Below are 69,986 nucleotides of genomic sequence, written 5' to 3'. Positions count from 1 at the left end.
TATTGTTCATAGATCGATATCCTTGTTTAAATAGCACTAAATTTGGTTAAGCGGATGCTATTAGCGAATCCATTAAATTATTAAGCAAACTGAGATTTTAATGCAAAAGTACTCGATCGTTAATTTGTTGCTGTGACATAGCGCCTCTTCTTTATTTTTATTCTATTCATAAACTGCTATCAATTTTAATTAAAAAGTACTCCTTATGTATACGGCTAGAGGTTTCTTATTAATTTGTACATCCATTATATTTCTAGTGCATATTAATTTGACATTTGTTGTTTCTAGTTTTGACTTTTCAAAGATCGATGTTTTTATTTCAACTTTCTCTGATTCCTTGCAAAGTTAAAAATTCAATTGGCATCTTTAAATTTGTAAACTTTACAGTGCATAAACTTTAGTTATCATTGGCTGAACAAATAGGCCCACATTATTACTATAATATTAATATCTATACTTAATTAATTTGGTTATCACAGGCTTTGTGAAACTTTGGTTATCTCTTATGAAATAATCTTCCTAACTCCTTGCAAGGTGTATATATAACCAAACTATGATATTTATACTTCTTCATCAACACTGGATGAACAAATAGGCCTACAATTTACAATCACTGGATCCAGAGGACAGTGAAGGATTCCAAGCCGTATTCATACCTAGCTGCACTGATGAATTGCATGATCTGTTTTGCATACGGACTGCCATTTGGGCATCCATCCAATTGGCACTTGCTGATCATCAATGGTGGTAGCTTCCTGTTCGAGGTTACCTACATCTGTATTTTCTATAAATTCTCCCCAGCCGACCTCCGTGTAAGCACTGTTTCTTTCTTCTTTTTTTTGTCCTCAATTTTATATTCTGTTGGATTATTGTTAACATTGAAATTGATAAATTATATCTTTGTTGTTGGTGTTTTATGCCAATACTTTATTTTTTGATATACACATAATTCTTGTTTAATGCAGGATAAAATATCACGGATTTTGGCAGGAGAGCTAGCATATGTTATGCTTGTCCTGCCTTTAGTTCTTTATGGGATCTACACTCCGGATGTTCTCGGTATTCACTGTATCATCACTGGCATTCTCATGTATGGGTCGCCTACCATTATCATTGTAAGATACTTTAATTTTGCTCTTATAAACAGCAGTTTATTGGTCAATATATTGTGATATATATACTGAGCTTTAACTAAAATAGTTTGCTTAGTTTAATTAGGTGTCAAAATATTAACGACTTTAAAAGAACTAGTTTGCTTAGTTTGCCATTGCTATTAGAGTACTAGTACTGGTCTTTAAAGAAATTATGACTATGTTCCTATGTTGACATACTGGTCTCTACCTAAAGGCACGTACTTGTGAAAAGTAGAATTGGACCCATGCAAGTATCCTCAGGCTATTAGATGTACTTGCTTAGTCAAAATATATTGTGATACAGCAGTTTGTTTAGTTTGCCATTGCTATTAGAGTACTAGTACTGGTCTTTAAAGAAATTATGACTATGTTCCTATGTTGACATACTGGTCTCTACCTAAAGGCACGTACTTATGAAAAGTATAATTGTGTACCAAGTCATAATCAGCCTCTTGACCAACTTCTTTCTTCAATCTTATAAGTAGCTCAAATGTCCTGCTAGCTTGATATTTCAAGAAAGATAGCAGCATGATCTGTTAATAATTTTTTTTTTTTTTTTTTGATAAAGTGGGTGTAGCCCACCAATTTCATTAAGAAACCATAATGTCAAATGCGAAGAGCTCCAACTAGCTAGAGCTCAAAGCATGTATACAAAGTACTGATAGCTGAACAAAAGAACGACAATAGCAAACTACAAAAGAGCAAACTGCAAAGCAAACATGACAGCAAAATAAATGTTGGTCTAAACTACAAAAGGATGCAAGTAGTCAGCATATCTTCAAAAACTGTCTCCATCCTTGCACAGTCAAGCTATGTAGTCGGGATTATACCAAGCATATGGATTGAACCGTCGACTATTGGGGTGGGTGCCCCTGGTAGCTCCTCTCTCTCCACTTCTTCCTCTAGGGAAGTGGCTTCTTCCTCGGAATGAGGTAGAAGGTCCTGAGAGCAGAGATCATTAGTATCCATCGGTAAAATAAGAGATAAGTGTAAAAGAGATCCTGTATTAGAATTAGTACACCAAAATTTGACAAGTGAGATAATTTTAGATCCTACCGATTGCAAAGAGGGTAGAGAAGAGCCTTGGAAACAGATATTATTATTATCTGTTAATAAAATTTTATATTCATTCAGGTTTACATTAAATAGTGTCCACCAAATGAACCTGGCTAGATGGGAACTTGGCTAGATTAGGTACGTACAGGATATTTGTCAGTAATTGATGATTTTTATAACAGCAACCTGAAAAGAAAAGAAGTATTTTAGGTGGTTGTCTCTTTCTTTATCAAGTTTCTCTATACTACCAAAAAAGAAGTTGGTCAAGAGGCTGATTATGACTTGGCACACAATTGAGAAACAAACTATATATGCATAAAAATGACAGAGTTAGTTCTGCATTTCTATTGAACGATGTGTTTTTCCTAGTGATTGAATTGTGGAAAATCTCATACCAATATATCAATTTTTTATAATGAACCATGCAAGTACATCTTATAGATGTATTTTTCTTAGACTTCAATTAAATTTTATATCATACTTCTATTTAATCGATGTCACTGTTGAGTGTTTATGAGCCTAGGTTTTCTGGGATTTTATTTTATTGATTCTATGGACTGTAACATGCTCAGGCTAACAACCTTATTTACTCCACATTTAAACTGTAACATGCAATTGAAAGAGAGATCTATTTAGTTAACAGTTTCCCCTGTTTTGTATTTTTGGACAGAAAGTGTTTCAGACTAAGAGTGTTGAGCACATGCCATTAGCAACCACCTTGATCGGCCTTTTTAATGCGATTTTCTGCACGGCCTACTCTTACTTGAGTTCTGATCTCTATATCCTGGTTAGAAATACTTTCTCAATTGGTATAAACAAAAAGTCTGTCTAGCTAGTACATAGCATTTTGAACAGAGTTATTGGATCGTTCTTTGAATCACCACAGAGTTCATATAGTTGGCTCCCTTAATTATAATAAGCAACAGATACAATTCGAAATGGTGCTAAAATCAGATTGAATTGATATTGAGAAGTAAGTAGTATTATTGTGGTAGGTATGTATATTCTCACCGCCAATGGACCAAACCAAAATAGTAAAAAAAAAAAAAAAAAAAAAATCAGAGTAAAGTACTATATATGGTTTAGAAGAGCAACAAAAACCAGCTTTTAGTCGATACATATATAAATACCAATAAAACCTACTGGTTGCATAACCCGAGATTGAATAACAGTTGATTGAGAACAACCATACTTTTTGTTTCTCATGAACAGGTTCCAAATGCTATGGGGATAATTTTTAGTGCATTTCAGTTTATCGTATTTCTTTGCTTCAAGTTTTGCTGTACGAGTATTACTCCCAGAGACCTTGAGTCACCAAAGGGTACCACAACTCTCTTAGGCGAAAAGATTCCAAATGCACCTGTATGGCTGTATTACGTACAGTCACCGAATTCAGATATAGCTTAACAATGGAATAATACAAACCAAAAGCTTCATCTCTCTGTACTCTCTCTATCTCTAGCTCTCTCTTTTAACCAAAACTACAAACTCTATAACCTGTCTCTTGCTTCGTACGACTTATTGGAGTTGGCTTTTACGTACAATCTAGTACGTTAGTACTCTATTGATAATACGAGTTTCATCACAGTGAAAACTCTGCTTTTTGAACTCGTCGTGGTAATGTGGTGTAATTTGTAATAGCCACTTTAGAGGAATCATATACATTTTTGAACTACTCGTGGTACTGTGGTGTAGTTTGTAATAGCCACTCAGGCCTAATTTCTGTTCTGTCTCGTACATTATATTATTTTTTAGTACTAATCCATTACAGACAAATCTTGGGTACGTAGATCCGTAGATGTGAACATTCAGACAACCTCCTGTTGTAGCTAGACAAGATGTATTAAGAAAACAGAAACTGAAGTTATTGTCCCTGTAAAAGATTGATTCTCAACTGAGGGCATGGGGGAAATTAACTAAAACCTTATCATAGCACTTGTATATCTCCGAGGCCACTATCGTATTAGACATCATTTGGTCCAAAATTGCAACTCGGCTATTCTTCGACCCATCAATGCAACAAGCAAAGAAATCGCGTCCATTGCCAATGTATTTTGAAAACATGATTATCATGATTATCAATTATAGAGGCGGACACATAAGGGGTAAATGAGAGTTAATTAATCTCATTTATTTTCAAATCCATACTTAATTATTTATACTGTTATACATAATTTTACTGTATAGTTTAGAGTAAAATGCTATGCACCATAAAATTGACTTCATATTTTTTTATAATTAACCATCAATATGTATTTGACCTTCATAAAATGAAAATATTCATGTCTCTAATCAGTTCGGTTATAATTCCTCAAATTGCCACCATTTTATCAAATGGATAAAACTGATTGCCAAAATTATTTAGTACAAGTCCGTTAACATCACATTGATAGACATAAATTATATACACATTCGATCAGGTTTTCATTACGAAATAATATCAAATATCTTGTATTTTGCACATAAAAAGAATAGAATACACCTAGAATCAAGTTACTGCGTTTGCTCAGTCTTAATTTGCAAGAAATGAAGAAAAGACCCTCAGTGCGGACGCACCCAGCACCTAGAATCAAGTCTGACTGTAGTGCGGACACACTCAAGCCCCAGTGCAGACGCACTCACTACTTAGCCAAATTTCAGACAATTTCAGGATCTTCAGAAAACAAAAAGTATGAGCGCAGTGCGGATTCATTTTGGATGGGTAGAGAATACTTGTTAGTTTAGGGTTTAGGGTTTAGGGTTTGTTTAAATTAAACAAATGAACAAATTTTCAACAGAGTCTGCGGCTCCGTCAAGATTCAAATATTTCTTCGGCTCAGCCCACAAAATCTAGAAACATTGGACCGGACTGATTTTGCCGAAGCAAATGGGCTTGGCCCATTACTACTATTATTTTTCACATGTTCTTTTTTCTTTTATGAATGAGGCTATGGTAGGGGTGCAAACGGATCGGACAGTGGTAAAACCATATCCGTATCCGTTTTTATTTTCCAGATACGGATACGGATATCCGCTTTTTATAATAGTGAATAACATAATTTTTTTCATAATTCATATTAAATTATATAATATATATCTATTATTTGGATACGGATAATTAAAATTCAAAACTATATCCGTATCTGCACGGATATTCGGATATCAGATATCCGTATTAAATTTTCAAATACGGAATCGGATACGATCAGATAATATCCAACCCATTTGCACCCCTAGGCTATGGACCTATGGTAATACTCTGTGTTCTGCGTTAAAAGATTCATATTTTATTTAGTTTTAAAGTTTAAATAATCGATCTTAATAATCGATTAATATTATTTTTATATGAAAATATATTTGCTAAACAAATATTACATTCTTTTAGAATTTTTTATTATTATTTCTAGATAGATAAAAAAATCACTTGATTTGAAAATTATAAACCATTCAAAATAGTAATCTTTTACTTATCTAAAACAATAGTAAATAAATTATAAAAATGAGAAATTTACTCTTCAAGTATATTTTTCATATGAAAATTGTGTTTAATAATTCAAATCGACTATTTAAAATTTAAATAATAAGAAATCCAAAGCAAAGTCAATCCATAATATACATATTATCATAGCCTCAGTCTTCTTTTATATTCTATTTCCTACTTGAACCAATTATTCTGTTCAAAACTACCTTAGTAAGGGAGTTGGCCAATTTGAGCATTTTTTTTTCTTGTCTATGCAAAGGCGGACCCAATATTTTTTACATGGTGGAGCATTTTTTTCAAGACGAGACTAATTTATAATTATTTTGAATATTATGTATATTTTGTAATTATTTAATGAGAAAAATATAGAAATAGAAGTATATTATGGGGGAACAATTTTAGGGTGAGTAAAAGAGGTATAATTTCATAAATTTTTGAATCTTAAGTATGTTTTCATTTAAAAAAATTATTTAAATAAATTTAATTCAAACGTTTTCAAAAAAAAAATTACCGAAATTTCAAGTGCCAATTTCATTTGTAACACTCTTCTGAAAAAGTACCATTTTTCATCAATAATAAACTTTTATATTTAGTAGTAGACCACCTTTAATTTTTTATTTTTTTTACTTTTTTTTTACTTTTCCACTATAATTCGAATTCATATAAACTAAGGTATCTCAAGCAATGATTTTGAATTCCGTCGGTAACATTAAATATTGGCACAAATTTTAAAGAAATTATGTGAATTAACAGATTTGGACTGAATTGATAGAATTCAAACTCAAACGGTGAGGTAATGATCAGGATCTCCTATAATTCCTACTTCCCACAAACATAATATTTTTCACCAATTCGCACGTAGAGAGGAAATATGTGACACTCCGTGATGTAACGTGACATGACAAATACGCCATGATTTAGTCACATGACGTGACATGACGTAATCAATTTTTTTTCATATCACGTGACGTGATCAAAATAGTGATGGACAATCACGTCACGCGAATAGTCACGTACGGTCACGTCGTGACCACACGTGATGTGACCACATGTAACGTAACATAATGTGACGTGATTATAATTGAAACTTTTTTTTTATATTTTAATTTAAATTGTTTAAAATTCAGAATATATCAAAAAAATATGAAAAATTGTAAAAATTATAAAATAAGTAAACAATATTGCAAATTTTTTTAAGAAATATTGTTGGACATCTAACATTTCTTTAAATATTCAAATTACAAATATTCATTGAATTAAATTAGAAAAAATGAAAAACAGTACTACATAATTACCGGTATCACTAAAACTACACTAAAAGAGAAACTTAAATACTCTATGCGTACCCAAAAAACCAAACATTAACTAGAAAAACTTGGATATTCCATGTTTTGTACCATGACGTGACGTGACGTGTGATGTGTAATTTTCATCTGAATACGGTCACGTCACGAAACACACAAGTCACGTCACGTAATCGACACATGTAACGTAACGTGATGTGACTGATCGAGGTAACAAATTTCCTTATCTCTTCGCACATATGTTTATAGAACCCCACCACCTTGCATCTGGACAAAATAATTTTGGGATTTTATCTGTAAAATCTCATTATATACCATCATATGGTTCCTCTACATGTTTTAGTTATTCGATCACTAAACAAAAGAAATATTCCATATGATTTTTTTTAAATTTTTCTAGAAAGGACAAGGGAATTAGTTTGAAAGTCCAGAACAAAATTTCTATACTATTTCTCTCATCTATACTAGGTTTTGAATCTTTTGATACAACAAAATTTTCTAGCTATACAGGTGCGTTTGGATGGAGCAAGAATAGCACTATTTTTTTGAGCTATTCGATATTTGGGTGGAGCAAATAATAGCACTAATTCACTATTTTTAGTTTGTCTTATATGGGTTAGGTCTCTATTCTACTAACCCAACTAAAAAGTTAATTTAGCTACTATTATCAAACTTAAAAATAACTCTTTTCTTACTTTATTCCTTGTTTCATCCAAATGTATAGACATGTGAACTCTGTTCTCATGTTGCAACAACTGCGGGATTACTAATATATACAGTCAGGGACGGAACTAGAAAATCTCGATCTAAAAATTAAAATGCACATTCGGGGACTACTCTTTGTGTGGCTAACTAAAATTTTTAAATTATGGAGGTGGCTTAGTCACTTTTTGAATGGCTTCAAATCCGCTCCTGTATACAATTTTGTTTTCTATTTTAATAACCATATTAACGATCATTGTGGTTGGCAAGTAGAAATAATTAATTGTTAATATTCACAATACAGAAGCAACTGCTGTTTACTTTTCAGATCTACAAAAGTAGATTCCTCTATATTATAAATTTTTGTTCTAAAATGGATAAGTTGCTCCATATCTTAACATTATATTTTTTTCATCAGAATTTTGAACATGTAACCTCTTACATATAAGATATTATTTTTATCATTAGACTAAAAATTTATGGCAAAGACTTCTATGGACATAAGGACCTATTTGTAAAATGAACATATTTTTATTTTCAAAGTTCAAACAGTCGATCCGAACCGTTCATCTTGTTCTCCATATTAATATGTGCTTGGATACCAAAGTTTACATTTTTTTTGAATTTTTTTACTATTTATTAAGATGGGTACAAAATTCAATGGTCTGAATTTGATATTTTTTGTACACATCTTAATAAATAGTAAAAAAATTCAGAAAAATGTAAAATTTGGTCTCTAAGCACATATTAATATGGAGAATAAGATGAACGGTTCGGATCGACTGTTTGAACTTTGAAAATAAAAATATGTTCATTTTACAAATAGATCCTTATGTCCATAGAAGCATCACTCAAAATTTATTATTATTATTATTAAATGGTAAATATCATTTAGTTTACAACATTAGTTTTATCAGGCGCCTCTTTTCTCTCTCTTGGTTTACAAAATTTGACAAAATTTTGTACCCATCAATATCAAATTCTTTCTGTGTTGACATGAATGAACTCAAATTCCATCCCGTGACTCATGACAAGGTCTTTCTCTCACATACCATTCTTTCACCTTTATTTTTTATTCATGAAAAAAAAAATACCTCTCTCTCTCTCTCTCTAACCACGCAACCCTTTGTCCTTGTGAGTTGTGACCTTGTCTGGCTGGTGGGGACACAAAAAGAGAACAAAAGCACAAAAAATGTTCACGGGGCAACTTTTTTGTGCTATGATTTGTGGCTAGAATTGCACAATTGCTTCTAAGCTATTGCTAACCGCTAACCATTTCTTTCATTTTTCATTCAAAGGCTTCTCTTGGCATTTTCTTTATACATGACATGAACACCACTCCTAAAGTGCTCCCACAATTAATTATTCATATCCCCAAATTGTACTTTAGTAAATGTCTTGTGCTGCTAATAAAGTTCCATTATATTATAATTGGTTATCCCTGCATCTTTTTACTTTTTAAAATATCAAATCGCATGTGATTGTACAAAAAATTATGAGAGTATATGAATGATTCACGTAACCGTCTGTAACTATTTTAATTACGTTACATCACGTCATGTGAAAAAAATGTTGATGACGTCACGAATTGACACACGTAACGTGACGTAACCTAAAATGACTGGACATTCCGTGACGTGACTGATCACGCCGTGACTAATTTTTTTTCTCTAAGTGACACTTGATGTGGCTAGGAATTAATTATTTAATAAAAGTAATCAAATTTATTTTGGATCTAAAATGAATGCTAACTTTGGATAAGAGGGTGGCATGTTAATTTTTGGGGACAGATAATTCAAAATTCAATCATGAATTACAACATATTAGAAAAATGATTTTCATTATTTGTAAATCAAATTGCATTTTCCTAGCCATAATTAAATTTAATAAATTGGTATACAATGACTTGAAATATGTTGAATAATTTAAATTAAATCATGCCATTTCATAATGCAAACATTGATCTAGACTCTTGAGTCTTTAACAATAATCTTAATTGTATTGATAATACTATAATTATTTTTTTTATGGTTTTTTCGGCGACACAATTTTCCTTATCATTAGCAATAATATAATTGTAATAGTGAATAATAATATACCACTAATTTTTGTATGGTTCATAACCATCTAATAATTATTGACCTTCTAAATAATGACATGAAATCTTTGTTCTTTCATGGATACACATCCTTACAATTATTGTTGGTTTTTTTTTAATAATCACAACTACTCACATGTCTTTGATACTATTTCATACTACAAGGCTTCACATAGCAACTAGATACACTTCTCTTTTATTTATATAGAATAAAGCAAAGACCCTACTCTTATTTTGGTTTTTAGCTACTAAAAAATTCTAAAATACCTATTTAATTCCAAAAATATAACAACAATATTCAGGTTCAATATGCAGTTGGATCACAAAATTTGATCAAATTTGGTGCTATCGCTATCATAATATCATCTAATTTAACAGGTTGGAGATGCGCAAACGCAAACCGTTAACATCCGTGTAAACCATCATTTCTAAGGCATTTCAAGTAATATTTTAATTTAATTACTTTCTTATAATTTTTCTTATAATTTTTAGGATATTTTCATCTGACATAACTTTCTAGGAAATTTTAAATTAATTTACTTTCTTATAATTTTTCACCAAACACAATTTTTTCTTAACATTAATTTTCTAGGAAATTTTAAATTAATTAATTTCTTATAATTTTTCACCAAACACAATTTTTTTCTTAAAATTAATTTTCTAGGAAATTTTAAATTAATTACTTTTTTATTTTCCACCGGACACAATTTTCTTCTTAAAATTCTCCGAGAAATCAATATGCAAATGTTTAATACATTAACTTAGTGAAGGTCAATGCATGTCAACACTTTCTCATATTGTTAATTAAATATTGAAATACATATTTGTCAAGTTAATATAATTACCAAAAAATTTCATCAAATTAAAATTAAGCACCAAAACAATGCTTCTTAATTATATAAATACTGATGGTTAATTTTAAAACAAGTTTTTTTTTCACATTTATTGAGTTATTTATCATGAAAATATATCCAACCACTCAACTTTTTAATCTTAACAAATAACAAATCTCATTTTTTTAACAAGTAATTACAAAACATTATGTTGTCCTCGCCTGACATATGGCAAAAAACATTGGAAGCAACATTTAAAGCGACAAAAAAACAAATTTAGCTTGTGATTCTCTAGAAAGTTCATCAGATACACATTTTTCTATGTTTTAGAACCTGTGAGACAATAGGAGCACATCTTGATGTACCAGTTAGTGTCACTTCTATAATTTTCTCTGAGATCATAGTTGAACAGTGCCAAATATAATTCCGGACTATACTGACAAATTTGTTTTTGTATTTTTGCATAGAATTCAACACAGAAAATTAAAAACAACGGCCTCCAATCAGCGGCAGACCCAGGACTTTCTTCAATGAAAAAAAAGGTTTAAATAGCTCGGATTTAAAATGATTGAGTACTTGAAAAAAAATAATGATTTGACGTACTTAAAATTTTTGATGCTTTAACTTATAATTCTAATTATCAAATATAATTCAAAAAATTTATTTTGATTTTAACACTAAATTTAACCCGAATTACAAATCATAATTCAGAGGATGGCAAAATTTTTTTCCAAAAGAGACAAAGTCGATCAGTACTGATAGATCACCACTAAAACTCGAAATTCAAAGAAGACGGTTCCCCCTGTTCTACTCTGAGTCCACCCCTGCCTCCAATTCCTTCTGTATTTTGGCTTTTAAATTCATTGCAGAAATAGTTTTGCATTTTTTAAAGGGAGCATCTAGCTATCCCCCTGTAACAATCCCCCATTTCATCCCCCAGTCATTAACTACTTCAATAACTACTAACTACCTAGGGGGACCACTTACTATTTGGGGACCACATAATATTTGAAAGATTTTACAACTGGCGCGCAAGTATTCATCTATAATGTATCAAGTATTCATCTATAACACATCAAGTATTCATACCTAATATATTAAGTATTTAAAAAAAAAACTGGACACGTTTTTAGAGATGAGATTTTTTTTTCTTCGTTCAATCTAATCAATATTTCTGACGATCGGTGAGAAATTTTGCAAATCTAAAACCACGAATGTTTTTGACATAATTTTATCTTTAAAATGAGATCCATGATGATATACTTTCGAGTTGTCCGTTGTACAAGTATTCATCCTTATCGAGAAAGTATTCATCATCGTCGTGCAAGTGCAAATATAGAAACTTGACACATCACTCATCCATCTTTTACACGTTTTTAGAGGTGGTTTTTTTTCTCCGTTCAATATAACCAATATTTCTGACGATCTATGAGGAATTTTGCAAATCTAAAACCACGAACGTTTTCTACACAATTTTATCTTTCAAATGAGATCCATGATGATATACTTTCGAGTTGTCCGTTGCACAAGTATTCATCTCTTATCGAGAAAATATTAATCCTCATCGTATAAGTGTAAATATAAAAACTGGACACATCACTCATCCATTTTTTACATGTTTTTAGAGGTGGATTTTTTTTTCTCTGTTCAATCTAACCAATATTTCTGACGATCTGAGAAGAATTTTGCAAATCTAAAACCACGAACGTTTTCTACACAATTTTATCTTTCAAATGAGATCCATGATGACATACTTTCGAGTTATCTGTTGCACAAGTATTAATATCTTGTCACGCAAGTATTCATATATAAGATATTAAGTATTCATTTATACACATTGAAGTATTTATGTCTAAGACATCAAGTATTCATTCATATATCTCTATTTTTTTTCAAAATTTGTTTTTATGTCATTTACTTAATACGCAGTGGCCTAATTCACCATTAATAAAGCTTTGTTATTTGCAAAACTCGCTACTTCATGAGAAAGGGGAACATAAACATGAAAAAGATTAATTGCATATACATATACAAAATTATTTTGATACGATCGACAGTAACGGATCTGACCCGGTAGAGACGTGCTCTAGTATTCATTAAAACACATTGAAATATTCATTCATACACATTGAAGTATTCATTCCTGGCAGATGCGTGCTTGATTGGGATGGAGTGACGGATGATCTCCGGCAGAACGTTCGCTAGAGCAGGAGCAGCAGGCATAAAGGGAAAAAATTGAGACGAAAGTGTAAGAGGGAGGGAGCTTATTGTATTTATCATTTCGAGGTGGGAGAGGGAGGGGAGCTTATCAATGGAAAAACGGAGGTGGAGGAGGAGGTGGGATGCAGAGGTGGGAGAGGGAGGTAGAGGCGGAGGTGAGGTGAGGTGAAGGTGAGAGAGGGAGGTGGGAGGCAGAGGTGGGCGAGGGAGGCGGAGGCGGAGGTGGGAGAAGAAGATGGAGGTGAAAGAGAAAGGGAGAAAGAGGAAAGAAATAAAGGTTGTTAGAAATAGTAGTTATAGTTATACTTAAAATAGAAAGTTAGTTGGGGGATAAAATGGGGGATGGATAGGTGGGGGATATTATAATTACCCTTTTTTAAATTGTGGGTCGTAGTTTTGGCAAAAGTGCCTATGAAACCTCTGAAAAATTAATTTATCATAGGTGGTTCTGTAATAAATGCGGTCAATTTCATGTGATTCTTTATTATTTACTTTAAAAAAAAATAGTGACTTTAAGTGTCAACTAACAATTTCATTGATAAGAAAAACGAAGTTACGAGTTAAATGATTCCCCAATACAAAATTTAATATTTTATTCTCACAAAATTCACAAAATTACTCAAAATAACTCTAATATTCTAATCTCACTTATATATACTCATAATTACTCTATTACCTTAAACCCTATCGTTCTCTACGATAGGATCCGCTCTTTTGACCACCGTCGCGCTTCGACATTCGGATCTACTCACTTGCGCTCCAATTGAGAGGACATAGAGATTTAATATTCTGAGTTCCGACGATACAACACTTTTGGCTCCAATCGGCTCCACTCGGCTCCGGTCAGGGCTGGCCCTGGTGCTGGACAACTAGGGCGACCGCCCCGGGCCCCAAGATTCAAGAGGGTTCCAAAAGAAAAAAAAAATAATTTGCATATATTAAAAAAATGTATATATTAAATAAATAAAATATTAGGGCTCAAACTTTGAATATATAAAGGGTCCAAATTTTTTTGTAAATAGGTACAATCTATTGGCATATCAATAAAAAAAATTATATATATCAATATTGTAAATAAAGGTATGTGCGTATCAAACTACGGGATACCGTCAAGCGATTAATCAGAATTATACAGACAATTTTGTATTTTTATTAAAATTATATGTATATATTCATAATTTATTTAACTCATCAAACTTATCAAATAAACTTAATTTAACTTAGTTCTATTATTATAACATGACAGTACGCTTAGCAATACACACACACTTTACATGTGTTAGTATTTAACACATTTATTTAATGAAAAAATAAATTCGAGAATTAAGCATTTTCAAATACTAATAATATATTATTTGAAAGACATGAAATATTCCAACATAAAATCACCAAATTTAGTTTGTAATAACAACTTAATATATGAACATGCAGTACTAATTGAAAAAATTACATCATTAAGTAAGAAAAATATATTATATAAATAATATAGGAATTAATTAATTAATTCATAATAAGTAAGAAGAAAAAATATATATAAAAAAATTGAATATATAGCTAAGCACAAATAAAATTGCAACACATGATTTATGAAATTTATTATCACACAGTCAAAGCAATGTAAAAATAAATAATCATTGTAATAAACGGAAATAAACAGACGATCAAACGAGAATAAACATAATAATTGAGAATAATCGAGAATAATCAGTCGATTAATCGAAAAAAAATCACTAATAGACCTCCGATAAGTGTATTCATACCGGTTTGACTGTCGTTAACGATTAAACAGGCATATAATCGGCCGTCAAAATTGTTTTTTAAACACTAGTATATTAAAGAGTCCAAAATTTTCTTTTACCCCAGGTCCCAAAATCTTCAGAACCGGCCCTGGCTTCGGTCGTCCCCTCTCTTTCATTCTTTTCTCCACTCAAGAAAGTAGAGCCGAGAGAGAAGCTATGTGAGAGGTGAGATCTAAAAGAGTGAGAAGAATAAACTAGAAAAAAAAAAAAGTGAAGAGAAGAAACAACGGCGGTGGCTAGAGTTTTGAAATCACCGACTGTTGCTCTTTTTGTTTTTTTGCTCTTTTTAGTATATTTAGTATTTTCATTATATATATTCTATGTGAAAACATTCATATTTGATTCCATGCATATATAATAATTATTCAATTATTGATCGCTACAGTTTTATATTTTTAAATATGATTATAAGATTGTTCAATTGACATCAATATTTGATATGCTATTAAATTTAATTAAGACATTATTCTTCAGAGGTCGTGGTTTTAAAAATTTGATGTTATCACTGTCATATAATCTAAGTGATTTTTGGACCATCCGAAAGTGGTTTTCTATCTATTAATTTAAGAAATAGTAAAAACATTCTAAAAAATGTAAAATATGATATCCAAGTTTTTTTTATATATGAAGATTATGTTAAGCAGATCTATTGTTAGAATTTTCAAAATAATGATGTGAATTCGTAGCACTAACTACTAACTAATGTGCACGATGCATAATAGAACAACCTCGTTCTAACTTCTAAGTATGGTTTGGAAACTCGGTTGAGTCAACTTGGTATCGGCCGTGTTTTGTTTGAGTTTTACCCGAGTCTCGCGCCCATACAATTTTTTAACAAAACTGGGTTGAAAATTGTTTGACTCAGCCGAGTCATCCGATTTTCAGACCGAGTCAATCTGAGTCTAGCCGAGTCAACAATTTTTTCAATTATTTTTAAATGCTTACTCAATAAAAGGAGAATAATGTCCAATGAATGATGAGCATGAAACTAAAAACCACCTGGAATTACTATACGTTCCAAATTCTGATAGTTGATAAGTGCATTGCAAAAAAATGATTAAAAGAAAAGAAACTAATGGAGCTTTTCGGCAATAGATAATTTATTATATCTATTTATAATCATAAACTGACTGCATTGACAAAAAAAAAATGCATAAACAATAAAATATTACATAATTTATGACAAAGTTAATGTTTAAATACACGTAACTATGTTTAAAAAATATGTTTTATTTGTAATGCTTGTATTACATTATATAATTAGTGGATTATTTGAGTTACCGATCCAATTATGCCAAAAACAAGCTTATGTTAAAAACATTCGAGTTACCAATCCGATTCTTTCAATTCCGGCCGATTCATCCAATTCTGATTCCACAGTCAAAAACTTGATTTTGATTCCGATTCCGAGTTTCAGAAACATGGTTCTAAGTTAATATTTATAATTGACAATTAAATGAAAAGGAGGTGCATGTAGCAAGTAAAAAAGGTCCGATGCAGATGTGCAGATAACTTTGTTTGCCGATTTTTTTATTAATATCCAAAAAAACAAATAAAATTTTAAAAAAATATACAAATTCCGAATAAATTTCAAAAAATTCCCAAACCGGTTATCCAATAACCGGATTTGGGACAAATGTCCGGTTAACGGATTCCCGGACTCAAAAAATAAATCCGGTTAACCGTTAACCGGAAAGTTATATTTTTATTTTTTATTTTTTAAAAAAAATAAAAAATCTGGTTAATGGTTAACCAGACTCATAAAAAAAATAAAAAATCCGGTTATTGGATAACCGGTTTGGGTATTTTTTGAAATTTATTCGGGATTTGTATATTTTTTAAAATTTTATTTGTTTTTTTGGATATTAATAAAAAAAATATGCTTTGTTTGCATGGAAAAATAACAAAAATAAATAGAAAAAAAAACAGAGTAAAACAGAGCTTGTGATTCATGTCTCTCTCTCTTCACTTTTTTTTATTTTGAGAACTTGGTAGTAGCTACCAAGGGGACCAGGGGTCTCTCTTAATTTTCATTGTCATTGTTTTCTCTTCACATGATTGGATTCATGTGAGCGAAAGCGAAATGTAATCTACCTTCCAAATTCCCACAACACAGTGAACTACCATTCTACAAGGAACGGCCACGTGTCACTCTTCTCCTAGTATAACTACGTGGCATCAACAACAGAGACCTCATCACCTGTTGGTTGCAATCTCTCTCTCTCTCTCTCGCCGTGGGCTCTCTATCCCCCTCTCGCACACAAACACACACTTCTCTATCAACCAAGAAACCTCATATCTCCTCCCACTTGCTGTGCTCACACACAGAGACAAACACACCAAGTGTGCGTTTGTATATCTCTCTAAAATGGGCATCTCTAGAATAAAGCTCCTAATTTGCTTACTGATCACATTATCAGTTCTTTCTAACAATGGCACATTGGCAAGAACACATTACCATAAGAAGCCAAACAGGAGCAACAACAATAAAAAGGGAAGCAACAAAGGACAAGGGAGAGGATTGGAGTCTGACCCACCGCCGCCTCCTCTAGATAGCGGCACAGTGCCATCTGACTCACCGCTGCCTCCGCCAGATACCGGCACAGTACCGTCTGACCCAGCGCCACCTCCGCCAGATACCGGCACAGTGCCGTCTGACTCACCACCGCCTCCGCCAGATACCGGCACAGTGCCATCTGACCCAGCGGACCCCATTGACCCGAACTCGGGTCCGTGTGTATTTGATGTGAGGTCATACGGTGCGGTTGGTGACGGGTCAACTGATGACACGGAGGCATTTCGGTGTGCTTGGAAGGCTGCATGTGCAGTCGAATCGGCAGTTTTACTCGTGCCATCAGACGGTAATTTTATGATCACTGCCACCACCTTTTCTGGCCCGTGCCAACCCGGGCTCGTTTTCCAGGTAATGTATTGCTGTTCTTCCTGCTCATGTCTTCCTAATTTTCTTTAAACTGGTACAAAATTATCATGTTTTGTTACTATATGCTTTGAAATTTGAACAATAAGACAAATTTGACACAGTGTTACTATATGTTTTGAAATTTGAACAATAATGCAAATTTGACACAATAATAAAATTTGGCATTGACTGTTTGAAAATGTTGCAATAAGTTATAACTGCCTAACTGGAACCAATAATGCAGCTTGTATTATTTCATTTGCAATTTGTACAGTTTTTAAATTTTTTTTTGTTTTGTTAGCAGATTGATGGTGTATTACAACCGCCCGGAGGGCCGGATTGCTGGCCGGAAACAGACAGCAAACAGCAATGGCTATTATTCTACCAGGTCGAAGGATTGACAGTAAAAGGCGCTGGTACGATAGAGGGAAATGGCGAAGATTGGTGGATCCTCCCTTGCAAACCTCACAAGGTATGCTTGTACCAATGTACCAATGGATCTTAGGGTATGGTAAATTTTTCAAAATTTTGAGGATATTAATGTATATTCTGTCACCTTCCAAATTTTTCAGGGACCAAATGGATCGACATTGCCGGGGCCATGCGATAGTCCTGCGGTGAGGAACAATTCCCTGGTTTAACTAATCTATTATTTCATCATTAGAATTGGTTTACCAGTAGAAATTGTTTACATGTTTAGACAAGAATTAAGGGTTCATAGAGTTAACTGCATTCTAATTTATCAGTTTAAATTGCAGTTGATGAGATTCTTCATGAGTTCTAACATAACCCTGAAAGAATTGCGAATCAAGAACAGTCCGAAATTCCACGTCAAGTTCGACAATTGCGAGGGGGTGCACATAGAGGGGCTGTATATCAATTCTCCAGCTCTCAGTCCTAACACAGATGGAATACACATAGAGAACACCAAATCAGTTGGTATCTATAACTCCAAGATTAGCAATGGTATGTTTAAACTATTTGTATAGGTGGAAATTTACTCTAATAACCCTGAAATATTTTTGTTTCATGAAGTTTGAATTGAAGAAAAGATTGTACATAGAATTAGTTTATATTACAATATTTGTTCCATTGATCCAATTGCTTGTGGAGAATAGCAAAACTCTGTAAAACAACTTTTGAATTCTTCTGACATTTGTATAAGGTTTAAGATTTTTTTTTTTTTTTTTTTGGTTCGTTTTTTCAGGTGATGACTGCATATCTATTGGGACCGGTGTCTCTGATGTTGATATAGAGAATGTGACTTGTGGGCCCAGCCATGGTATAAGGTAAATTCTCCTTATATCATTCAGACAGAGACTGATGTTGTCTTTACTTAATTGCATTTCAGTCCCTAATTTTTTTGATATTATATATTTTCTATATTATGAAAACAATGACTGTTCAGAGAGTGTAAATGCAAATGCTATAATTTGGGAATAATGAATTTCCATATTTTAGAAAATTCTTTATGCAAAAAAACAAAGAATTGAAGTTATTGTGACAAAATTATTTCTTAAGCAAATCTTATTATCAATTCTGTAAGATGAATAAAAATAAATTCCATCTGTGCAGTATTGGAAGTCTGGGTGTTCACAACTCGCAAGCTTGCGTGGCCAACATAACGGTGCGAAACACGGTGATTAGACACTCAGATAACGGGATCAGGATCAAGACATGGCAGGGTGGCACGGGATCCGTCACCGGATTAACCTTCGACACGATCTACATGGAAGATGTCCGAAACTGCATAATAATCGACCAATATTACTGCCTCAGCAAGAGCTGCATGAATCAATCGACAGCTGTGTACGTGTCGGATGTTGTGTACAACAACATCAGGGGGACATACGACGTGCGCAGCCCCCCTATACATTTTGCGTGTAGCGATAGCATGCCGTGCACCAACATCACCATGTCCGAGGTTGAATTGCTCCCGTTTGAAGGGGAGTTGGTGGATGACCCGTTTTGTTGGAACGCTTACGGTGCGCAACAAACACTGACGATACCGCCCATTACGTGCTTGCAAGACGGCGAGCCAGAAGCAATAATGGATAAATTTAGATTTAGTTGTTGATTGCATCATTAGGCAATGAAGTGCTACTGATACCGTGGCTGATCCCGATAACTCGATCTGTAGATTTTCAACGGTCTGGATGTGTTAGATCAATGGCAACATTCAGACAGTATGAAATTACTACAGCTCAGTTTGCAGAGGATCCTGTTAGCCATTATACATGAACTTAACTCTGTAACTGATTTAGGTAAATATTGGGATGGGGCTTTTGTACATGGACCATATGATATTTTTCTCTTTTTGTTTTGTATGCTATGATCTACTCTTGACATGGATTTTTGGGCTATCATCAAAATATGGCCCACTTGTGTATTTGTGTTGTTGTGGGCTTTGGAGCCCATAATGATAATAAATTTCTTTACTTTACCTAGCGCTGAAAAGGGAATCAATGTATAATGGGTAAATTTCATACACAGAAGCACGCACAACCAAAACTCAAACTATTTAAGAGTGGGATCACTTGACATTATTTGAAATTTAATAACTTATAAATTTAATTGTTAAGAGTATTTATTTGTCTAATAACTTGTAAATTTAAGATGATCGAAATAATTATTCTCAAAGGAAGAGATTGCTCGGCATAATGAACGAACTGGAGGAATTCTGAGGAGGAATTATTACTTTTTTGTGAAATTTGACTAATAATATCATTTTGTGAAATTTGATCCTAAACAAGTAGTTTAAGCAAATGCTTTTATGTCGGATTTTTGAACAACTAAAATTGACATTGGCAGCTAAAGTTGTTATGTTAACAATAAAGGGTAGAGACTAGAGAGGCATAATAAGCACAATTCCTGAAATTTTAATTCCTGTCATACTTTGAGCAAGAAGAGGAGGGTTCAAATACCTTCAATTTTTGTGCCTCCATTTAAAAAACTTTAATAATTCAAAATTTAAAACTTAAAAGTCAAAATAAAATCGTTGAATATGATCTACATTATTTTATCTATGCATATGTAAAAAAATTATGATATTTCAATTTTATTTTGGTTATCATTGAACTTGTAAAAAATGTACTAATGTGGATAATTTCTAAACGTTGATTTTTCAACTTATTGATTCACATAAAAATAAAATTAAAATGTGATTTTTTTTTTATAAACACAGAAAATAACATAGATCACATCTAACGATTTTATTTTGACTTTTAAATTTTAAATTTTGAGTTATTAAAGTTTTAAAATATAAAGATACGGTGAAGACACACACAAAAAAAAAAGCATTTCAACCCTCAAATAAGAATACAAAGGAACTATGGTTTCTCAGAATTGTATATATTTTTTTGAGTGATGCTTCTATGGACATAAGGACCTATTTGTAAAATGAATATATTTTTATTTTCAAAGTTCAAACAGCCGATCCGAACCGTTAATCTTGTTCTACATAGTAATATGTGCTTGGTTGGAGACCAAATTTTACATTTTTTTGAATTTTTTTTACTATTTATTAAGATGGTACAAAAAATATCAAATTCAGACCATTGAATTTTGTACCCATCTTAATAAATAGTAACAAAATTCAGAAAAATGTAAAATTTGGTCTCCAAGCACATATTAATATGGAGAACAAGATGAACGGTTCGGATCGACTGTTTGAACTTTGAAAATAAAAATATGTTCATTTTACAAATAGGTCCTTATGTCCATAGAAGCCTTTGCCATATTTTTTACTCTTATGCCTCTGACAAGGTTTGTGAAGCCCATAATCAAGTGTTCCGGATTTGGACTTTTATGTTGTAAATTTTAGAGTAAACATAGTTTTTTTGCCAAGTTTTTATCGATCCGTATCCTCCCAGGTACCTGACTCAACACAATTGAAAAGGATGGTCCAGATTTAATTTTATCCAGTTCTTGCTCCAAGATGTCTAGGGTAGCACCGTAGCAGTATTATTATGCTTTGAGATTCGTGCCACGTTAAAAATAACAATTTTGGACCATCCGATTCAATTGTACTTAGTCCGGTAACTGAGAGTATGTGAATTCAAGTTCTTATATACTTGTACAGTATACTGGTAGTCACTAATTTCATGGCGGAGAGGGAAAGGGAAAGGGAAAGGGAGAGCTCAAGCTCAAGCTGCCACTCCCGCAGCCTCTCATGGCTGACCAAACCCTGCATCCCCTCTGAGAGAGATCCGCACCGCCATTTCTCTACTCCCTCACCTCTCCCTCTCCGCTTCATTTCCACCCCCATCCCCACCCCTGCCACCGCCATCTCCGCCTTGCCAGATGATCTCCTCTTGGAGTGCCTCTCCCGTCTCCCCGCCTCCTCCCTTCCCTCCCTGCCTCTCGTCTCTCGCCGCTTCAACCGCCTCTTGAACTCAGATTCACTCCCATTTCTCAGACGCAGCCTTGGCCTTCTCAACCACTCTCTCATCGCTGTTTCACTTTCCTCAGATCTCACCCTTCTCTCCTTTTCCATCCTTCCATTTCATCATTCATCCTCCAACCAATCAGGTCAAATAAGCTCTCATTTCTTTTTTTCTTTTCTTTTTTTTATAAATTTGCATATTTCAGATGAAGACTTAATATTTTATTGTACAATAAAAAGTAAAATAAAATAAATGGTTCCATACAAGGCATGAAATTAGTTGCTTAGTATTGATTAATGAGATGATTTAGACAAATAGAATGTTTATGATCAGGTATATTCGCAAATTTCGAATCCTCCACCTTGCCGTTGTCAATTGCTTCTGGAAACTTTTCCCATGCACGTGCCGTATCAATCAGCCGGTTTGTTTACCTGATTGGCCGTGGCGCGATGATCCGGTTTGATGTGTGGACTGGATCTGTAACCATTTGTAGAGAACCGGTCTTCCCGCGTAAGAAGTTTGCTGTGGCAGCCGTAGATGGTCGCATCTATGTTGCAGGTGGGTCTTCACGGACATCGTCTGTGGAGGAGTATGACCCTGAGACTAACAGTTGGCGTGTTATTACGGAGGCAACATGCCGAAGGTGATGTTAGCAAATCATGTTTGATAATAACTAATAAGTTTTTAGCTACTTATTGTCTTAACTTAAACCGCATGCATGTATTGTAACAGGTATGGGTGTGTTGGAGCAAGTACTGCAAATGGCATTTTCTATATAGCTGGGGGGTTGGGGCTCAATAGTACCCAAAATACCCTTGATGCGCGCACATGCGCCGGGTCGATTGATGCCTACCACATTTCCTCAGGCACATGGCTCCGTACCCACTCTGGTCCCATTGCAACAGTACCAGCTGGTGGTTGCATACTGGGTGCATGTGGTATAGGTGACATGTTATATATTATGGCGAGTCATGCACTGGAGATCTCCTTTTGGAGATGGAATGCTACTATAACTAGGGGTAATAGTAATAGTAATAATCAGGTGAGATGGGATAGGCTGAAGCCGCCGCCTGTACCTGTAGCAGGAGGTCAGGTTGGAACTGGGTTGCGGTTTAGTTGTACATGTACTGCGGTTGGATCCAACAAGGTGGCTGCACTGGTACATGTATCAGCTGTTGCTGTTAGGGGGAGAGTGAGAGCAGCGGCTGACAATGACATGGTGGCAGCTCTTTTTGTGTATGATGTACTAAGTGGTGAGTGGACACGTGGGCCCCATGTTCCATCTGGGTCCCGTCGTACTTCATGCGTTGCTGTTGAGTGTTGACTCTACTGACAGCATACAACTGTTGCCAGTTATGTACTGTATTAACCTTTTATTTATTTTTCCTTCCTTTTGTTGTTCCCCTTTATTGGCTCTTACAGGAATTTGGATAATAAACTTAGGCTAAAATGAGGATTATTTGTGACTTGATTGGAAATTTGGGGCTGGCAGATACCAGAACCTGTTTCATGCTAAAGCAAGTCAGGCTCTGTCTTGATAATGTTGGATTTGATATTTTGATTGTTGCATTATTCAATTGAAGAGTGTTAGGTTTATCTACACAAATACAAGTGTAATTATTTGAACCTAACAACTAAAATTTAACTTCTACACAGTTGGCTGTTGAATTTTGAAGGCATTTTTTTTTTTCGTATTGCTGTTCATGTATCTTAATTGATGTCAGCAACTTGTCTTGTATGCATTTAATCGTAAAAATTCAAATTCAATAGGGTTTGAGTTGGATTTTAATTGAGCGAATGAGATATGGTGTGTGCGCCTACTAATTGTACTTGAAAAAAATTGAAAAGTTCAAAGAACTTTATTTTTTTTTCTCTCTTATTTTTATAAAATAAAGAATCCGAAATTGTGCCTTCTTTGCAGGGGAAACAACGATACAGTAGAAACCTAATTTGAATTCTTTAATTTCCCTTTTGTTTTCTTAATTAATAAACCTGTCGGCCGTAGTGGCGCAGAAATTGGCCCTTAGACCTACCATCTCATTTTAGTGTTTTTTTCAAAATAAAAAAGTTGGTTGATCTGATTATCCGTTGACTTTGTTTCTGTTCGGCTACATGGATTGAAAAATTAGAATAAAAATTTTAATTTTATGATCACTGCCACCACCTTTTCTGGCCCGTGTCAACCCTGACTTGTTTTCCAGGTAATTCATTGCTGTTCTTCCTGTTCATGTCTTTCTTATTGTCTTGTTTTGTTGCTTTATGTTTCAACAATTAGCCAAATTTGAAACAGTAATCTAATTTGGTATTCACTATTTGAAAATGTTGCAAAAAGTTATAACTAGAACCAAAAATGCAGATTTTGGTGTATCATTGGCTGTTGCACAGTTTTAAATTTATTTTTGCTAGCAGATTGATGGTGTATTACAACCGCCCAGTGGGCCGGACTGCTGGCCAGAAACAAACAGAAAACAGCAATGGCTCGTCTTCTACCAGGTTGAAGGATTGACAGTAAATGGAGCTGGTACGATTGGGGGGAATGGCGAAGACTGGTGGAACCTCCCTTGCAAGCCCCACAAGGTATATATGCTTGTGCCAATGTACCAATGGATTTATGGTATCGATAGTCCTGCATTGAGTAACAATTCCTTGATTAATTAACCTATTATTTCATCTTTGGTTTTGGTTTACCAGTAAAAATTGTTTACATGTTTAGCCAAGAACTAAGGGAACATGATTATATGACTTAAATCAGAACCATTAACCATCATTTCAAGTTAACTGCATTCTGATTTATCAGTTTGAATTGCAGTTGATCAGATTCTTCATGAGTTGCAACCTGACCCTGAAAGAATTGTCAATCGAAAACAGTCCAAAATTCCACATTAAGTTCGACAATTGTGAAAGGTTCACATAGGAGCTGTCTATCAATTCTCCAGCACAGAGGGCCCGTTCAGCAAGAGTGGAATAGAGTGTAAAAGAGGTTTTATTTCTGCCAAACAAAAAAAGAAGTCAATGGAATTGGAGAATTGGAAACAGTGGAATTGAGTTTGAACTTTTACAGTCAAACCTCTGTTTTTTATATTTGGGTCCCGGTTCTATTCCTCTATGAACTAATTTTCTATTTCATAGGAAATGTAGAATAGAGAAATTAACATTTTTTAAGAGATGGATTTGGCTCATGTACCTTTGCTCTTCCGCTCTTCTACTATTTCACTTTTCCACCATCAACCAAATATGACCGGAATAGTGGAAAATTGAAAGCCATTCCAAATTTTACTTTTCTCACTTGTCATCTATAACACCAAATCAGTTGACATCTATAACTCATAAGCAATGATATGTTCTTTTTTAATTTTATTTTTTGTATGATTTCTTTTTGTGTTGCCCTCAAATTGTTTTTGTTTCATGCAGTTTGACTTGAAGAAAAGATAGTACATTAGTACATAGAATGAGTCTATAATACAAATATACAATATTGAGTAATTGTATGGTACTATGCATAGTACAGATTGTACAGATTGGTTCGTAATACGGATCAATATTTTTATTTTCAAAATCCTAAATCCTAACGGCCAATCTGATTCATTCAACGTGATTTCCATATGAATATGTACTTGCAAACCAAATTGTATATATTTTTAGAATTTTTTTACTATATTCTAAGATAGGTAGAAAATCACTGTTCTGGATGGTTCAGAATACATAATTTTAAAGTTTAAAAAGAAAAATACGTAAAAGTTTTTGAGGGGTATACATGAAATTCTCCCAATTAAAAAACAAAATCCGTACATATTTTTTTTAATAAAGTGGGGCCACGAGTTTCATCCGATTTTTTTATTAATAGAAAATAAAATAATAAAATATCAAAAAAGGGTATAGATTTTGGATTTTGTCGAAAAATAAGTAGAACAGGTTTAATAAACCTGTCTAGCAGAATGGATCTAATTATCCCGTCCGGATCTAAGTATCAATTAATTTAATGATGACGTTAATCAAACTTAGCGGAAAGAAAAAAAAAAAAAAAAAACCGGACGGTACAAGCAGATCCGTCCGGAGTAAAAAAAAAATCCCGGACGGTATAATATAACCCGTCCGGAGTTAAGTAAGGCTGTATGTTCGTTGTCATTACCATACAAAGAAAATTGCATTTGCTTCATGCTTATATGTTTATGCTGCGTTTTTATGATACTCAGAAATTTGGTAACCTAACTGGAGTCTTTATGGTCACGGCGAATGCTGTGCGGGTAATGGACCAAAAGGATACAGACCCCACTGACCTGAGTAAGTTTGCAAAGATTGCTACATCAGAGATTATCACATCTAAGGTACATTCAGCTTCCACATTTATTACATATTAATATATTATTAATTCAGCACTAAAAGGCTTATGTGATAATTCAGTCCATCTATTTCCAAAGAGTACAAAGAAGTTCATATTTACAAAATAGTTACATTTACACATGTTTAAAAAAAAAACTCAAAACACAAAAATACAAAGGTAAATAAAAAAGTAATTTCTTCACTTGTCAGGGTCAAATCCTGCATTACCAGCAATGGTTCAAATACTAGCAGATTTTGCATCTGCTGATGGTGAAGTCCCCTTTGATTTTCTTTTGTTCCTTCTTCCTCTGATGTTTCCCTTTTCAGTGGCCTATGCATGAAGCTGAAATCTTTCGATGCTTTTTTGTTCGAAGCTTTGCAGTTTAGTTCACGGCTAAAAGATGTGCTTTTACGTGTTCTACCTATTCTTGGTAGTGTAAGAGACACACATCGGCCTATCTTTGCAAATGGTATTTTTTTTTAGCATTCTGATTATTGAACTGTACCAGTTGATTTATACCAGTACTGGATCCTGGTATGTATGGTACATCTTTGTTTAAAACACATCAGATGAATTAAAAGTATTGAAAAAATGTACTCACACTATCAGAATCTAGTTACAAAACCTAAACAGGCTGGCTATTGTTGCGATCCAGGATTTGCAAACTGAAAAGCAGATTTGTCTGATATAGAAAAGACAAATGAGAGATGGGAAAAGCAGATTAGTAATTCTATCCCCTAAACATTTGTATGCATTGCACATTTGACTATTACAGAACTGTAAAGCACTAATAATACACTAACCCATAAGCACTAGAACTTTAAATTCCAGGTGCCCATACATATATATTGATCCAGACTTCAACAGATACTGAGAAAGAAAGTCAGAACTATTAGAGAACCTTTTTTCGTACATTTTAATATTATTTCAAATTGTGCTTCTCTTATTCTTCTTCAAGGCTTACCTTAAACTAGCCCCCTTTATGGCTTACCTTTAGAAATGCAAGGCAAAGGATCAAGCATCCATCATCGGAGCACTTTGCACTATTAAGCTTCTATTGCCCAGGTTTAGTTTTCTTTATTTTTTCATGAAAAGTTCTTCTGTGGTGATCTGTCGGTATTTATCGACTTTGGACTTCCTGAAAAAAAATTTTGCTCCCCTCTGGATGTTTGATTTGTAATTCGGGTTAAATTTAGTGTTAAAATCAAAATAAATTTATTAAAGTATGATTGGTAATTAGAATTATAAGTTAAAGAAGTAGAAATTACAAGTCAGCGCATTGAAAAATATAAGTCAAAGCGTTTTTTTTCTTTTTGTCGAGTACTCAATTAGTTAATAGGTTTAAATCTGATTTAATATTTTTTTGCTCTCCACCCGATGAAAATTCTGAATTCGCCCCTGCGAGCACCATATGCTTCAAGACCTAAATCTAAAGAAGCATATGTTACTTGCATGATCAATGAGGTTTGAAATGTGGGTCGAGCCAACGAAGGAGCTATTACTTGCATGGATATCTTATACGCACCATAGTCAACGATAGACACAGAAACCATGGATATAAATTATTCCACAATTCATTTTTGTTTGAGGTAGTACTTATCTCACTACGGCCCTGTTCGGCGCACCGATGAAAATGAGTGTGGGCATAAAAAAAGTGAAAATTTGAACTGTTTTTTACTGTAGTAACGCGGCCGAACAGAACTTACAAGTTGGATCCAATAACATTGGTTTGGGCTATATATAGACCGGACAGGGTTTTTCGAGGTCTTATAATAATAATAAAATCCTTACTCTTTTTTTTGAGAAATTGGCGGTGGCTGCCAAACTTTATTGATGAGAAATAAAATCCTTATTCAATGTAGTGTTTGCTCACAATAATTGATCTTTCAAATGTACCACCAATAAACGATATTGACGATTATTTTTCACAAGTATATCGAACTGTGTCTGTACGCCTAAACGCCTATCGCAATTTTCTACGTACGGGCTTAAAAAGTTCTTTTGACTTTCGTCACAATAATTTAAGTCGAGATCTAAGAATTAGTTTGATCTTAGTGACAAAACATAAATTTGTGTGTGAAAGATCACGGGTTTGAAATCGGAATTAATTTTTTTGTTAATATTATTTGGTAAGTTGATTTTTAACTTCAAAAAAAAGGAATGGGGAACTAAAAATAAAATATAGTTCATTAATAGTTGTAGCTTTTTGCTGATATGTATAGGTGTATCAATGTATGGATCTAATTAGGATCTAACTACCTGACCTGATAGAATGAGATGAAGATCATTTTTTATCTGACATGAATCTGAAAAACTTTTGTGTATTAAGATTCGAAAAAAAATTATTTAATAAAACTTTTATTATCAAAGTACAGATCATAGTGACAAACGAAAAGTTTGGGTTCGGTTCGGCGGGTTCAAAAATTTGTGATTTGGATATAATTCGGGAATAATTTGGTACAATAAGAAATAAAAAAAAAAATCTCCAAAAAAGACCCCAGCAGAACAAAAAACAAAATTTTGGCATTTTTTTCGCATTTTTCTCGCGAATAATTCATGATTCGCATTTTTTACGCTTTTTCTTCGCAAATAAAACATATTATACGCTTTTTTTTTGCGTTTTATTCTGAATTCGGTTCGAAAACATCAAAAAAATAAATTAAACGCAAATAATACACGAATAAATCGCGAATCTTGTTACTATGGTTCATACTACAAACCGTGGAAAATCGTACTAATCCTGCGGGTTACCAGCTGATTTGAATCCCTTACGAGACTATAATGGCCGAGATCGAATCGTCTGCCCCCCTGGGGGCAGGAATTTCCTGCCCCCAGAGTCACTGTTGATGGCCCCCAGTTTAAAAATTAACAGTGACCGGCCCCCTTTAATAATGACCGGTCCCACCCGCAGTGACTGAGGGCCTGTTCGGCCGACAAATGGGAATGGGCATGGGCACAGGAATTGAACTGAAAAACATTGTTTCCGTGGGAAAAAAAAAATTCAGTTGAACTGAATTTTTTTTTCCCACGTAAACAGTGATTCATCCGAACAGATCCTGAGGAAGCAGGATTTTCCTGCACCCTGAAGGACAGGTGATCTACTTCCATAATGGCCACAGCCCTAGTGTTGCTGTAGTTGAAGTCAACTTTGGCGTGTGAGCCTACGGCCTATCATAAAAAAAGAAAAAAAAGAAAAGAAAGAAAGAATTGGCGTGTGGAGCCCAAGTGGAGAATTTATTATTCATAGAAACTAATTAAATATGAGAGTGGAAAATAGAAAACGTGTTGTTGTTCTTATACTTTAAAGATCGACACTATTGATTTCGATTCAAAGTTAGAATCGAAATCACTACCCTAAAATTAGGGTGTTTTTAAGCTCACCAAGTGTTTGGTGAGCTTAACTTTAAAATCTATTATAACGGTTTCAAACATCAAATTTAAACTGTTTAAATTCATCTACTTTATAAATGATGAATTACATGCAAAAATTTTAAGATTTCGAATTAATTTAGTATAAAGTCATGCGGTCAAAATTAGAAGGTTTATAAATTAATTTAGTGCATTAATTTTTTTAACACTTTTAACCACTTGACTTTATACAAAATTAATTCGAAATTCTAAAAACTTTATATGTAAATTCTTCACTCGTGAAGTAAATCGGTTTCAACGGTTTGAATTTATTATTTGAAGCTAATTTAATAAATTTTAGAGTTAAGCTCACCAAACACGAACTTAAGAACACCCTAGTTCTACTCTTACTAGAGTTGCACTTGTGTATTCATTAGTATATCAATATTCATGAACATTTTATTTCACAACATTTTCAACTTGAAAACTAAACAAGAAGATAGCTGCACTGCGTCAGCGCCAAAGCAAAGCATCATCATCTTAATTTTTTATTTTTTCTTGGACTTGATTACCTTTACTAAGTGTTAAGCTCTACTCAAAAGTTTGACTGAAAAACCCAATTCCCCTTCCAACTCTAATAAATCCAAACAAACCTTCAGCAAAGAGCAACAAACGAGAAAAATGGCTGGGTTGATTGCAAGTGGCCTGAAATGGACAGCTGAGAAGCTTTCTTCTCTGCTTTTGTCGGTGACCTCTGCTCCATCTTCATCAACACCATCTGATTGCACAAATGAAGCCATGGAGGATCTCAAGAAACTGGAGAGAACCATGAGACGGATTGAGTCTGTCCTCATGGATGCCGGCGAAAGGGACGTCAGAGATCATTCCGAGAAGCTTCGGTTGAAGGAGCTGAAAGAAGTTTCTTATGATGCAGAGGATGTGGTGGATGATTATGAGTATGATGTTCTACATGCCAAAATTCAAGTCCGGGATAAGATGTCGGGTCTCAGTGAGGGTACTGGACAAAAGCGCAAGCGCTGTGATGAGGTAATTGATCTGGAGTTTATCCGTGTTAATGTTCCTGTTTCTGATGAGATATCTGGTAGAGTTAAGGAGATTAGGGAGAGATTTGAGGAGATCACTAGGGAATGGGAGAGATTCCGATTGATTGAATGTGATGGTCCCAGAAATCACGATTTTAATGTGCCGAGATGGCCACCTACTAGCTCTCTTGTACAGGAGAGTAGTGTTTTTGGTAGAGATAAAGATAAGGAGAATATTATAGAGCTTTTGCTTTCAGAGGATGGTTGGGGTAGACAGCAAAATTTGAGGGTTCTTGCCATTGTTGGGATGGGAGGGATTGGTAAAACCACCCTTGCGCAATTGGTCTATAACGATGAAAGGGTGTGTGACAGTTTCGGAATGAAGGGTTGGGTTTGGGTTTCAGATGATTTTGATGTTGTAGATTTGACCAGAAAAATTGTCACATCTTTTACCAGGAAAAATTGTGACTTAAATGATCTTGATCTTCTTCAATCCACCTTGAAAGAGATAGTCAAGGAGAAAAGTTTTTTTCTTGTTTTGGATGATGTGTGGAATGATGAGACAAGCTTGTGGAATTTCCTACATCTTCCATTAACATTTGCAAAGTCGGGCACGATTTTAGTAACGGCTCGCAGTAAAGCTGTTGCTAATATTATGCAAACAAGGCCTCCGTATATTCTAGATTATCTCGATTTTAAAACTTCTTGGTCATTCTTCAAGCAATTGATTTTTGATTCCCAAGAGAGAGATGTAAATAAGTACCTTGTACAAATTGGTCAAGATATTACTGCAAAATGCCGTGGTTTGCCCTTGGCTCTTAAGGCTTTAGGAAGTGTTTTACGGAATGAATATGATGTCGAGAGCTGGATAAATATTATGCAAAGTAGGGAATGGGAATCTAAAAGTGGAAATGGTGAGGTTTTGCCTGCTCTTAAATTAAGCTATGACCATATGCCGGGATATTTGAAAAGGTGTTTTTCTCTTTTTGCTTTGTTTCCGAAAGATCATGTTTTTAACATAGATAGTATTGTTAAGTTGTGGATGGCTTTGGGGTTCATTTACTCGGCTAACAGAAATATGGTAGAAGATACTGGTAGATTGTATATTAAAGAATTACAAGAGAGGTCAATGATACAATTAACTCGCGATCCGGGTGGTTTTGTTATGCATGATCTTCTCCACGACTTGGCACAACTAGTTGCTGGGACCGAAGTTTTAAGAATGGAGTTTGAAAATGAACTTCCTCACTCAACAGGTAGTAACATTCGATACCTATCAGCAAATCCAGCTCGTGAGGATGTACTAGATCTACAAAAGTTTCAGGGATCAAGAACCCTGAGATTAGTACAGGTTGTGTCAACATTTTTCTGTAAGGTTCATTGTAACCTGTTTGAAAGTCTAACACATATAAGAGCATTAGATTTCAGCAATACGCAGATAGTCACCTTGCCCAACTCAATTGGTAACTTGATACAGCTTCGTTATCTCAATCTCTCTAACACTAGTCTTAAATTTCTGCCTTGCTCAATTTGCAATCTCTATAATCTACAAACCCTAGAATTAACAAATTGCCCCATCTTGAAACTGCCAGAAGGAATAGGTCAGCTAATAAATTTGAGGCATCTCAATTACAGCACCAATCATCTCAGCTGTTTGCCATATGGAATCGGGCTCCTAACAAATCTACAATCTTTACCAGCTTTCATTGTTGGGAAGCTCAATTCAGAGGGTAATATAGGTGAACTGAAATATTTAGCATACCTCACAGGAACATTACGTATCATGGGACTTGAGAACATCACCACATTAGAAAATATTCCGGGGGCTATTTTGAGAAGAAAGTGTCTCCATCAGCTGGTACTAGAATGGGTTGACAGTAATGATGATGATTTTACTCGATCAAATGGAATTCTGACAGAGCTTGAGGAGCGGTTACTTGACAGCCTTGAGCCACACCCAAACCTTGTGAAATTGATTGTAATTGGATATGGTGGTTTAAAATTTCCTCATTGGGTTGGTGACCTTGCTTTCTCTAAATTGGTTGAAGTGCAACTCACTGGTTTTGATTGTGAATTGCTTCCTCCACTCGGTCAGTTGCCTTCTCTTAAAGTTCTAATTCTTGAAGGTGGGTACAAGATTCGTCATATTGGCCGTGAAATTTTTGGTGGTCATGAAATTTTTCAACGATTCCGGTCACTGGAAAAATTGGAATTCAATAACATGCCAGAATGGATGCAATGGTTTGATGTGGAAAGTGGTGATCTTCCTCATCTAAGAACTCTAGGGATCTTTGATTGTCCTAATCTGATGGTTCTTCCCTCTCACCTACCTTCTAGTCTAACAAAAATGAAGATTGTGGGTTGTTGTCAATTGGCCAAAATTCCCACTCTTCCTTCACTACTATACTTGCAATTATGCAAAAAAATCCATGAAAACCTTTTTTTTAATTCTCACTTGCCACAATTGAAGAACATTGAAATTTCATGCTCAGACGAGATCACCAGCCTACGATTAAGGAATTTTCCATTGCTTGAGGTGCTAACAGTTTATAACTGCCGGAGCATAGAATCTTTGGTTGGGCTGGAGGACCTAACCTGTCTGACAAAGCTATGTGTTTATATCTGTAGAAATCTCGTATCTTTAGCTGGGCTCAACAACCTGACATCTCTCAAGGAATTAACCATAGGTGAATGTAATCAGCTATACATATATCCGACAGAAGAATTCCTATCTTCACTTCAGTGCTATCAAATTTTCGGATGTGGCAATATATATTAGATATATTCCGGAGTATTTGATTTGGTAAGAATCTGGATAAGTTCATTGAGCAAGATTTTCTGTGGTAGGAGAATATTTTGTAGTTACGAACTGAATATTTTCCACCAGTTTCCATAATGCAAGAAAAAACAAAAACTACTCTCCTTCTAAAGTTCCTTTTCATGATGACTCTCCAGGTTGTTAAGATAATGAAGTCTAGAAGTAATGTGACCAACAAGAAAAATGAGATGCAAACCATGCCAGTTGGAAGTGTTGAGTTGAAAACAATAAAGGCAATTCATGGGAATTCATCTCCGTATATCAGACGGAGACAGAGAGAGAAAGGATGTGTGCCGCATCTCTCCCAGAAATTGAGTCTTCTGTCTTTGCCTCTTCACCAATCTATTTCTAGGATTTTGCTTTCTTCTACCGTGTGTGGTTTTTTTCCGAAAGGGTTTCCACGTAAAATCTTGTGTTTTCTCTTATTTTTGTACTTACTTGCTTATTGTCTTAGTTTCTTGTATGACTCTTTATTTCTCTATTTATTTGAGTATTGGCGTATGTACACAAAGTGTTTGAGGAAATTCCTCTGAGAAACATTTGTATGGTACAGCCTTGATATTTATCTCTTATCCCCAACAGGAAGTGATGCATTAAATTCATCTCAGCAAAATATGTTTTCATCTAGAAGATGGAAAAAACTTCCATTGAATTGGATGATAAGCCAGATGCCCAGAAACAACTTCTACAAGCTAAATCAATATTTATAATTTGCAGGTAAGTGGGATTAATTATTTATTATATTCTTAACTAAAAGCCAAAAATGCCTAGATGTTACATTTGGACTATGTGTGCATCCAAGATCAGGTTCAGGGTTTCACAAACCAGACTTTTAACAAACGTGAAGATGTCTGAAAGCCAAATTTTAGTCAATTTTTGGTTTAAGTCTTCATCTAAATCATCGGCGGTCAAAAGAGCACCCTGTTGGTACCACTGAATATTTATCAGTAGATAGTATGATACTTCATTTTATGGTTATGAACACTTAAAAGTATTTAACTACACAACTATATATATTAATTGAATATTAATTTTAAAATGACAATTTTAGCATTGTGAGATTGCTGTATATGAACTTGACAGCCCCTGTCAAGAATTTCAAAAGGAGATTGGTCTGTATGAGTTGCACACTTGTATTTTATGTAGATGTAAATTGATGAGGTTTGATCAAGTGTTGGATTACCTGTACATCAACAATTTGAAATTTACAACGGATCACTGTACTTGCGACCTTTCATGATTATATGGATTAATCATATATCAAATAATATTAACATCAAATTTGATTCCGAGTTTTCTCTATGTTTAATAAACACCACATCTACACATTTTTAAATTATCATTTAGTGTTTTATTCTTTTTCTTTAAATTGATTCAGAACTAAAATGTCAAGATAAACCAGTCACAGTCCAAATACACACTATGCAACCATTTACTGTTAGTTGTACTATAGTGATACTATCATACTAGGTTACATTGATACCAGCATGATTCTGTTTCCAGTTCTGCAGGCCCAAACACAGTCAAGATGGGATACCCTGCTGCCTGCTGTTGCTCAGTTCTCTGTCTCACATTTTTGTTGATCATAATTTATGATTTTGTGATCCGTATAATCATCTGTATATTCTTTCTACTTTTTACTTTTTACAGTATGTTTGCTTTTTACTAAAATTATGGACCTAGAACATCGAACAGCTCCCATAAAAAATCATAAACTAGGCCCTTACAGTTTAATGTTCGCCTTTTTGTTCCAAATTTATGATTCTCATCTACTTGCTGACAACTAATCAACTTTGTCTGGATCTTGGAAAGTATTCTAACACTTTCTGTTAAAGCTTCAAAAGTAAGAAGAGTCATTGCTTTGAACAATGTCATACAAATTAAAATTAAAAATATATCTATATAAACTAAGCTATGAGTTTGAACTTCCTCAGTCAAGATTACTAGAAGGTGATAACCATATCACCGGTATAGTACAGAAAAAAAAGGTCCTATTGGGTGAGAGAGAGAGAGAGAGAGAAAGAGTTCTCAGCAGCCACTGCCAAACTTTGAGGGGGAGAGAGAGAGAGAAGCTAAACTACCACTACCCTCCTAACCACATAATACGACATTAATACCTGGAACAACAACCTTACATAGCATCAACTACCAGCCGACTTTAGTTCCTCCAAGGTAGACTTCACATGATCTTGGAGCAACTCAATTCGCCTCAAATAAACCTCTAGTTCCATTATCTGTTGTTTCCTCCATTTCTCATCCTTTGGTATCGGAACCAACCCATCAGGGTTAAGCAACCCTGCCCCGAACCCCAATCCAAACCCCAAACCTAAGTTGCCACCGCTACTACTGACAGTGGGTCCCATCCCACTGTTAATGGCCGTGTTTATTAGTTCCTTGAACAATGGAGAGAGGCAACTCTTGACTGTTTCTTCTATTGCAGTTGGTTTAGTTGCATCAGCAGGCATATCATTCTGTACAGGAATGAAGTTCTCCAGTTTGACTGCCACTGGAATCTCTGTTTCACCTCCTGCAACTATAAAACAGCTCAGCCTAATTAATATGAAAAATCTCAGCCATAATTAAAAACTCCCATTATATTACAAGCAATTAGAGCAATTGGTCAATGTTGACACAGACACAAGCTCCTAATGTTAAACAATGCCTGATACAACCAAATACACGAGAACCAAGGTTTGCAACCTAGCCACAGCACCATGCAAGTAATATCATACAAAACAGGTTCAGCACTGGTAGAACCCCTCAAAAAAAGGTTGAATTTAAGTTCCGAGAATGTACCTTGAACAGAAACTGCAGGAGTTGTATCAGGTGCTTCAGCAGCTTCGGCAGATCTCCTCCTGACCCGTTTCTTTGGCCTTGGTTCTTCTACAACACCAACCATACGGTCAGAACTGTGGTTGGCAGCAACAACAACAGGCGGAATATGGTTTAGATCACCATCCTCATCATCACTTTCACGGTCGCGTTTCATCTCTGGCCGCCATATATGGCGGGCCACATCATAAATATTCTGTGTATGCAAAGAAAAGTACATTTTAATTATCGCACCTGTGGTCAGAAAATTTTGACCAACTTTATACAATACAAGTGCATGCTGCCCAGACTACTGTTTGAGAAACTCAAACTGCACAGCCCACTAATCAGTACCAATACTAGTACCAGAGAGTAACTACAAACCATCAGAATCAATGCCAGTACATATGATCCCATTTTAGCACTCCAAAGTGCTGATTTTTATTTCTACTTCTCTAAAAATAATACAACCAAAAGTATGAATACCTGCTCATGCACACTCTTGAAGGCAAAATCTTTACCAGCAGTCTGCATTCGAAGAGCACACACTCTGTACTTCTTTTTCAGCCTTCTCAGTTTTTCTATCAGCTGGTTTTTCGAAAAATCAAAAGCGAACTGCTTCTTTATCTCCTCATAGAATGGGCCTGTGTCATACTGGTGTGACGCAAATGTCGTACCTTTCATGTATTAACAGGGCATTAATAATTAACATTTTACAGCTAATTCCATCCTTTGAATACCTTGATTGAAGCTTAACAAATGTTTTGTACAGTTATGAGACAAATATTATTCTAAAATCATAATACTAATAGCTACAAATATTGCATTCATTTGAACTCAATACTTGACTAGAACAACAAATAATCTAGCTAAAATTACAAATGATACCTCGTCTAGAGGTGAATTCGAGAAACCCACGTAATATCCTGATCTCCTCTTCATCCGTCCATAGCCTCTGGAACAGCCTCCGCGACTCATCAGACGAACCCGGTACAAACGACCAGGACTGACTGGTACCATTATCAAAACTAGGATTCGGGTTCGGGTTAGGCTTTGGGGGAGAAACGGGAGTGGCGGGATCGGCGGTGGTTAGGGTTTCGATGTCCTGGTCGGTTTCCTCGTTGGTGTCGGATCCGCTATCGTCGTCTTCGTCATTGTTGAAGTAGGCGCTGGTGGGGTCGACAATGGGTTCGCCCATGGTGGACATCTGGTTCGAGTAATCGAGTTGGGGTTAAGATCAGGACCTGGCCACCAGGTTGAATCTGAGGCGCGGGTCAGGTCTCGAGACTCGAGAGGTAGGGTTAGGGTTTGGTCGAGTGAGAATCGGAACTCGGAAGGAATGATCGATCAGGTGAATTCGTATCCTCTGCATTAACTCAAAAAGGAATCTTTTGAGTTAATGGATCTGAACCGTCCGATTGTAAACGGATCTCATCTGGCCCGGTCTAAAACAAAGGAGGTCTTCAATATTAGTGTGGATTTAATTCTCACGAATCTTAATGCTAATCGGACAGTCCATATTCATTAACTCAAAAGATTCCTTTTTGAGTTAATGCAGAGGATACGAATCCTGATCAGGTCGCGTTCAGATGTCGTACAAAGGAATCTGGATTCGCTGTGGCTAATGGAAACCTAGCACACCGTGTTGGGTATGTCTGACAAATAAATAAAACATATTTGAAGAAAAACACAGACTGCGGGACCATCACGTCAGAGAATTTAAAATTAGCACTAATTTTTGTAAGTAATATGTAAGCATTTATCCTCCACTAGAATACGCTAATCTAACTTTTTACTAAAATCTAATTTTACATCTTCACGCCTCACGGTAGAAGTTGAACTTGCATTTGCTATAGTTAGATTTTTTTTTTTTTTTAGGGTTGAGTTTTTGTTCAAGGGCTTTGGACAAAATTTCATTCAAATTCAGTTGTAAACTGTTTTGATTTGGGTTAAAATTTACATAAATGATTTAGATTTACAGAGTCCTTTAAAATTATTAAGTTTTAAATATGTTGATACAAATTTTAAAGCAAATCAAACTGTAAGACTCGATTTTGGATAAGACTCGATTTTGGATAAGACTCTATTCAAAGTCATTTGGACAAAATCTAATTCTTTTTTTTTTTATATATATTTCGGTGAGACAAACACGTGAACTCTCTCTTAGCTGGCGGCTCCCTTATTTAACAATAAATCGTTATTTATTATGCTAATTACTACTCTACTAGTATCGTGCCCGTGCGTTGCAACGGGGATATATTATACAAAGAAGAAAATTTCTCATGAACTTGTAAAATTCCAATAGTCACTTCCTTCATAAAGAAGATTGAAATACAAATTGAATTTAGCCATTTTCTAAATCTATATTGTGCTAAAATCACTGAAATCAATATATTTCCAAAAACATTACTATTGGATCCAATAACATTAATGCATCTACACAACATATAACTTTCTACACATCATGGATCGAATAACTGTCTACATCATCTACGCAGCAAACCCCGTGCAATGATTGTCTACATCATGGATCCAATAATATTACTGCATCTACACAGCATATAACTTTCCAAAAAAAATGCAATTACCTAAACCCTAAACCCTAAACCCTGGTACAAATCTAAAAGGTAAAGTTGAGTACATAATGTCACAGATAGAGTTCATTAAGCACATCCAGAAAAGAAGAGGCTTGAACAAGACAAGGAGTGATGGTCCACGTCTGGAAAAAAGAATCAACACTGATTTGGGAGAAAGCAACAAACGAAGTTAGATGAATTAAAGCTTACAGGGAAACTTTTCAAGGAGAGGAGCTGCCACTTTGTTAAGGATCTAGGAGAGGATGAGAGAGAGCGCGAAGAGGCCGCAATAGGCGAGGCGAGAGGAGCGGCGAGAGATGGCCGATGCCGTCAACTTGCACGCGCCGTTGGCGCAACACGACATTAGGCACGACACTGGCCACATCTCCTAGTTGTTCGTCTTCATTTCTCTTTTTAATTAGTTAGTTAACAACGAACAAAGAAGAGGGATCGGGGAGGGAGACGATTATTCGCTGTCTCCTCCTCTCTCGCAACTCTAGGTTTTTTTCTTTTTGTTTGGAAGAAGGGAGCGTGGAAGGGATCGGGGAGGGAGGGGGGAAAATTGCTGGGAGAGACGCAGCAGACCGTTCCAGCGAAAAGAATTACACTCGTTGGATTTAATCTGCACGATTTTTGATTCAAATCCAATGGTGCAGAGCGAAAATGTGTGTGATAATACGTGTGGCTATACATGTGACGGGTCCAATTTGAACTAAATGTAGACTTCTACACATATAAAAGATGTATTTAATCAAAGGAAGGCAGATTATTTGATTGGAGAGTTCAGATTCAATCCGAATTTAGATCAATCAATCACAGCTGTTGCAGTTTCAGGACAATCAATTTAATTTAAGATGCATAATATAGAGAGATATTGATTTGAATTTCACTTATTTGGTCGACAACAATTGCCGCTAATGATTAGCGAATATATTGAACAAATAAGTTATTTACATGTATCGATTTGAATTTCACTAAGGCAATCACTAAATTTATTGAATTACAATGAAAGATTGAAAATTTCTACTCCAATCATCCGTTTTTATTTTTTATTGTTTTGGAATCAATTTTTATCTTCAAAAATATCTATTGATGAAAATAATATGTTAGTATAATTTAGTTTAATTTGTCACATCATTTATAAATTTTATCGTTGTTACATGACTCAGTTTAAAAAGCTGTTTAAACTATTGGAAAATATTTTTCTTCTCCTTCCAAAACAAACAATTTTTTAGTTACTCGCCATCACCATTATTAAAAGTCGAATTACAATTTTCTAAGTGTTGGATTTATTAAATGGTATGTTCGTTATGGGGAAACCCGAATCCAAAATCTGACCCGTTATGGAGAGGTGCTGATTCGTTATGAAGAGATGCAGACCCGTTATGAAGAGATGCATTGATTTTTATATAAACTCTATCCTTCTGTCTCTTCTCTCTCTCACGTGGGAATAGTGACTGGCAAGAAAGAGAGAAAAGATAGATAGCACCAAGAAGCATTCTGTTAAGGCTTGAAGGTTTTAAATCGTGAAAAACACAAGGCTTCCGACTTCGGCTTGTAATTTCTTACAGAACCAGTGATACTGCTACAATTGTAAGATATGCTTCCGCTTCCGTTTCCGCACGAAGATTAATGGAGTAATTTATAAGTTATATCCACTAATTAACACTAAGAAACTTCAATTTGGCGAAACGAAAAGCGGATCACGTGGCTGCCTCTTCTACTGTTTTAATTTTCATAAATTTCTGTACGAATCCGATGCATAAATTAGAATACTAAATCACAATTTTTATAAACTTTTGTACAGATCCGGCACACCGTATTGCCCCTTGATTTATTATTTAATTTATCCTGCTTTGACCCACTAAACGAAGAGCTATAGAGAAATGGACACTGAAAATCTGAGCATGCATTGTTAATGGGCCAGCTTCGATTAAGAAGTTTGGGTACCGAATTAAGTTGGGAAGTGTAATTCGTACCGAATTTCTCTGATTCCTCGAGTTTACATAACTTTTTTCAGCTAACAAGAATGTACCAATCAATTTAATTTCATGAAAGATTGATAGTTTTAAGTTGGCTAAATTCTGAAATATATACACACAAGGATACAAATTCATTCTATTTTAAAATCATTGAGAGAGCATGGCAAAATACAATCACTTTCTCTAAGCATTGCAAGGTAGTCTCGCTTTTCAGCGAGCCCGCTCTCTGAAAGGATCAATTTACCCTTCAGAAAAATGAAAATAAAATTTTATGAGAGATGTATCGATATTAATATGCACATTGTCTCCATAAAAGTGAATAAAATTAGTACCTCGCGAGCTATTAATTTTCGGACATTGTTAGCATAGAGATGAGGATCCCTTTTCTCTTCCTCTGATGGATAATACACTGGTAATTTTATCACATCCATATAATTGATGAACTGGCATAGGACCAAAATTGCATGAGGCACCTGAAAACATTTTAAATCAGAAAAATATTTTTAAAGAAAACTCGATCCTTGAACGATCCAAGTACTCCCTCTATTTAAACTGTCTGTGAACTATATTCTTCAAAATCTATCAATGAAATAGATTCTCACCCCAGATATAGATTCCCATGCAAGACTAAGTCTTTGGTAAGGATACTTCGTAATCATAGGAAGAACAGGGGCTCCTCCAAGAAATGCGCCGGTTTTGAAAGGAAGGAGATACTCTCCATTGGTAGTTGTACCCTCTTAACAAACATACTTCAAAATAGTTAAATATATCCCAGATATTTAGAATTAACATGAATAGAATAGAATAGAATAGTGTCACATACAAAATAGAATTTTGAAAAGCAATCTTAAGATATTACATCCAGTGTCCATTCATGTAGGGGTGTTCAAATGGTTCGGTTTTCAACCGAACAAAAAAATTTCAGTTTAAATGAATCGGTTCGGTTGAATTTTGAATTATTTTGGTTTAAATGGTTTGGTTCGGTTTAGACTTTTCAAAACCGACTAAACCAAACCGACCGAATTATATTGGTTCAAGTATGGTTCATATTTCATTTGGTTCAATCATTACTTTCTTTCTTTCATTTTAGTTTAAATATTTAAAAACATTTACATATTTTGTATGGAATTGAACAACTTATGTATGAACATGTTTAATTTTCATTAATAATGACACCAATAGGTTTACTTCTGTTTGAACTGAACAAACCGAAATTTACTTCAGTTTGTTTGGTTCGGTTCTTAATCGGTTTATAAGTTTAATCAGTTCGGTCCGGTTCTATTCTTGAAAACCAAAGAAAAATTTTGTTTGGTTATTTTAGTTCGGTTTCAACCGAACCGACCATTTGAACACCTCTACATGCATGCTATATTTCTATTTGGTTAAATTAAAAGAAATAGAAGGCAACATAGTGTTAAAGAGATCTGGGTTCTATTGGTATTTTGAACCAAACAGATGTGAAAGTAAATGATTACAGCAATAAAAAAAAAAAAAAAAGATAGATTAGAGCAAGTATAAACACCAGGAAAAATCATCACCGGAGGGTATTGTCTGTTCAATTGAGCTTCTTTGATCCTTTTTGTTACCAGGCCTGACATGGAAGAAGGTAATTTGAGAAAAGACTACTACTTTGCAGCTTCAGCATATTTAGATATTCCATATATTAGATCTTTAAATGCAAATGATACCTGAAACACCCTTTAAGTCAGAAGTCCTTGTTTCCCGTTGAACAAAAATGCAACCAAGACATTTGCTGCAAAAATAACAAAAAGTAAAACACTACAATGAAAGAAAACAAACAGGAAAACACTACGATGAAACAAAACAAACAATACAAATTTGCAAATTTAGTTGCATGTTTACCTGATGAGACCAACAACTGGTAGCTCAGAGACTGATATCTTAAATAATGTCAACATTTTGCACCAAAAAAATTAAAAGCAAGAACAAATTAGGTATAATATTTATAAAAAAAATTCCATGAATTTGAGAGCAACAATAGCATACCTTTGCAACAAAACTTGGAAACGAGTCTGACATATGATAGAGAACGTCTAAATAAGATACATGATTCGACACAATCACCCCCGGCCTCTCCAATTCCTCATGATATCCTCTATTTTCTTCCTAGTAAAATGTTATTAATGCATATCAATTCTCTATTCAGAGCAAATAAAGTTCTCATGGGCTGTTTCAGTGTATACCACAAAGAACATAAAATTAAAAGAAAAGATTTTTATTGAATAATTGATGTAAACTAATAAATTCTTAAATTCTTATTTAAAATAAAACTAGTATAATATCATTATTTTTCTTGCATAGAACAAAGCAGATGCTAAACCTATGTTGGAGATATAAGCACAAACCTGTTGCAAATTACTTGCAAGATATAAAAATTAAAGAAAAATAACTCGAGTAGGATATCAATTACATACATTAATTTCTTCTAAAATCGGATAGTATTCATTAATCCAATAAAATCCGAGAACAAACAGCAAAACCCTTGACAAAAACCTTCCAACCTTTACCACCACCTCCCTTCTCCAACTAACAAGGTAATATCTATCCAAATCCCAAAACAAAGTGCAAAACCAACACACGGTGTAATACACCGCAATCAACCACACGCCAATTGTCAATCTTATAGGGACTAAAGTGAATAGCGCAATTGCTAGAAGGGATATTTCCGAGAAAGAAATCTCGCTTCGGCTGTAAACATCTCTACGAATGAAAGGAGCATACTTTCGTTCTAGTTCAGTTAGGGTTTGATCTTCCATTTTGGGGGGAGACGAAGAGAAATTTCTCATTCAACAAAGGTTTCTCTATAATTCTTACCAGGTAGTAGCGAGTTTGTTTAACAGTGTGTGAGATTTTGAATTCGCATACCTCTGAGATATCTCATATTTTGTATGAATTTTTGGAAAATCTCAACCGTTTAAATACGTTCTACACGAATCTCAAAGGTCAAATAATACTGGCCCCCGCGCTATTCTCGAGTAGGCACCGGACACGTGGGTCACGCAAAATATGAGATATCTCAGAGGATACACACTCCAAGATTTTCCCTTTCGCTTTGCTTTGGAAGGTAGCGGTGAGATTGAGAGGCGAGATCTAGATGGACGGTTAGGATCAATTTGTAGTCAATACAAAAAAGGGGTCGACCGGGGCAGCTGATCAGTTAGAATGGAATTGACCGTGTGATATATATCTGACGGTTCAGATCTGTTTATTCTCTAATTTATTTATTTTTCTGATCAGATTTATTCTCTAATATGATCCTTGAAATGGGAGCGGTGCTTTGGGGAAGTCATCAGAAGAGAGATACGTGGCGCCAAAAGAAGGCTATACAATATTGTTTTCGAGATATAACCCTTTGGCCCCAAATAAATGATGATGACTTGGCATGTCATGAATTTATTTGAGCTCCTATTTTTTTTCCGAATTTTTTATTAAGAACATTAAAAAAAATGAATTACAGATAATGATATGGTTTTCTGAGAATTCCATGAATAATATTTCTATTAAATTATCAAGTGAAATTGTGTGGACTCAATATCACTGAATAATTTAGTGAAATTATCTATTTCACTGGATTGTCCAGCAAAATTCAATTCAATACAATTCTTATTATAAATTCAATGCCGAACTCTTCTAATATTAAAATATACAATTCAACATTTGTAACAATTTTTTATTCTAATATTTTAATAGAAAAGGCATTCAATCTAACAGTCAAATTGACATCTTAATGTTTTAAAATGTCAATTTTGCTGAATTATCTAACGGAATTGACATTTTTAATGAATAATTCAGCAGAATTAGTCCATACAATTTCACTGAATAATTTAGTGGGATTGATTATGCATTTCGCTGGATTATTCAGTAAAATGGTTGCTTCTGGAATTCTCAGAAAAACAATATTATTTCTGTAGCTTGTTTTTTTTTAATGTTATTAATAAAAATTTCTGTAATTTTTCGGTGCGGGGCTAAGTAGGAAAAAAAATCACCTGAACTAGCAAGATAGAAGTATAACTATATTTTTATTATTTATAAATTAAAGATAGTAGTAATACTTCAATAACAATTGTCAGGAGACGTTTGAGTAAAAATAATCAACTACATGATTCAGGTGAAAAACTTACACGCTAAAAAAAATAAAAGAAAACTAATTAATTTAAACTTTAAAGCATATAATTGTAGGTTTTCTCGACTAAATTAATTCATCGATCTTTATGATTAAATAACTATACTACTTTTTGAAGTTCTAAATAATTTAGAAGTACCAATATAGTTTTTTTTTGTGGAAGGAAATAATAAACAAATTTAATTGAAGTATGATGGTACCACGATATTGAAACAAAAATTGCATTTCATTGTCTTGTCTTGCAGCTTCGATTCATTACAGCTCTCACATTTTTCTATTTCTTTTCTTTCTCATAGCAAATCAATTATTTTTCATTCTTTTTATTGAGAGGAATAGTGCAAGAAACAAACTTTTTCTAAATGATTTGTCTCAGTATTTTTTCTTTCATTATATATAGTTTAAAAAAGAGGAATTACAATGTTCATGTACAATATCTACAACCACCAATTAATTCTTGAGCCTTGAAGAACCAATTAACAAGATACATTTTCCAACACCTACAAAGCCATGAAAAGAAAACCCAAATACATAACTGGATATACAAAACTCAACCAAATCCAATTGAATCAAACAGAGGTGGAAGTCTTGTCAGTCGCCTCAGGCGGGTGCGTCTGAGCAGCAGCCGGTGGGTGTAGTTCATGAGGCGCAGTCGGGTCAGGAATGTGCGCGTGTTGTACCGGGTTATGCGGCCCGTGATGCATGATCCCCCCTTCTCCATGGTACATCTTTTGGGACCGTAAGGCGGTAAGGTAGACCATGAACCCTAGAAAGACTGATATCAAGCCTAGAATTCCGGCTGCGGCGAACATCCCGGGCTTTATTACATGACATACCGGTCTCGGCTTTCTCCAATCGGTTAGATGGCCGGACTCCACACCAACTCCAATCATTAAGAGTACCTCAGCAATTGCAAAACAGAGCCTGCATAATTTGAATTTTTTTTTTGTTAATTAACCTTTCTTGTTTTATTTTTGGGTTTTCTGCCATGTGTTTTTTCTATATGATTTTTCTTAATTAGGTAAACAAAAATTTGGATTTCTGAATAAGAAAGGCATTTTGGATTTGTTAGACTGGCTCATTTGTTCCTCATTATTCAACCTAAAACAAGAAAGAGAATTATGACTTGCCATGTGAGAAGGAAGAGGAAACAAGTTTGGCAAGTCAAGGAGCGGGTAGCCGAGGCCATGCGGGGGTCATTGGTAACCGTCCAACCGACCTCCCCGGGCGGCACAGGGCTAGCAACCGCAACCAACATGTAAGCATGTTCGGCTAACATGGCAACTGCCAATAGCAAGAATGCAAAGATGGCGCATGCCAGTGCTGTCCTACCGTCGCCGTTGTAGAAACACTCCGACATTCTGTTACCGGATCCTCCAATGCTTAAGAGGTACCATGTTGCCTGAGGAAATGTTCCAAGGCAATTTGTTAAAATTGATGTCAGCATTAGGAGATGAGAATGAGATTTTATAAGAAATAAACAGCAACAAGTAACAAGGAGCAGTTCAGAGCAGAGGATTCAAATTTCAAACTGATTGTGTTATGCAATTAATTGTGCTAATTAACTATTTTAAAATAAGGGAAGCATTTAGTTGATAGCAATCATTCAATCTGAATAAATATAAAATATTTGAAACTGTAAAGCTCTCATGATATAGTTAGTTTACCAACAAGATATTAATTGTATGGTACATTGAAACACCACAAATAACAATTCAATCTCTGATTTAGTCAAAATGTTCTAATATTGTATATATGATATAGATTATTTCTAACGGTTTTATTTTGACATTTAAGTTTAAAATTTTAAACCTGGAAGTGTAATGGAGGCAAAAAATAAGTAAAAGCATTTGAACCCTCTATATTTAATTAGTCACCTACAAAAGTATTAATGAGTCCGGCTAGCTGTTCAAACCGATCTATTTTGTGAGTTTACATGCAAACTTTATAAATTTTCGAATTTATTTAGTATCAAATCAAGCGGTCAAATATGAGTGTTTTTAAGTTAATTTTAAACATTCATTTTTTAACAATTTTTAGCACTTGATTTGGTACTAAAATAACTCGAAAAAATATAAATTTTTGCAAAATGCATCACTCATGCAGTAAATCAGTTTGAACGGTTTGAATTCTTTATTTAAAGTCTATCTAATGCATTTTGAAATTAATGTTATATGACACTAATGTTATACTAGCCGGACTCAGTATTAAACTATTAATTGTCTGATACATTGAGAAACCACATATCAATCTCTGGTATTGTACAACAAAATTAAAGAAACCAAATACCTCTGATCTAGATGCCTCTCCTGCCAAACATAACACAAAAGTTATCAGAGCACAAACAATCGACACGCCCACCAAAATCACGGCAAGGCGGCTACCAATCATCCCGGCCCCACCACCATGTTGCGTTCGTCGAACCTGACCTCTCCTATGTGAGATGTCTTCATGAGTGATAGCCATGGTGTCACAATCAAAAGACTTTGTGTATCTGATTGGTGATGATTGTATGAAAATGACACAGAGGTATGGAAGGAGATTATAAGGTTATTACAAGAGTAGAGAGAAGGGTACGATGTAATGCTTTGTTTAATTTACAATTAGAAGACTTCAATAGGGAGAGCAAGAGAGGAATAAAAGCACTAGGATTCAAGGAGCTGGTTCTTCTCCAGTTGTAATGGAAATGGAGTGTTGTAGCAGGATCATTTAGGAATATCAATATTTTTACAAGTTCTATATGAACAAAAACTAAAATTCTTTTATCTATGAGTCAGAGGTGTGTTTATTTGTGACTACTTTTCAAATTTCACTCCGAAAAATAAATGTTAAAAAAAGCAATATTTATAAATAAAAATCACATACAGCAAATCTGAAAATAAATAAATATTTTTTGTTGAAACTTTAAAACTTTATATAATGAAGAATAATACACTTAGCTGCATAATAATTTTTTTAGAGTAATACAGAAAAGTTAATATTATTTTAAAAATACCTTAATCACACCAAACACATTTTAAACATAGGTGGAACTAGAAAATCTTGATGTAGGGGGTCTAAATTTAAAATACGCAATATGGGGTAGAAGAGAATTGAACTCAATTCTTCACCATTAGAAATAAAGCTCTAACCACTAGACTATAAGTAAACATTTGATATTTTATGAGAAATACTAGAGTATATAAAAAAAAAATTGAATTTAGTATACTTAATTTAAATTTTAAAATTATAGAGTGTCATAGTCACTTTTGGTTAAGTTTAGATGCCCGTGTTTTTAAATGACGATAGAGTATAAATGTGTCTTGAATTTAATTTTAAAATCTAAATAAATAACACTCTAATTTGTATTCTATTGAATATATAAAAGTTTACTATCTCTACTGGGTAAATAACAAAATGCACCATAACAAAATAACAATCCAAAAGGCTTTATATTTTTTTGTTGTGGTATATGGTATGACTTGCATAGTTATATTCAATTGATGTAGTTTGTTGTTATTTTAGGTGTTGAGTGACTGAAGAAAAAAAAAAGACTTCACTTTTAGAAACATCAATGGATATGTCCAGTGATTATATGATGGAGAAAATACGAACATGTTTGCATATTTTTACAGCATAAATTTTGTTCTACAGTGCGACATGTTCCAATGTAAGGTTGCCTTGCAATTGGGGGATGCCCTGCGGAAAATATTTTAACAGGGTAGTTTAGGCTTCATGCAGTGCATGAACTATAGAATCAAAACAGCATTGCATATGATTCATGCGCTGCATGAAGCTAAAATTACGCTGTTAATATCTTTACCCAATGCCCTGCTTCAAAAAGGTAGGGGCAGATTCGTCGCCCCAATCTTGTGTAACTAGAGAATTACACAAAAGTAAACAATGGTGTTGAACAAGAACGGACTTTATAATTTTTAATTTTTTTAATCATATATGTTAAAAATTAATTGATCTTTTTTGTTTTTATACAGTTCAATCTGTTCATAAAATGCTAAATGTAGTCTTATAGTTTAGTTGTTAAAAATTTATTTTCGTGATTGTGGAGAATTGAATTCATATTTTAACTACACACAATATGTATTTTATGTTTCAACCTTCAATTTAAAAATGAAAATGGTGAAAATTGAGAGTAAAAGTTGAGAATATTACAGATAGTACAGAAGAAATATGACCAAAAAAGAAGTTGACAAAAAAAATGTTCAAAAAAGAAATTGAGCCTTGGCATTAGGGAACCAACAATTTCAGAAAGTGTTGAAGGATCTGTGGTTAGAACATAAGAGAAGCAAATAATATATTCTACCAAAGGCAAGTATAATTCCATTTCATAAAGAGCTCTTTTTGGAACTAAAAAGATAGACATCATTGTCTATTTGTACCTCCATCTCTTATTTAACAAGTATCCTCTTAGTGAGAGGCGGAGCTACATTCAAGAAATGAGAGTCAATTGACCTCCGTTTATTTAAAAAAAATGTATTTATACACATTTTTTTATATAATATAAGGTAAAATGTTATAGATACAATAATATTGATCCTCATTCGCAGCATGAAAAATTTATATGACTGACCTCCATTCATATTTGACCCGTATAACTTGAAAATCTGGCTCCGCCCATGCTCTTAATATAACAAAATATTGATCATTTTTGTCCATTTTATCTTTTAATTTTCTCCAAAGTTACCAGGTGCTTCAAGGAAAAGAGGTGCATTTGAGTTATGTTAAATTGTTTAGGGTTTAGGGTTTATAAATCAATTTAAGAACATGTGTTAATATAACACATTTGTTGTGGTTTAAAAGTGTAAATGGTCGAATACGGATATAGTTAAAAGTCTTACCGTATCCTTATCAGTTATAATGTTTCGAATACAAATAGGAATTCTTAGGTTGTCGACAACCTATGATGTTTCCTAGTCGACAACCGAGTGTTGCACCCACTGCACGTAATCGGGAAGGTTCCTGATTTAATTTATCTGCATTTTTACTTATTTATTCCTGTTTAAAATTTTGAGTTTTCACAAGATAAAATGATGAAAAATAACCGCAATTCAATAACCATCGTAATTTCATACGATAATTTGGGTATTGTTATTGGGCTCCCGGTACTGCAAATATATCCTAAATTAAAGTACCGCAAGTCATTCAATTTTTCGAAACAAACGTGAAGTCTGAAGTATAAACATATAATAAGTAAATATTTAAGGAACTTATGTCAACAAGCTCTCGTAGCTCAGTTGGTTAGAGCACCCGTTTAGTAAGCGGGAGGTCTTGAGTTCGACTCTCAACGAAAGCAACTTTTTTGTACTATTTCTTTATGCGCGGTAGATTTTGTCATGCATTCATTTATGAATTATCATTAATTGTAATATAAACAAATATGCGACTTGACATTTCAATGCGACAGAGGAAACAATAACAAAATTATAACTAGACAATTTAAGTGAAGCAGTTATAATGCAAGAAAATTAGTCAAATTTTAAAAAAATAATATAAATTTCAGCGTGACTTCACTATAGAAGCTCTTTCAATGAGTGAAAAACTTGGGAAGTTTAGCTTATTTTAGTCTTGAATCATCAAAATCAAAACTCGGATGAAAAAAATATATACATTCCTAACAAGCAGTGCTGCTCAACCACATACTAGGATGCTGGTGTATGGTACAAAAAAGTTTTATTTTTATTTATTTTTTATTTTTTGGAGATATAAATATGGAGGTCTAACCTATTAGCTTTTATTTAATTGTTCATAAAGTGATAAAGAATTCTCCATTCATATTTCGAACCTACGACCTCTCAAAAGTTGATTCTTGCAAAAATATGAAGTTTAAAAAATCTTAAAAATTACCCTCAAGTTTATTATAAAAAAGTCCACCAACTTCAAAAACTCAGTAGGAATTTATCTACAACTTCATTACAGAATCTATTTATATGAATTGAAAGCTTGCAAGTCTATTTGTTTTTAGAACTTGAGATTAATAAAAGTAAAGTTCATACTAAAATAATGTAATCCTGATGAGCAAAACTTCGGAATAAAAAAAATACTTTGACGCTGTCATCATCAAATAAATTTAAAATTCTGCTAATAATATCTGATAATTAATTGGACAATGGAGTTGCGTCGCCTTTGCTGCTGCTTTTTTTAAAATTTTGCATATTCGTGTTGGTAGCAGCTCATTCAATTTGATATTTTCTGATTGCTATAAAATATTTATTTTGAGCAAAATGTCACCTCCGTACATCATGTTCAACTTTCTTTTGATATTTCTAGCTGAGGTTGCTCGCTCCTTTTCCTTTCGGTCTTAGATAACATGTCTCAATATCATAAAAGTTGAAAAATATATTTATATACAAAGAAAACCTTGATGCCCTAAAGAAATGGGAGAAGTTACAAAAAAAAATAACAAAGCCAGTTACAATTTCCAAAAAAAAAAAAAAAAAAAATCCTCCTCCAAGCAAACTTTGGATGCAACAAATTCCATCTCCCTTGAAGTAACAACAATTCAAGTACTAACAAAATTTCCAAAAAAAAAAAAAAATTACAAGATAAATAGTCACCTACCTTCATGCAAATCCTCAGAGAAAACTGCAGTCCGATTTACATTCTCATTATCACAAAAACTCAAACCTGAAAATGGACCTGACGAGAACATAGAGGAGGTGCAATCTGACTCATAATTTACCGTTCTATTATTACTGTTAGTATTAGTATTGTTGTTATTACTATTCACCCGTGCTGAGGAAGGGGTGGCCACCGCCTCCTGGTACTCTGCAGAAGTGCGTTGTACCATCTTCAGGGATTGTACCACCTCCCCCATGGTTGGCCGTTGGTTTGCCTCGAGCGCCACACAAGCAGCCGCAATTGTACATACCCGCAGAAAATCGTCTTTTGGGTAATTGCCCGCAAGCTTGGGGTCTGCCAGCTCATGTAATCTTTCCTTGTCTCGAAGTATCGGTCGAGCCTGAGTTGGTGAGAGAATCAAATGATGCAAACAATATGGAAGACAAAATATCATTGACAAATATTTTCTGATAGTAGTGACTTCTGCAGCTAGAGGAAGCATCACAAAAATACATTGTTGGCATATTATTATTTACTATGAGTCAAGCTATATGGTACTATGCATAGCCAGGGGCGGAACTAGAAAATTTAGATAAGGGAGGCTAAAATTTAAAATGCACAAAGCATGGCTGGGACTTAACCCAAGTCCCCACAATAGTAAATTGGAATAACCAGTAGACTAGAAGCACACATGTGATAATTTATGAGGTAGCTGAACTATATAAAAACTTTAAGAAAAATAATAATTAAATTAAATTTCAATATACTTAATTAAAAATTATAAAATCAGGCAGTACCAAGATCCGCCCCATGTGCATAGCACCCATTGGTCCGTACTATGGATCAATATTTCAGTTTACGAGGTTCAAATAGTCAATCTGAACTTGGAGACCAAATTTTACATTTTTTATAATCTTTTTACTATTTATTTAGATAGGTAGAAATTCACTTGATCAAAAGATTTTAGACCATTCAAAAGTACTGATTTTTCTATCTAAAAAATTCTAAAGAATGTAAAATTTAGTCTGCAAATACATTTTCGTATGGAGATCATGTTGAACAGTTCAGATTAACTCTTTGCACTTTGAAAACGAAGATATTGATCCAAAGTACAGACCAAAGCGCTATGCATAGTACCATAGCCTCACTCAACCTCTATTGTTCAATATTTGCAATGTACCATAGCCTCACTGTCTGTGAAGCCTTCTTTTTAGAGATGTTCTAAATGCTAAATAGAATGCACATGGCAGCAGCTTAACAAGGAAATACAATGAACCAAATCCACAAGAAAAAACTACAAGGTCTAGCACAGTTGGAGAGTTGAAAAATCCCAAAAAGTTGGCTAATAAATAAAAAAAATTGTGAAACACGAACTGATACTTCTTGATATTTAACTCCTACAGAAGGATGCAAGCATAAGGTTGAACTTAAAGTATCTGCAAGTGTGTGGGGTGTGTGTGTGTGTGTGTGTGTGTGTGTGAGAGAGAGAGAGAGAGGGAGGGAGGGAGAGAGAGCAGACCCAAGTCACAAGGTTCTCCTGACCAGCTGGTTGCAAATGGTCCACAGGTCGCTTCCCGGTAAGAAGCTCGAGAAGAACCACCCCGTAACTATACACGTCACTTTTAACTAGTAGATGACCTGTCATGGCATACTCTGGAGCAACATACCTATACATAAGCAGGGCACAACTGTCACGGCACTAATAGAGGAAAAAAAATTATATGCCCTTGTGACACCACGGCTATAGGCCCTTTGCTCCTAATTTCTTCTCAGGATGACCAAACTATCTTATAACCCCAGAGAGAATGTGAAGGAGCAGGGGTGAGGGGTATAAATGTTCGTTTTTCATGTTCTCTAGGGGTGTAGACTATATATCTTGCAGTGCACAGGTATAATTGTATTTATTCTTTTCTTTTTTTCTTTCTGCAAATTATAAAGGAGCCATACTTGTATCTACAATGGAAAATAATAACACATTGCACATTTAAAACAAAAAAAATAATAAAATTATCATTCTAATTCCCTCCTTTCCTGTTTCTTGCCAACGGAACTGGTGCCCTCACCATTTCTATCTCAATGAAGAAGGGAGAAAAGAGGGGTATTTTGGGAAAAATTGAATAAATAGGAAATGAAGGACTGCCTGATAATACTAGATGTTTCAGATGAATATGCACCAATAGTACTTATTTTGCAGAGCAAAAAACTGTATCCTTGAGAAAAGTGTCACTTAGCCTGAAGTGGTAAAAAGGAGTTGATATAAATTACCCGGACAAATAGAAAATATTAATACACCAAATGAATATGAGAAGCACCACAGATATCCTTCATAAATGTTATACTTACCCAAAAGTGCCCATCACACGTGTCGACAAATGATTGCCCTGTCCTTCGGGTGCCTGCTTGGCCAGCCCAAAATCAGACACCTTTGCATGGAAGTCATTTTCCAGTAAAATATTAGAGGACTTAAAATCTCTATGTATCACACAAGGCTGGGAATCTTCGTGCAGGTATGTTAAGCCTCTCGCTGCATCCAGAGCAATCTTCATCCTTGTGTCCCAATCCAATGGGCAATTTGCACCCAAGGGACCTAAAAAACAAAATAATATTATAGATGAAAATAAAATGTAAATGTTGGCTGCCAACTTGATATAGTTAAACAGGAAATTTCAGCGCCTTTATCATTCCAGAAGAGGACCAGTCTGCTTTTAAACTGAGAATATCTCTAAGCTTTCTCATGCATGCTTGCACTGGGATCAGGTTTAGTATAAATAAAAGACCCCAGTACTGGTACAAAACACAATTACAAGTTTATCTTTGGTGTAGCATTCATGTAAAGCTCCGTGTTAGTAAATTTACTGAACCACGAAACATTCCAGCAGTGCTAAGGAGGTACTCCGCCAGTATGAAATCCCAGTACTGCTACAAAATTTTGAACAGTAAACCTTTATCTACCTATGAATACCCCCAAAATTAGGATTAAAATTTTGTACCATGAAGCCAAGCTTCCAAGCTCCCATTTGGTATTAGCTCGTAACACAGCAAATTCTGCGTAGAGTCCCTGCTACTATAATACCCAATCAGCTTGACCAAATTTCTATGGTGTAACCGACTGAGCATCTCAACTTCAACCAGGAACTCCTTGTCCCCCTGGTGGCCACCATTTGTCAGCTTCTTTATGGCCACAGCTGTGCCATCAATTAAAACCCCCTTGAAGACTCGGCCGAAGCCTCCTTCACCAAGCATGCACGAGAGATTAAAGTTATCGGTGGCTTCTTTAAGCTCTTCATAGGAGATGAAACGGGTCGAAGTGGGTCGTGGGAGAGACCCACATGCAGATATTGCATCTCGAGTTGAAGTTGGCTTATTCACTTTTAATAAACAAAAGAAAATAAGGAATCAGTTTTTTTTTTTTTTTTTTCATTTGGTTCCTAAGCTCAGTTGCTTTAGGAGCGAAGTCCAGTAAATTTGGTCCTAAATTATAAATGCTAACGCGTATAGTCTGGTTGCTCCATTATGTAACAAATTTGAATCTTTAGTGTTTCTCTCAAATTAATACATTTTGGTGTTATGAGGTTTTATGAAAGACTTGGGTCTAGTTAACGATATTACCAGTTAAACCAGAACTACAGACTGCTGTTCCATCCAAGTCATGTACTGATACAATAGGCTATTAGCCTATTACCAATAATAATGAAATATAGGAAGAACATGTTAAACTGGCACTAGCTTGATTCAAACTATGCTTCCTTTTTGGTGTATTCTTGCACTTATTATTGGTCTATTATGAAGAAATTTGATCTGGCATCAACAAAGGTGAAGCAACACCTGGGTCCTGGATTGGTACGAACCGGAAAATACTGAGACTATAGAGAGAAGTCAAAAGAAACTTACAAATTTCAACATCTCCAGCCAGCAGCTCGTTTGACTTGCAATGAGAGCAGGCACAAATTATTATGATAACTACAAAAATCACAATTAGAATACCAACACAAATTCCAATAATGGTAAGTAAATTTGAATGGGCATTGCTATTTTCCTGTGAACTTCTACTAGGAACTGGCAAATGGGGCACTTTGGTCGGTGGTGAAGCCATTGGTGATATAGCCATCGCTGGAGCTGAAATAAAAAAAAATAGAATAAACAGAATTAAAAGGGCACTTCTGTATATTTGTGACATAGACAATGCTTTATCATTCTGTACTAGTAAAATTTTGATATAGTCTATTATTAAAGAAATAGTATGCTTGAAACTTATATAAAGCATTGAATTCCAGTGTAGCAGTATCATGTTTGTATTCTTGTGAAAGAACCAAAATGATAGTATTGAGCATTACTATAAAGAATCATTTCTGAGTACCCTTGTGAAAGTTTGAAATACCACAGTACTCTACCAACAAGAAACACCTAAAAGCAACCTGTTAAAATTAGAATACACACCATCCTTGATTACATCAAAAACTCCCAAACTACACTCACAACAATATTCTCATTTCATCAAGTTTCTTCCAACCTCAACTACAGTCACGCTAATAGTACTCTTTCTTTTTTGGAGCGGGGGACTCAAGCATGTTCATGAGTTTATCTGCACACAATCAGGTCAACAAATTTGACCAAAATGAACCAACAGCCCTTATATTAGGGATATGTTAGCCTTTAGCTTAAAAAAAAAAAGTTTCGGATCCATTGACGACAGCTTAATTCCAAAATCTTGAATATTTTCCCAAATCAAGTAAGAAAAATTAGACATGTTGTTTGCCTTATAGATTGTTTGTTTGGTTGTATCAATTCTCATATAATTTGAAAGTCATTTGATATTTCATCAAATACCTTTAAATATTGACTGTTGTATATTTCAAGTCATTTGATGAATGGTAAAATTTGCATCAAATGTCACAATTTTTCATATGTATGACAGGCATATTATATAGATTACAATCGCTGGATTTCCAACTTACAAATTTCATCAAGTTAATTTGTTGTCTGTGGATCCTCACCAAAAAAAAACAAGAGAGAAAAAGAAAGGTTCTTTTACTGAATGATATTTTATCAAGATCACAAGTGTTAGTGGTTATCCACTTCTAAGCGCATAGCTATTGGTAATCTCAAAATAAGGAAAACAGTACATGTAATATAAGCACGGTGATCAGGTGTTTTGTTTGCTTGCCAGATCCTAAATTGTTGTCTAGTTATTCTGAGGTTATTATGGCAACCTTTGATATTACTACTAATTACCAAGAAAACAAGACAAGTTCCACAATTAAACTAATTTATACCGGGTGATGGAGCTGGGGGCCTGTTCCAGGTCAAATTAAGAAGCTGATAGTCCCCAACCAACTCAGGACTAATTCTAACTTTATGATTTGCCAGCTCATCAGTCAATTTGTATACTTCCATTTGAGAAAAGCTAATCTCCTTCTCAGGCGCTATATCCATTGAAATATTCAACCCAGTGGCACCAACTACATAGAAATTGTCGATCTCAAACTGACTGACATTTAAGTTAAGTTGTGAAGCAAGCTCTTCCAGGAACTTGGAACTCCAGTTTGAGGTGAGAGAAACGTTACGCAAGAAAAACTCAATCTTGATGGGATAGACACAGTTACTGGGAATGCAGTCCCTGGTCTTCGTTCGACGAAGCATCATATTGGGTCCGCAGCAACCTGGCCGGAATTAGGATTGTAAGATTACATAGTTGAATTTTAAGTATGCTATGCATGGATCAGTACATGCAGTGTTGTGAAAATTAGATTTTTTTTTTTTTTTTTCAAAAAATACCAGCAAGCTAGTTAAGCATTATTTATACTATTACAAGTAATGCTCCCTTCATAGCTCAAAAACTAATTTAGGAGGATTTTTTACTTGTTATTTGTTAAAGTTGCATGAACCAATGATCCTGGTTCCAACTTTATTATGTAGTATGCAATAATACAAATAGAGAGTGCTTTGTGCAGTTACTATAAAATACCAGGGTTGATTTGCATAAAGTATGTGAAAGACAATCCAGAATATATATATCCAACTCACCAGTGTGGGGTGATACAGGAGGCTCAACAAGACCCGAAGGGGCCAAGGTAGAGTTTGAGTTAGAACTACTATTTGGAGCTGGTGGGGCTGCATCAGAACTCGTGATAGCCACTAAAGGAGATACTGGAGAAAGATTTGGAGCGAGGCGCCGAGAAAGCAGTTTGAGCCGTTTCGGTCCATGACTTGGGCTCAAAACAGGTCCTACACTGACCAGCAGAGTCTCATTTTTGAATAGAAGGGGTCTCCTCTCTAGTCTTGTCTCAGAATCATAAATCCTTTCCTGCATACAATATTCTGGTTAAAAAGAAAGAAGAAGAATGGAGAAGGAGACGGGCTTCTTGCAAAAGGTGCCACTATTAGCCTTGTCTTGAGAAAAAACATTATTATAGTATCAAAAGATACTACTTTTGAATTAGGCAAGGAACACTACTTCTCTTTGTCTCTAGACGTATGTTTTGTAGGTCAAATTTACACCTTGTGTTGTTATCTTCCACAAGATACATATTTTCAATTTTTGTCTGTTAACTGGATTATGCAACTAAGCGGCACTTCTTCTTTGTGCAAGTTTCAATAGCCGGGTAACTTGTGTTTAGATTTTTGCAAATACCACAATTTATGCCAGGAATGCAAATAATGATACATTGAGCAAATTTGCAATTTTTTAAAAAACAAAAGACACAAGAGGAAGGTAACCTTAGGTTTGTTCCAGTATACTCTTGCATATGAAAGCTAACACCTCACTTAGATTTTGTTTTCTGTATTTTATTTTTAGCTGCTTAATTTAGGCTCATGCAGCCATTCCAAATCAATCTACCCTGGGCCATTGCAATTGTCATAATATGCAGATTAAATTGACAGTTATACCCTGGAAGAGAAGTCAGATTGAACCGTCATCCATCTGTGCAAAGAAGAAAGCTCTTGAACTTGTACCTCTTCTGACGACTGACCAATCGACTTTGGTAAAGTGTTGACAAATAGAATAAATATACCCAAATAATTCAGCCAAAATTTTCTGTTCACAATGTTGACTGAACCTGCAAATTAAATAAGGATAGGTAAACAAAACAAGTACATCTCAGATATTGACACACATAAGAATAATAAAATATAAAATACTAACGAAACATACGTCAACTTAGCTGTACCATGATAAGCTCAAAAGAGAACTTTCGACAACTCCAAACTATGCATTTAGTTAAGAACAGTGTTCTATCGCAAGGCAAAATGTTATTGGTTTTAACTTAATAATTAGGCACAAAGTTAATGACGTGATGGTCTCCTAAAGACAAAAAAATCAAGAAACAAATGTATAATAAATTTATAAAATAATTGTAGGTCTTTAGTTAGGAAGCCAATTAGATTCTGCCACATGGAATACCATTGTACATCAACAGTATAATTACAGTATAATTATAGTAACATAATTAATTTTGGAAAAAAGTGTTCCAGCAGCAAATGTTCCTTATTTTCCAATCATGTGATGTGGCACTATATTACTCCATACAGGTAAATAGTACCAACGAAAGTGAATGGTGTTTGCCATTTAGCCAAAAACACCAAATCAAAGCTCAAATGTAACTAGAAATATACACAAAGGACAATACAAAAGCTTTTACTTAATTATATAGAAATGCAATTGGAAAATACCAACTTGCATCTCTGACCTAAAAAATTTCAAATTGCCTTTGAAATGGATGAATTAGACATCAAAACACCCATTCACTCCAATTCCCGTATTTTTTTTGTTTTTCCCAAGTTTGCAGCAGCTAAAACCACTTGATTTTAGGGATACTAGGCAATTTCCAAGGCTGTTAAGGTAAATTCAAACTACAAGGACATAAGCTCTAAGCTTTTCGTCAAGATGTGTTCAGAAATCCCAAAAAAGGCGAAAATATTTGAAATTCACCTGAAGAACTCATCTCACAGGTCCCCTTGTGCTAACGCTAGAAATAGCTCAAATTAATCGAGTCGAGGAGTGAAGCAATCCAGATCAAGCAGAAAACCGGACCAAACCGGAGCAAACCACGCGAGATCTCCAGGTCCATGCACTGTGCTTCTCTCTTTCTTCGAATTAGATGCACTGTGCTGTGCTGCTTCTCTCTCCTCCCTCTGCTTTTTGCGCCTGCTGCTTCCCTTTCCTTTTTCTCCTGCTTTTTTCTTTTTCTTTTTCGGTTCGGTTTGGATTTTTTTTGTATTTATCTTTGCTTTTCTCGGTGTGCTTCCTTTTTTTAGAATTCACATCCCCTCAGGTTACCTGACTGAGTACAGTTGAAATGGACGGTCCTAGATCATTATTTTAACTTGGTACGAATCTCAAAGCACAAATATAATACTGCCCGACAAATGAATTATTCGGGTTCAGTTCGGCGAGGTTAAAAATTTGTGATTTGGGAATAATTCGGAAATGATTCGAAATTATTCGGACCAGAAATTTCAGTCCTGCAAGAGAGCAAAAAAAATTTATGGGAAAAATTCGAAAAATATTTGCGAATAATTAGTAAAATTGGGGTTTAATTCTGTCAAAGTTCGGTCAACCGAATAATTTGACGTTCGGTTCGGCATCACTCAAAAAAACGAATAATTCGGATATAATTCACGAATCTTGTGAGTATGCTGCCCACTAAGCCATCAGAAATAGGCACCGGCTGAGAGTAAATCTGGGCCGTCCGTTTCAATTGTGTAGAGTCAGGTACCTGAGAAGATACGGATCCTTTTTTTTAATACACAGTCTTTGAGTGAGATGTGACTCAAGATTTAAGTAACAGAGGAATACTGGGAAAAAAAAATATATCTACATGAGTAAGAAGTCAACATATTGTCTACTAGAAAAAAAATATATAAATATTTTAAGCAATACATGTACTATATCTGTATACTTACTAATCAGAGAAGTCGTGTGTCAAGATCTGAAATGGAAAATTAGTCAAATTTTTGTTGGCAGATTTTGACGATATTTGTTTGTGACCTAACGCGGAAACGGGCTTAATTGGGCCGACAAAATGATGAATTTTTATTTGTGAGATTTTTAAGGCCTAATGAATTAATAAGTACAAACAAAGATAAATAATAATTATTATTAGAACTATTTTGAAAGGATGTATTATTTTTTACACCAAAAATAGGTGTTACAGAACATTTACTGCAACTGTACATATATTTAAACATTTTTAATTAATTATGGAGTCATTTTATGTGACAGTTTTGTGCCACGCAATATCTAAAACTTACAAGAAATTATTATTACAACCATTATTAAGTGATTAAATTACTTAAATGGACTGTGCAATTTCATCTAAGCGTCGATTTTGAATTTGACAACTCATATGGAAAAAAAATTGATGACCTTTATTAAAGTCTAAAAGAAACCATAATAGATTGAAAAATATCTAGAAATAAGAAAACAAACCGGGCTTGATAAAAAAATAAAATACAATTTCATATTTTCTTAATCTAAGTTAATATCGTTAAAGAATAAATTATTTTTTAATGAACAGAGAGAAGGATATTTTGTTACTTCAACACGTTGAACTCAATTCATTTTCATGCTCTCTCATTCTCAATTTCACACGCTCTGTCCCCACCGAAATTTTTTTTATTACCATCTTAATATTGCAAAATTCTTACCTTATCATCAATATCTTAAAAATTAAAAACTTACCATCCACACAGCTCTGAACTGTGCACCACTTGTCATGTGCAGCTCATCAGGGACAGATTCAGGATTTTTGCCAGAAAAAAAAATATCGAATCGGATTTAAACCCATTAACTAATTGGGTACTCGATAAAAAAATAATGCTTTGATTTATACTTTTTAATGCTCTGACTTGTATAATTTCTGATGCTTTAACTTATAATTCTAATTATCAATCATAATTCAAAAAAAATATTTTGATTTAATATTAAATTTAACTCAAATTACAAATCAAATATTAAGAGGGAGAAAAAATTTTACAGAGAGACAAAGTCAATCAAGACCAATAAATTACTACTAAAACTCAAATCCAAAGAGAATAGCTGCCCCATAGAACCATGTAAGTCCGCCTCTGCAGCTCATGACCTGATACCATCTATTTCATTTTAATTGGCTCCCACCAAATAATATTATAACATGAAATGTTTTTCAATTCAAGGTGAGGATAAAATGGTGGATCCCATCAAATGAAGAGCTTCGAACAAATTAGGTCATGTTCGACCTTTAATTGGGAATAGACATGGACACAGGAATTGAACTGAAAAGTATTGTTCTTGTGAACTGAATTTTTTTTTCCCACGAGAACAGTAACGCGGCCAAACATGACCTTAATGTGTAGCTCAAATTGAACTGAAACAGAGAAAAACTCATGCGTGGTTTATCGGATTCTATACAGACTGGAGCTGCGTGGGTGATATGTTCTAAATTTTTGATGTATTGATGATAAGGTCGGAATTTTGAAATATTAAGATAATGACTAAAAATATTCGATTGTCCCCAATATCACATGAAAAATGTAAGGATAATAGCAGACTTAGCAGTTTATTTGGGAATAGTTTAGTTGTATGTAAAACGCATCCAAAAAAGATTACAATATAATCTAAAGGGGCATTGATTATGCAAAGGCGGAATCAGGAGGCCTTTATTTGATAAGTTTGAGGGTTGCTACATGAACATTACTTCTTTGATGTACAGTAGATCTAGTAAAAAAAATCAAATTTTATGGGGGGTGCCTGGCCCCTGCTTGCACCCCCTTGGTTCCACCCATGTTATGTTCTTTTTTTCTAAAAGAGCAAGAGTTGTTTAATTCAGTCTGATATTTATTCTTTACTGTTCAATTTATATCAAAGTTCGTGCACATTTGATTTGAACGAATTTCAAATAAGTTATATGTACAAATTTTAATGTGAATTAAACGATTTCAACCGAACATCAAATTATCTAGCATTCCAGTTTCGAGACAATATCCGCTGCTACAGGCTCGTGGCGCAATTATGGTAATTTCTTTTTTTTTTTTGAAACCTTGACAGTGGCTGGCAATTATGGTAATTTCACCATCGCCATTCGCCAATGAGTGGTGCCAAATCCCAATGATTCGACGAGGGAAATACAAATACTCCAGTCTTAACAGTGATATGCATAGTGACAACTGACAAATGAATTATTCGAGTTCGGTTTGGCGATGTCAAAAATTTGTGATTCGAGAATAATTCGGATATAATTCAGGAATGATTCGGAATTTTTTGGATCAGAGATCTTAGTCCTGCGAGAGAGCAAAAAAAAAACCAAATTTTTTTCTGAGAATAATTCGTAAATTTTGGAAAAAAATCGTAAAATTCACAAATTATTCGGATTTAATTCGGTCAAAATTCAGTCAACCGAATAATTCAACGTTCAATTCGGCATCACAAAAAAATGAATTATTCATATTTAATTCACGATTCTTGTGACTATGATGATAAGTGCCAGAAAGCAAAAAAGAAAAGGTACATCGGAACAAATGGCTGTATGGCCACGTTCTATTTATATGGATAAATGTTTTTTCAGGTACGGAATTCTATGAATAATTTACAAAGACTCAGGGTCACAGAAGAGGTGGGATATTATCCAAGCTATAATATTTTCTTCTCATAAAAATGATGATTCTTTTATAAAAATTAACTACACAAATAACAGAGAAAGGGAATCCCTCAAAAGGTACTCGGAAAATATTCATGTTATTGAAAGCAATGTTGTAAGAAACGGTGTCAACGATTGATTAATTGCCCGGTATGTTTGGATGTACTGAGAATAGATCTGTTCCAATCCATTCAAACATACTCAATTGCTATTCGGAATAGCGAGAATAGCGTTATTCCGCTATTCCTACAAAATGTCGAAATAGCAATTGGTGCTCTCTCAAATGTTCAATTTCTCCATCGTTATTCTAAATGTTCAATCCAAACATCATTTTCGTTATTCCGAATAGCACCACATCAACACTATTTCACACTCTTCCAAAAATCACTATTCTCATCTACTATTCTCAAATAGTAGCTATTCTAGGTGGTGATTAAATTGAAACAAACAGACTCGTCAAGGGCAGATGAAATCGAGTAATCGGCCGACTTGTTTGATTAATTGTTTGTTTTTCATTTAAAAGGTTCGATTAATCGTTTGTTTCATATTTATACGACTGATTAGAAGGTTATTTTTATTATTCTTTTTTTTTCTGCATTTATCTGCTATACATTGGACCTCTTTTTAGAAGCAGCTAACAGTCCCTCAACTCCAGTTCTCCAAAAATTTTCGGAGATTTTCAACTAATTCTGTAAACATCAATACTAAATCCTGTAAACTAATTCAACAAATCATGTAAACATAAAAACGCGTGAAAGCTGTTAAAAACGCGTGACAGCTGTTGAAAACCCATGACAGCTGTTGAAAACGCGTGACAACTGTTGGGGACCATCTTCTGTGAACATACACATAATATCCTGTAAACATACACATATTATCCTGTAAACATACACATATTATCCTGTAAACATACACATATTATCCTATAAACATACACATATAATTATGTAAACATACATAGTGTACTTGAAATTATAACAGTTGAAATTATGGCAGTTGTGGCAGTTAAAAATGCGTCAGAACTAAGCTAAAAAGAGAAGACTTTTATACACGGAGATTTTTGAGGGACTGTAGCCCGATGGACATTACTTTTTCTCTTTTTTAAATGATAATTTCACAAATTTTTATTAATTAACGATAAAATTGAGTTACAATTAGTTTATTTGATAATTTTAATGATTTAAATTAATTATTTTTAATAAATTATGAGTATATATACATAATTTAAATAAAAACACATACTTCAACAAAAAATTGCTAATTGCATCATTCGCCTCTTAACTGGTTTGGTTTTAAACTTTTAATCCAGGCTAACCGCTATAACTGCATAATTCATTTGCCTCTTAATTTGTTTGGAAACAAAAGAGGTCGCTGGCACCTGCCACCTTACATTGGTGCAATCCACTCTTACATTGGTGCAATCAACCAAACAATTGAGAATTAAACATTTGACCAATAAGAATTAGACATTTGGCCAACTCTCTTTAGAAAATGATTTCTTATTAAGCAATTCTTTCCAACAGTTGCTAAATAAGCAATAGCCATACAACCAAGCAATTAAAAAAATAATTGACACATCAGCATAAGCAATCCATAAGCAATCACTGTTGGAGATGCTCTAAGGTAACTCAAAATTTTGAGTTTAGATTCTGACCGTCAGATTCATAAATATTTAAGCGATTTTGTGCAATTTACTTCGGATCCGAATGATCCAGATTTTTATAGGACAGTCTAGATCCAAACTCAAAATTTGAGTTATCTCAAGGATCCGGACTCTGCACTACTTCGTTGTTTAAGTTTGAATTCAGAATGTCGGATCAAATTTCAAATCAATTCGGTTCGCAACTGCAGTACATGATTTTTTTTGGTTAAATTCGTGCTAGAATCAATACCAAATCCGGTGTTATTTCAAATAGAATCAATACCATGTTTTTCTCCCCCCCTCTCTATCTCTCTCCTATTTTTAGAGAGAGGGAGAGGAGAGAGAAAAACAGGGTGAACAACGGATCTGGTTTCATTCAAAGAGTGTGTGTGGGTGGAGTTAGTATTCTCTTTAAAATTTGAATTGTCTGTTTAAATTCAATTCAATTTAGTTCGGATTAATTATAAATTTATGGAACTATAGAATTTATGTCAATTAATAACTAACTATCATGATTAAAATTCAAATTTTGAATTACCTTAGAAGATCTAATTTCGATGAAGAAAGTATCAGCGCCACATCATTAATTGTTGTGTAATTGACTTATTTCTATTGCTCTAAGGACCATGTTAGTAAAAGATCAACTAAAAGTTGCATATTTTACAAGGAACAAAATGCGTAAAATATTGTTTGAAAAAAAAAAAAGCTAAAAATATGTCATCTTCAGGTGTATATTTTCTCACATATTTAAACAAAAAATTAATCAAATTAAGAATGTATTCATGTCAAATAAGTAATAATACATAAATTTTTTTTTATCAAAACATTAACTACAAATCGATAAGAACATAATTAAATTGACTTTTCTTAATAAAAAAAAAGGAAACAACTAAGAACTGGGCTCAGTAGAAATAAGGGTGCAAATTTTTTTTTCTATTTTTAAAATTAAGGTTATAAATAGGGCGCTATAGAGTTTTCAGACCATAAAAGTTATGACGCTATAGCACGCTATTTCGCGCTATAGCGGCGCTATTTGAGCATAGCGGTGTTTTTTTAATCAGTCCGCTATGACACGATAATTCAGACCATAAAAGCTATGGTGCTATCAGCGCTATAGCACGTTATTTCGCGTTATAGCGATGCTTTTGAGCATAGCGGTGTTTTTTTAATCAGTCCACTATGATGCGATAAACGTTATTTAAACCTTTGTTTAAAATTAAACATACGAGGGCCTTAGCTCTCTTTTATCTTCTTGACCCACTTTTCTCTGCCATTTGTGTGAACGGTTAGTCGGTTAGACGTTAAATTGTTATATAATGATATGATATCATCCTATTTTGACCTGAAAATGTTGCCATCTAGACTAGAGAAAGCGATAGCTTGCGCAGTTGTATATATTAAGGTTATCCTTATTTGAGACCGATACCAATCCGATACCTATCCTTTGGTATCGGTTTCAACTTTCAAATTATATTTGTTCTAGAAGTCTATGTCTGAAAAATCACATCCTTTTTTTGACACACTAATCATTCATTGGTTAACATGTTTAGGGATTATTTCATTATTTTCAATTTTATAGTTATAATGGCATACTTCATTTCATTATCATGTTCTTTAAGAATCATATGGAGGCTTTGTTAGCAATCAAAATGAACAGAAATATTGAAATTAAGATTGAGAGGAATAATGTATCCCTGTAAAAGATTTATCACTAATTGCATGGAAAAACTACAACCAGGTCCTTATAAATTTCCTATTTCACTTTTATTTCAATCATGCTGATTTACTATACAATGATCATCTAATAATGCATCTTATTGTGATTCATTATTACTTGTAAAGTATGAAAATAGGTCTCTCACAAAAAATGTAGATTTTAATATTATTTATTAGCAATAGGATTAAATGAAACTTGTGATAATGGGATGCTTTGTAACCAAAAAAAAAAAATCTATGAGAATGTTTTCAAAATTTTAATAAAATGACTTAACAGAGCTCTAAAAATATAATTAGGAATTAGGGTAGTAATGTAGTATGCAATCAAAGTTTCACATGAGCCCTTCTCAAATCCTCTTTTCACACAAAATATTAAAAAGAAAACCGTAAATGTCACTTCAATTCTATAGACTTTGTTTCAAAACATGATTAAAAACAAAAGTCAAAAGAAAAGAAAAGAGAGAGAGATAAAAACCACTATTCATCAGCACATTTGCTGTTACTGTGAAGCAAAAAGTCAAAAAAGAAAATAAGAGGTGAAACATGATGTGATGTGTATTTTTTTACTTCAGATTCATGCAAAGAAAGAGAAAAGAGAAGATCTGAGATGCATTGTATGCTAGAGATTGAATTACAGGCTCTTTGAATTGATGATGTTATTGAACATCAATTCTTTAATTTCAGCTTATTCAATAATCTGTTATAAATTATAATGCATTTTGTCAGGTAAAGATTTAGAGTGATTTTTTGGTCCAGTTTTCATCTAGCATTGTTGCAAAATGACAAAAACAAAATAAGATAGTAAAACTGAATATATGAAAACTGAATCTAACAAAAAAAAAGTAAAATATATATTTTTTAAAATAGGAACTCAAGTTATGAACTAATAGACTTCAAAAAACCTACAAAATCCTGAAAAATTGAAAATCTATCTAATGTAAGAATTACCGTTATAACAGATGTTCTATCATTTCAACTCAAAAAGTTGCAACAAAAAATATAAAAAATAACTTACAAGTAAACTATTTTGTTACTTGATTCAACTCAAAAAGTTTTCATGACAAGGGAACAATTTTTAATTTGAAAGGCGAAGAGACAAAGGAAATTGGAGAGAAAATATTATAGTTCAAAATAATATTTTCTCGTTCATCCAATTAATTAATTAATTTAAAAAATACTTATTAATGAGATGAAAAGAGATGTCATGTGTCAACAAGAGATTGACTAAATTGAATAGGAACAGGAAAATCCTACGCAGGACCCGAAATTTTAAAAAATACAATTTTATAAAAAATAATAAACAAAAAACTATCAATCATGTATAATTCCAAAACTACTACGGCCGCATCTATGAAATGCAGCCCCCTTTTCTGAAAACCGCATCTAGGGGATGCAGTTCTAGAAAAAAGACATGAAATGTGTCAACAAGAGATTGGCTAAATTAAATGAGAGCAGAAAAATCTTACCCACAGAAGAACAAAGGATTCGGTTCTCTATGCAAGGAGATCATCAAGCAATCATTTTTACATGACCGTCAAGTTAATTAGATCAAATGACGTAAATCACATGCTTAACTTTTTTAAGAAAAAATTTCCGGATCTCTACCATCCGTTTGATTGGAATTTGGAAGTTTGCATTTTTTTTAAAAATATCTAAGATAAATACTATTCAGGCCTCTGATTGACACCACGCAAACAACTTTACAGAGAGGATGTTCCGGTTCATAATTCGAAACGAACGATTTAAATTATATTCACTTAAATGAAATATCTAAAAATAAATAGTTTTGTAATTGATGGTCTGTGTACAAAGTATGACTTACTGTTATTAGTCTGTTACTACCAGTGCGCCAGCGGAAGCTCGAGTCAGTGCAGTGTGCAACTGTGCATCACTGCATTTTGAATCGAATGCGTATCCTCTGCATTAACTCAAAAAGGAATCTTTTGAGTTAATGAATCTTTACCGTCTGATTTTAAATGGAGCCAATCCGGCCCCTGCTTAAGATATAGGGAGCCCTTTAATATTAGTGCAGATCTAGTTTGCACGAATCTTGAACCAGATTGGATGGTCAGGATTCATTAACTTAAAAGATTCCCTTTTGAGTTAATGCAGAGGATACCAATTCATTTTGAATCTTTGACTGCGCCGAGGCAACAAACAGGTAAATGTATTGACAGAGCCATTTTTGCTTCATACAGCACAAGTCATCTGTAGGTTTCTTGCTCGTGCTCTGCATGAAGTAAAAACTGCTCCGTAAATATATTTACCCCATAAGCGCCGTCCTAAGCTGGTCCACAAAGCACAAAAGTGGTGGTCCTTCAGGCTACAGTCTCGCATCCAGACCCATCTGAATTTGTTTACTTACCTTAAAATCTCTTCTCAAACCGGATCCTGTAACTCATGCATATGGACCGTCTGATTTTAAATAGAGGCCATCCAGACCTCGCCTATAACTCAGGGGGGCTTCAATATTAGTGCGGATCTAATGTACACGGATTTTAATGTTTATTGAACGGTCTAGATACATCAACTCAAAATATTCCTTTTTGAGTTAATGCAGAGGATACGAATTCCTAAAGGCGATACACCGAATTTACTCGCAAGATTTCGCTATATATACATGTATATATAATTTTGGGACCCATCAACCATTCACTTCATGGTCCGTTAGACCAGGACCACCGTCTATCTAATCTCTCTCTTCAACTAGGGTTTCTTTTCTTCGCTCCCTCTCTTTCGCACATCGTTTCTCCTCCCTCTCTCTCCTAGGGTTTTCCTCGTATCATCTCGCGTCATTTGTACTAGAAATCCCTCAATCCATCATCCCTTGATCCGTGTAAAAGCTCCACCAAGATGTCGCTGAGACCGAGCGAGAGGGTGGAGGTGCGCCGCAACCGTTTTAAGGTGGCCGTGGATGCGGAGGAGGGGCGGCGGAGAAGAGAGGATAACATGGTTGAGCTCCGTAAGTCTCGCCGCGAGGAGAGTCTTCAAAAAAAGAGGCGTGAAGGCATGAGTCAAGCGCAACAATCTATGCCTTTTTCTTCAACTGGAACGGCTCACTCTTCATCCGTGGTTGAGAAAAAGGTGAGACGATGGTGTTCCAATCGTTCACACCTTGGATCGTTTTTTATTTGCTAGGATCTGTTTGCCTTTAGGGTTTTTGTTGGTTAGATCATACTCCAGAACAAATTTCTTTTTACAATTCTAAAACGGTTGTGTGAATAAATTTGAAATAAAGTTGCACGACTGAAATATCTGATAGTTAGAAAGTCTGTAATCCTATGGTCCTTGGTCTACCACTAAGTCTATGTTCTGTTCCAGCTTTTTGTTAAATTTAATTAAACCCTAACCTGTTAGTATCAGCCAAGTGTCTTGTTGTTCATAGGTGTTACATGCATTGCCAGATTACTAGTCGGGCTGTGGATTTTGTTTCGTCGAGGAATATCTAGTATCATGTATTCTCTCAATTATAAAGCGATTCTGTCGTGTAGTTATTAAGTGTCTTGTC

The 69,986-nt window shown here is 34.3% G+C and overlaps 9 protein-coding genes and 1 non-coding gene across 14 annotated transcripts in view; 6 read left to right on the top strand and 4 right to left on the bottom strand.

Moving 5' to 3' along the window:
• The window catches only part of LOC144544096 (bidirectional sugar transporter SWEET5-like), a 3,948-nt gene extending 352 nt beyond the window's left edge, over nt 1-3,596 (top strand). Inside the window, exons 3-6 of the mRNA XM_078292512.1 lie at nt 596-812; nt 966-1,115; nt 2,860-2,976; nt 3,402-3,596. Coding sequence (XP_078148638.1) covers nt 596-812; nt 966-1,115; nt 2,860-2,976; nt 3,402-3,596 — 679 coding nt within the window. The remainder of the gene's footprint in view (nt 1-595; nt 813-965; nt 1,116-2,859; nt 2,977-3,401) is intronic.
• A 13,213-nt stretch (nt 3,597-16,809) lies between these two features.
• LOC144544298 (polygalacturonase At1g48100-like) lies at nt 16,810-19,966 on the top strand. Its single transcript, XM_078292752.1, has 6 exons — nt 16,810-17,528; nt 17,830-17,997; nt 18,098-18,142; nt 18,284-18,491; nt 18,733-18,814; nt 19,101-19,966. Exons 1-6 carry the CDS (start codon nt 16,974-16,976, stop codon nt 19,600-19,602), a joined length of 1,560 nt encoding a protein of 519 aa, XP_078148878.1. The 5' UTR covers nt 16,810-16,973; the 3' UTR covers nt 19,603-19,966.
• A 1,624-nt stretch (nt 19,967-21,590) lies between these two features.
• Nucleotides 21,591-24,545, top strand: LOC144544299 (F-box/kelch-repeat protein At5g26960-like). Of its 2 annotated transcripts, XM_078292755.1 has the most exons (4): nt 21,591-22,055; nt 22,244-22,553; nt 22,643-23,262; nt 24,320-24,545. In XM_078292755.1, exons 1-3 carry the CDS (start codon nt 21,629-21,631, stop codon nt 23,232-23,234), a joined length of 1,329 nt encoding a protein of 442 aa, XP_078148881.1. In that variant the 5' UTR covers nt 21,591-21,628; the 3' UTR covers nt 23,235-23,262; nt 24,320-24,545. The 2 variants fall into 2 exon arrangements, with proteins under 2 accessions (XP_078148881.1, XP_078148880.1); XM_078292754.1 differs by lacking the exon at nt 24,320-24,545 and having other exon boundaries at nt 22,643-23,637.
• Nucleotides 24,546-30,170: 5,625 nt separating this feature from the next.
• LOC144544559 (putative disease resistance RPP13-like protein 1) lies at nt 30,171-35,054 on the top strand. Of its 2 annotated transcripts, none has more exons than XM_078293093.1 (3): nt 30,171-33,643; nt 34,049-34,157; nt 34,944-35,054. In XM_078293093.1, the coding sequence occupies exon 1, from the start codon at nt 30,261-30,263 to the stop codon at nt 33,399-33,401; it is 3,141 nt and encodes a 1,046-aa protein (XP_078149219.1). In that variant the 5' UTR covers nt 30,171-30,260; the 3' UTR covers nt 33,402-33,643; nt 34,049-34,157; nt 34,944-35,054. The 2 variants fall into 2 exon arrangements, with proteins under 2 accessions (XP_078149219.1, XP_078149218.1); XM_078293092.1 differs by having other exon boundaries at nt 30,171-33,650; nt 34,027-34,157.
• A 190-nt stretch (nt 35,055-35,244) lies between these two features.
• Nucleotides 35,245-37,583, bottom strand: LOC144544702 (putative transcription factor At5g28040). 2 transcript variants are annotated; one of them, XM_078293256.1, is made up of 4 exons: nt 37,140-37,583; nt 36,738-36,928; nt 36,237-36,468; nt 35,245-35,973 (listed from the first exon to the last, which is right to left on the bottom strand). In XM_078293256.1, the coding sequence occupies exons 1-4, from the start codon at nt 37,456-37,458 to the stop codon at nt 35,582-35,584; spliced, it is 1,134 nt and encodes a 377-aa protein (XP_078149382.1). In that variant the 5' UTR covers nt 37,459-37,583; the 3' UTR covers nt 35,245-35,581. The 2 variants fall into 2 exon arrangements, with proteins under 2 accessions (XP_078149382.1, XP_078149384.1); XM_078293258.1 differs by having other exon boundaries at nt 35,245-35,967.
• Nucleotides 37,584-40,928: 3,345 nt separating this feature from the next.
• LOC144544400 (lysophospholipid acyltransferase LPEAT1-like) lies at nt 40,929-43,677 on the bottom strand. 2 transcript variants are annotated; one of them, XM_078292909.1, is made up of 8 exons: nt 43,245-43,677; nt 42,817-42,936; nt 42,673-42,710; nt 42,498-42,562; nt 42,332-42,400; nt 41,412-41,545; nt 41,142-41,282; nt 40,929-41,054 (listed from the first exon to the last, which is right to left on the bottom strand). In XM_078292909.1, exons 1-8 carry the CDS (start codon nt 43,614-43,616, stop codon nt 40,941-40,943), a joined length of 1,053 nt encoding a protein of 350 aa, XP_078149035.1. In that variant the 5' UTR covers nt 43,617-43,677; the 3' UTR covers nt 40,929-40,940. The 2 variants fall into 2 exon arrangements, with proteins under 2 accessions (XP_078149035.1, XP_078149036.1); XM_078292910.1 differs by having other exon boundaries at nt 42,817-42,932; nt 43,245-43,368.
• A 1,774-nt stretch (nt 43,678-45,451) lies between these two features.
• Nucleotides 45,452-47,560, bottom strand: LOC144544686 (transmembrane protein, putative (DUF1218)). The gene is made up of 3 exons (XM_078293240.1): nt 47,240-47,560; nt 46,081-46,352; nt 45,452-45,874 (listed from the first exon to the last, which is right to left on the bottom strand). The coding sequence occupies exons 1-3, from the start codon at nt 47,414-47,416 to the stop codon at nt 45,520-45,522; spliced, it is 804 nt and encodes a 267-aa protein (XP_078149366.1). The 5' UTR covers nt 47,417-47,560; the 3' UTR covers nt 45,452-45,519.
• A 2,606-nt stretch (nt 47,561-50,166) lies between these two features.
• Nucleotides 50,167-50,240, top strand: TRNAT-AGU (transfer RNA threonine (anticodon AGU)). Its single transcript has one exon. It is a non-coding gene; the product is annotated as a tRNA-Thr (tRNA).
• A 1,003-nt stretch (nt 50,241-51,243) lies between these two features.
• Nucleotides 51,244-59,768, bottom strand: LOC144544701 (Protein kinase superfamily protein). The gene is made up of 9 exons (XM_078293255.1): nt 59,436-59,768; nt 58,394-58,563; nt 57,530-57,809; nt 56,779-57,165; nt 55,397-55,621; nt 54,496-54,873; nt 53,849-54,092; nt 53,025-53,172; nt 51,244-51,905 (listed from the first exon to the last, which is right to left on the bottom strand). The coding sequence occupies exons 1-9, from the start codon at nt 59,446-59,448 to the stop codon at nt 51,498-51,500; spliced, it is 2,253 nt and encodes a 750-aa protein (XP_078149381.1). The 5' UTR covers nt 59,449-59,768; the 3' UTR covers nt 51,244-51,497.
• A 9,345-nt stretch (nt 59,769-69,113) lies between these two features.
• Nucleotides 69,114-69,986, top strand: part of LOC144544483 (importin subunit alpha-1a) — a 5,724-nt gene continuing 4,851 nt past the window's right edge. Inside the window, exon 1 of the mRNA XM_078292993.1 lies at nt 69,114-69,562. Coding sequence (XP_078149119.1) covers nt 69,332-69,562 — 231 coding nt within the window. The 5' untranslated portion in view covers nt 69,114-69,331. The remainder of the gene's footprint in view (nt 69,563-69,986) is intronic.

Source organism: Carex rostrata, chromosome 26 (assembly GCF_964058835.1).
Source record: "Carex rostrata chromosome 26, lpCarRost1.2, whole genome shotgun sequence".
NCBI lineage: Eukaryota > Viridiplantae > Streptophyta > Magnoliopsida > Poales > Cyperaceae > Carex > Carex rostrata.
This window is presented reverse-complemented; position numbering and strand designations above follow the sequence as displayed.

What these genes read in the sequence shown, in the direction of transcription:
- LOC144544701 (XM_078293255.1), bottom strand. An exon ending in TCCTGTATCACCCCACACTG is followed by an intron (nt 57,166 to 57,529) that starts GTGAGTTGGATA and finishes AATTCCGGCCAG; the next exon opens with GTTGCTGCGGACCCAATATG. An exon ending in CGTGTGATGGGCACTTTTGG is followed by an intron (nt 53,173 to 53,848) that starts GTAAGTATAACA and finishes GCTTATGTATAG; the next exon opens with GTATGTTGCTCCAGAGTATG.
- LOC144544400 (XM_078292909.1), bottom strand. Translation starts at nt 43,616, where the DNA reads ATGAGAAATTTCTCTTCGTCTCCCCCCAAAATGGAAGATCAAACCCTA. An exon ending in CGATTTTAGAAGAAATTAAT is followed by an intron (nt 42,937 to 43,244) that starts GTATGTAATTGA and finishes ACATTTTACTAG; the next exon opens with GAAGAAAATAGAGGATATCA. An exon ending in CATGGGAATCTATATCTGGG is followed by an intron (nt 41,283 to 41,411) that starts GTGAGAATCTAT and finishes AAATGTTTTCAG; the next exon opens with GTGCCTCATGCAATTTTGGT.
- LOC144544298 (XM_078292752.1), top strand. Translation starts at nt 16,974, where the DNA reads ATGGGCATCTCTAGAATAAAGCTCCTAATTTGCTTACTGATCACATTA. An exon ending in AACCCGGGCTCGTTTTCCAG is followed by an intron (nt 17,529 to 17,829) that starts GTAATGTATTGC and finishes TTTTGTTAGCAG; the next exon opens with ATTGATGGTGTATTACAACC. An exon ending in TAACTCCAAGATTAGCAATG is followed by an intron (nt 18,492 to 18,732) that starts GTATGTTTAAAC and finishes TCGTTTTTTCAG; the next exon opens with GTGATGACTGCATATCTATT.
- LOC144544299 (XM_078292755.1), top strand. Translation starts at nt 21,629, where the DNA reads ATGGCGGAGAGGGAAAGGGAAAGGGAAAGGGAGAGCTCAAGCTCAAGC. An exon ending in TTCATCCTCCAACCAATCAG is followed by an intron (nt 22,056 to 22,243) that starts GTCAAATAAGCT and finishes GTTTATGATCAG; the next exon opens with GTATATTCGCAAATTTCGAA. An exon ending in ACGGAGGCAACATGCCGAAG is followed by an intron (nt 22,554 to 22,642) that starts GTGATGTTAGCA and finishes GTATTGTAACAG; the next exon opens with GTATGGGTGTGTTGGAGCAA.
- LOC144544702 (XM_078293256.1), bottom strand. Translation starts at nt 37,458, where the DNA reads ATGTCCACCATGGGCGAACCCATTGTCGACCCCACCAGCGCCTACTTC. An exon ending in CGAATTCACCTCTAGACGAG is followed by an intron (nt 36,929 to 37,139) that starts GTATCATTTGTA and finishes AATACATGAAAG; the next exon opens with GTACGACATTTGCGTCACAC. An exon ending in TCCTGCAGTTTCTGTTCAAG is followed by an intron (nt 35,974 to 36,236) that starts GTACATTCTCGG and finishes GCTGTTTTATAG; the next exon opens with TTGCAGGAGGTGAAACAGAG.
- LOC144544559 (XM_078293093.1), top strand. Translation starts at nt 30,261, where the DNA reads ATGGCTGGGTTGATTGCAAGTGGCCTGAAATGGACAGCTGAGAAGCTT.
- LOC144544686 (XM_078293240.1), bottom strand. Translation starts at nt 47,416, where the DNA reads ATGGCTATCACTCATGAAGACATCTCACATAGGAGAGGTCAGGTTCGA. An exon ending in GAGAGGCATCTAGATCAGAG is followed by an intron (nt 46,353 to 47,239) that starts GTATTTGGTTTC and finishes ACATTTCCTCAG; the next exon opens with GCAACATGGTACCTCTTAAG. An exon ending in TTCCTCTTCCTTCTCACATG is followed by an intron (nt 45,875 to 46,080) that starts GCAAGTCATAAT and finishes CAAATTATGCAG; the next exon opens with GCTCTGTTTTGCAATTGCTG.